We start from the raw sequence: 72,089 nt of genomic DNA on the forward strand, positions 1-72,089 counted from the left end.
TGTATTTGTATGTTTGACCTAAGTTGTTGGCATATAGAAACCCGCAATTGTAAAGTCAAACAAATGAATAAAAGCGAGATGAAAACAGCCTATATTAGCAGAGTATCACATGAGCTGACTGACCGTAAAGATGATAGAAACAGCATGCAAAGTTGATAAAAGCGTTCAAAACGTTGGCGGAGTTGCATGTATATATAACCTAAGTCATTGGAATGCCAACCCCGCAGTTAAATTTTGAAAACATTAAGTATATGTCTAGAAAATTCCCGATATGTAAGCAGATTATCGCAACTGCGAACCGAAAATCGAAGACAAAGTGCTTACAAAGTTATGAAAAGCGATTGCAAAGTTTGTAGAATCGTTTGGCAATGTTACAAATGATATTATATTGACGGGTTCCATAGTGAAAAGTTCGAAAATGTAAATACATATTTCGCACATTGCCGTTAAAGTAGCGTACTATCACTCGGAGCATGTAGAGGTCATAGGTCAATTCAAGAAGTTACTTGTACAAAAGCTATCAAGTTTAAAACAGTTACAAAAATGAAATAGTCGCTAAATCGAGTATTTTTCAAATTACGTAAGCAGTAGTGTGGGTAGGTGAAGAGACAAAGTTTAAAGTTAAGCTCAATCGGGCATGGTTAGTTCTTGCATGGGTGACTGCCTGAGAAAACCAGCTGAGGTTTTTTTGGTTTCATCACACACATATCAAAGATATGAGACAACGTTCGTGCATCTTATTTTTCTCTGTGATGTTAATCATTTTTAGTAGAAAGACATGGAAAGTTAGGCTTGTTTTCAAATTCATGAACATTTTTCAATTTCCTTATTATTTTCGGAGAACAAGTTGGTGACGCTGTCGGCACATAGTGGAGTTTGACCAGTTAACTTACCGTGAAAAGTCGTACAAAGTGAACGCAAAGTTGTGCAAAGTGATTACAAAGTTTGTAGATGTATTTGTATGTTTGACCTAAGTTGTTGGCATATAGAAACCCGCAATTGTAAAGTCAAACAAATGAATAAAAGCGAGATGAAAACAGCCTATATTAGCAGAGTATCACATGAGCTGACTGACCGTAAAGATGATAGAAACAGCATGCAAAGTTGATAAAAGCGTTCAAAACGTTGGCGGAGTTGCATGTATATATAACCTAAGTCATTGGAATGCCAACCCCGCAGTTAAATTTTGAAAACATTAAGTATATGTCTAGAAAATTCCCGATATGTAAGCAGATTATCGCAACTGCGAACCGAAAATCGAAGACAAAGTGCTTACAAAGTTATGAAAAGCGATTGCAAAGTTTGTAGAATCGTTTGGCAATGTTACAAATGATATTATATTGACGGGTTCCATAGTGAAAAGTTCGAAAATGTAAATACATATTTCGCACATTGCCGTTAAAGTAGCGTACTATCACTCGGAGCATGTAGAGGTCATAGGTCAATTCAAGAAGTTACTTGTACAAAAGCTATCAAGTTTAAAACAGTTACAAAAATGAAATAGTCGCTAAATCGAGTATTTTTCAAATTACGTAAGCAGTAGTGTGGGTAGGTGAAGAGACAAAGTTTAAAGTTAAGCTCAATCGGGCATGGTTAGTTCTTGCATGGGTGACTGCCTGAGAAAACCAGCTGAGGTTTTTTTGGTTTCATCACACACATATCAAAGATATGAGACAACGTTCGTGCATCTTATTTTTCTCTGTGATGTTAATCATTTTTAGTAGAAAGACATGGAAAGTTAGGCTTGTTTTCAAATTCATGAACATTTTTCAATTTCCTTATTATTTTCGGAGAACAAGTTGGTGACGCTGTCGGCACATAGTGGAGTTTGACCAGTTAACTTACCGTGAAAAGTCGTACAAAGTGAACGCAAAGTTGTGCAAAGTGATTACAAAGTTTGTAGATGTATTTGTATGTTTGACCTAAGTTGTTGGCATATAGAAACCCGCAATTGTAAAGTCAAACAAATGAATAAAAGCGAGATGAAAACAGCCTATATTAGCAGAGTATCACATGAGCTGACTGACCGTAAAGATGATAGAAACAGCATGCAAAGTTGATAAAAGCGTTCAAAACGTTGGCGGAGTTGCATGTATATATAACCTAAGTCATTGGAATGCCAACCCCGCAGTTAAATTTCGAAAACATTAAGTATATGTCTAGAAAATTCCCGATATGTAAGCAGATTATCGCAACTGCGAACCGAAAATCGAAGACAAAATGCTTACAAAGTTATGAAAAGCGATTGCAAAGTTTGTAGAATCGTTTGGCAATGTTACAAATGATATTATATTGACGGGTTCCATAGTGAAAAGTTCGAAAATGTAAATACATATTTCGCACATTGCCGTTAAAGTAGCGTATTATCACTCGGAGCATGTAGAGGTCATAGGTCGATTCAAGAAGTTACTTGTACAAAAGCTATCAAGTTTAAAACAGTTACAAGAATGAAATAGTCGCTAAATTGAGTATTTTTCAAATTACGTAAGCAGTAGTGTGGGTAGGTGAAGAGACAAAGTTTAAAGTTAAGCTCAATCGGGCATGGTTAGTTCTTGCATGGGTGACTGCCTGAGAAAACCAGCTGGGGATTTTTTTTGGTTTCATCACATACATATCAAAGATATGAGACAACGTTCGTGCATCTTTTTTTTCACTGTGATGTTAATCATTTTTAGTAGAAAGACATGGAAAGTTAGGCTTGTTTTCAAATTCATGAACATTTTTCAATTTCCTTATTATTTTCGGAGAACAAGTTGGTGACGCTGTCGGCACATAGTGGAGTTTGACCAGTTAACTTACCGTGAAAAGTCGTACAAAGTGAACGCAAAGTTGTGCAAAGTGATTACAAAGTTTGTAGATGTATTTGTATGTTTGACCTAAGTTGTTGGCATATAGAAACCCGCAATTGTAAAGTCAAACAAATGAATAAAAGCGAGATGAAAACAGCCTATATTAGCAGAGTATCACATGAGCTGACTGACCGTAAAGATGATAGAAACAGCATGCAAAGTTGATAAAAGCGTCCAAAACGTTGGCGGAGTTGCATGTATATATAACCTAAGTCATTGGAATGCCAACCCCGCAGTTAAATTTCGAAAACATTAAGTATATGTCTAGAAAATTCCCGATATGTAAGCAGATTATCGCAACTGCGAACCGAAAATCGAAGACAAAATGCTTACAAAGTTATGAAAAGCGATTGCAAAGTTTGTAGAATCGTTTGGCAATGTTACAAATGATATTATATTGACGGGTTCCATAGTGAAAAGTTCGAAAATGTAAATACATATTTCGCACATTGCCGTTAAAGTAGCGTACTATCACTCGGAGCATGTAGAGGTCATAGGTCAATTCAAGAAGTTACTTGTACAAAAGCTATCAAGTTTAAAACAGTTACAAAAATGAAATAGTCGCTAAATCGAGTATTTTTTAAATTACGTAAGCAGTAGTGTGGGTAGGTGAAGAGACAAAGTTTAAAGTTAAGCTCAATCGGGCATGGTTAGTTCTTGCATGGGTGACTGCCTGAGAAAACCAGCTGAGGTTTTTTTGGTTTCATCACACACATATCAAAGATATGAGACAACGTTCGTGCATCTTTTTTTTCTCTGTGATGTTAATCATTTTTAGTAGAAAGACATGGAAAGTTAGGCTTGTTTTCAAATTCATGAACATTTTTCAATTTCCTTATTATTTTCGGAGAACAAGTTGGTGACGCTGTCGGCACATAGTGGAGTTTGACCAGTTAACTTACCGTGAAAAGTCGTACAAAGTGAACGCAAAGTTGTGCAAAGTGATTACAAAGTTTGTAGATGTATTTGTATGTTTGACCTAAGTTGTTGGCATATAGAAACCCGCAATTGTAAAGTCAAACAAATGAATAAAAGCGAGATGAAAACAGCTTATATTAGCAGAGTATCACATGAGCTGACTGACCGTAAAGATGATAGAAACAGCATGCAAAGTTGATAAAAGCGTTCAAAACGTTGGCGGAGTTGCATGTATATATAACCTAAGTCATTGGAATGCCAACCCCGCAGTTAAATTTCGAAAACATTAAGTATATGTCTAGAAAATTCCCGATATGTAAGCAGATTATCGCAACTGCGAACCGAAAATCGAAGACAAAATGCTTACAAAGTTATGAAAAGCGATTGCAAAGTTTGTAGAATCGTTTGGCAATGTTACAAATGATATTATATTGACGGGTTCCATAGTGAAAAGTTCGAAAATGTAAATACATATTTCGCACATTGCCGTTAAAGTAGCGTACTATCACTCGGAGCATGTAGAGGTCATAGGTCAATTCAAGAAGTTACTTGTACAAAAGCTATCAAGTTTAAAACAGTTACAAAAATGAAATAGTCGCTAAATCGAGTATTTTCCAAATTACGTAAGCAGTAGTGTGGGTAGGTGAAGAGACAAAGTTTAAAGTTAAGCTCAATCGGGCATGGTTAGTTCTTGCATGGGTGACTGCCTGAGAAAACCAGCTGAGGTTTTTTTGGTTTCATCACACACATATCAAAGATATGAGACAACGTTCGTGCATCTTTTTTTTCTCTGTGATGTTAATCATTTTTAGTAGAAAGACATGGAAAGTTAGGCTTGTTTTCAAATTCATGAACATTTTTCAATTTCCTTATTATTTTCGGAGAACAAGTTGGTGACGCTGTCGGCACATAGTGGAGTTTGACCAGTTAACTTACCGTGAAAAGTCGTACAAAGTGAACGCAAAGTTGTGCAAAGTGATTACAAAGTTTGTAGATGTATTTGTATGTTTGACCTAAGTTGTTGGCATATAGAAACCCGCAATTGTAAAGTCAAACAAATGAATAAAAGCGAGATGAAAACAGCTTATATTAGCAGAGTATCACATGAGCTGACTGACCGTAAAGATGATAGAAACAGCATGCAAAGTTGATAAAAGCGTTCAAAACGTTGGCGGAGTTGCATGTATATATAACCTAAGTCATTGGAATGCCAACCCCGCAGTTAAATTTCGAAAACATTAAGTATATGTCTAGAAAATTCCCGATATGTAAGCAGATTATCGCAACTGCGAACCGAAAATCGAAGACAAAATGCTTACAAAGTTATGAAAAGCGATTGCAAAGTTTGTAGAATCGTTTGGCAATGTTACAAATGATATTATATTGACGGGTTCCATAGTGAAAAGTTCGAAAATGTAAATACATATTTCGCACATTGCCGTTAAAGTAGCGTACTATCACTCGGAGCATGTAGAGGTCATAGGTCAATTCAAGAAGTTACTTGTACAAAAGCTATCAAGTTTAAAACAGTTACAAAAATGAAATAGTCGCTAAATCGAGTATTTTCCAAATTACGTAAGCAGTAGTGTGGGTAGGTGAAGAGACAAAGTTTAAAGTTAAGCTCAATCGGGCATGGTTAGTTCTTGCATGGGTGACTGCCTGAGAAAACCAGCTGAGGTTTTTTTGGTTTCATCACACACATATCAAAGATATGAGACAACGTTCGTGCATCTTTTTTTTCTCTGTGATGTTAATCATTTTTAGTAGAAAGACATGGAAAGTTAGGCTTGTTTTCAAATTCATGAACATTTTTCAATTTCCTTATTATTTTCGGAGAACAAGTTGGTGACGCTGTCGGCACATAGTGGAGTTTGACCAGTTAACTTACCGTGAAAAGTCGTACAAAGTGAACGCAAAGTTGTGCAAAGTGATTACAAAGTTTGTAGATGTATTTGTATGTTTGACCTAAGTTGTTGGCATATAGAAACCCGCAATTGTAAAGTCAAACAAATGAATAAAAGCGAGATGAAAACAGCCTATATTAGCAGTGTATCACATGAGCTGACTGACCGTAAAGATGATAGAAACAGCATGCAAAGTTGATAAAAGCGTTCAAAACGTTGGCGGAGTTGCATGTATATATAACCTAAGTCATTGGAATGCCAACCCCGCAGTTAAATTTCGAAAACATTAAGTATATGTCTAGAAAATTCCCGATATGTAAGCAGATTATCGCAACTGCGAACCGAAAATCGAAGACAAAATGCTTACAAAGTTATGAAAAGCGATTGCAAAGTTTGTAGAATCGTTTGGCAATGTTACAAATGATATTATATTGACGGGTTCCATAGTGAAAAGTTCGAAAATGTAAATACATATTTCGCACATTGCCGTTAAAGTAGCGTACTATCACTCGGAGCATGTAGAGGTCATAGGTCAATTCAAGAAGTTACTTGTACAAAAGCTATCAAGTTTAAAACAGTTACAAAAATGAAATAGTCGCTAAATCGAGTATTTTCCAAATTACGTAAGCAGTAGTGTGGGTAGGTGAAGAGACAAAGTTTAAAGTTAAGCTCAATCGGGCATGGTTAGTTCTTGCATGGGTGACTGCCTGAGAAAACCAGCTGAGGTTTTTTTGGTTTCATCACACACATATCAAAGATATGAGACAACGTTCGTGCATCTTTTTTTTCTCTGTGATGTTAATCATTTTTAGTAGAAAGACATGGAAAGTTAGGCTTGTTTTCAAATTCATGAACATTTTTCAATTTCCTTATTATTTTCGGAGAACAAGTTGGTGACGCTGTCGGCACATAGTGGAGTTTGACCAGTTAACTTACCGTGAAAAGTCGTACAAAGTGAACGCAAAGTTGTGCAAAGTGATTACAAAGTTTGTAGATGTATTTGTATGTTTGACCTAAGTTGTTGGCATATAGAAACCCGCAATTGTAAAGTCAAACAAATGAATAAAAGCGAGATGAAAACAGCCTATATTAGCAGAGTATCACATGAGCTGACTGACCGTAAAGATGATAGAAACAGCATGCAAAGTTGATAAAAGCGTTCAAAACGTTGGCGGAGTTGCATGTATATATAACCTAAGTCATTGGAATGCCAACCCCGCAGTTAAATTTTGAAAACATTAAGTATATGTCTAGAAAATTCCCGATATGTAAGCAGATTATCGCAACTGCGAACCGAAAATCGAAGACAAAGTGCTTACAAAGTTATGAAAAGCGATTGCAAAGTTTGTAGAATCGTTTGGCAATGTTACAAATAATATTATATTGACGGGTTCCATAGTGAAAAGTTCGAAAATGTAAATACATATTTCGCACATTGCCGTTAAAGTAGCGTACTATCACTCGGAGCATGTAGAGGTCATAGGTCAATTCAATAAGTTACTTGTACAAAAGCTATCAAGTTTAAAACAGTTACAAAAATGAAATAGTCGCTAAATCGAGTATTTTTCAAATTACGTAAGCAGTAGTGTGGGTAGGTGAAGAGACAAAGTTTAAAGTTAAGCTCAATCGGGCATGGTTAGTTCTTGCATGGGTGACTGCCTGAGAAAACCAGCTGAGGTTTTTTTGGTTTCATCACACACATATCAAAGATATGAGACAACGTTCGTGCATCTTTTTTTTCTCTGTGATGTTAATCATTTTTAGTAGAAAGACATGGAAAGTTAGGCTTGTTTTCAAATTCATGAACATTTTTCAATTTCCTTATTATTTTCGGAGAACAAGTTGGTGACGCTGTCGGCACATAGTGGAGTTTGACCAGTTAACTTACCGTGAAAAGTCGTACAAAGTGAACGCAAAGTTGTGCAAAGTGATTACAAAGTTTGTAGATGTATTTGTATGTTTGACCTAAGTTGTTGGCATATAGAAACCCGCAATTGTAAAGTCAAACAAATGAATAAAAGCGAGATGAAAACAGCCTATATTAGCAGAGTATCACATGAGCTGACTGACCGTAAAGATGATAGAAACAGCATGCAAAGTTGATAAAAGCGTTCAAAACGTTGGCGGAGTTGCATGTATATATAACCTAAGTCATTGGAATGCCAACCCCGCAGTTAAATTTCGAAAACATTAAGTATATGTCTAGAAAATTCCCGATATGTAAGCAGATTATCGCAACTGCGAACCGAAAATCGAAGACAAAATGCTTACAAAGTTATGAAAAGCGATTGCAAAGTTTGTAGAATCGTTTGGCAATGTTACAAATGATATTATATTGACGGGTTCCATAGTGAAAAGTTCGAAAATGTAAATACATATTTCGCACATTGCCGTTAAAGTAGCGTATTATCACTCGGAGCATGTAGAGGTCATAGGTCGATTCAAGAAGTTACTTGTACAAAAGCTATCAAGTTTAAAACAGTTACAAGAATGAAATAGTCGCTAAATCGAGTATTTTTCAAATTACGTAAGCAGTAGTGTGGGTAGGTGAAGAGACAAAGTTTAAAGTTAAGCTCAATCGGGCATGGTTAGTTCTTGCATGGGTGACTGCCTGAGAAAACCAGCTGGGGATTTTTTTTGGTTTCATCACATACATATCAAAGATATGAGACAACGTTCGTGCATCTTTTTTTTCACTGTGATGTTAATCATTTTTAGTAGAAAGACATGGAAAGTTAGGCTTGTTTTCAAATTCATGAACATTTTTCAATTTCCTTATTATTTTCGGAGAACAAGTTGGTGACGCTGTCGGCACATAGTGGAGTTTGACCAGTTAACTTACCGTGAAAAGTCGTACAAAGTGAACGCAAAGTTGTGCAAAGTGATTACAAAGTTTGTAGATGTATTTGTATGTTTGACCTAAGTTGTTGGCATATAGAAACCCGCAATTGTAAAGTCAAACAAATGAATAAAAGCGAGATGAAAACAGCCTATATTAGCAGAGTATCACATGAGCTGACTGACCGTAAAGATGATAGAAACAGCATGCAAAGTTGATAAAAGCGTTCAAAACGTTGGCGGAGTTGCATGTATATATAACCTAAGTCATTGGAATGCCAACCCCGCAGTTAAATTTCGAAAACATTAAGTATATGTCTAGAAAATTCCCGATATGTAAGCAGATTATCGCAACTGCGAACCGAAAATCGAAGACAAAATGCTTACAAAGTTATGAAAAGCGATTGCAAAGTTTGTAGAATCGTTTGGCAATGTTACAAATGATATTATATTGACGGGTTCCATAGTGAAAAGTTCGAAAATGTAAATACATATTTCGCACATTGCCGTTAAAGTAGCGTATTATCACTCGGAGCATGTAGAGGTCATAGGTCGATTCAAGAAGTTACTTGTACAAAAGCTATCAAGTTTAAAACAGTTACAAGAATGAAATAGTCGCTAAATCGAGTATTTTTCAAATTACGTAAGCAGTAGTGTGGGTAGGTGAAGAGACAAAGTTTAAAGTTAAGCTCAATCGGGCATGGTTAGTTCTTGCATGGGTGACTGCCTGAGAAAACCAGCTGGGGATTTTTTTTGGTTTCATCACATACATATCAAAGATATGAGACAACGTTCGTGCATCTTTTTTTTCACTGTGATGTTAATCATTTTTAGTAGAAAGACATGGAAAGTTAGGCTTGTTTTCAAATTCATGAACATTTTTCAATTTCCTTATTATTTTCGGAGAACAAGTTGGTGACGCTGTCGGCACATAGTGGAGTTTGACCAGTTAACTTACCGTGAAAAGTCGTACAAAGTGAACGCAAAGTTGTGCAAAGTGATTACAAAGTTTGTAGATGTATTTGTATGTTTGACCTAAGTTGTTGGCATATAGAAACCCGCAATTGTAAAGTCAAACAAATGAATAAAAGCGAGATGAAAACAGCCTATATTAGCAGAGTATCACATGAGCTGACTGACCGTAAAGATGATAGAAACAGCATGCAAAGTTGATAAAAGCGTTCAAAACGTTGGCGGAGTTGCATGTATATATAACCTAAGTCATTGGAATGCCAACCCCGCAGTTAAATTTCGAAAACATTAAGTATATGTCTAGAAAATTCCCGATATGTAAGCAGATTATCGCAACTGCGAACCGAAAATCGAAGACAAAATGCTTACAAAGTTATGAAAAGCGATTGCAAAGTTTGTAGAATCGTTTGGCAATGTTACAAATGATATTATATTGACGGGTTCCATAGTGAAAAGTTCGAAAATGTAAATACATATTTCGCACATTGCCGTTAAAGTAGCGTACTATCACTCGGAGCATGTAGAGGTCATAGGTCAATTCAAGAAGTTACTTGTACAAAAGCTATCAAGTTTAAAACAGTTACAAAAATGAAATAGTCGCTAAATCGAGTATTTTTTAAATTACGTAAGCAGTAGTGTGGGTAGGTGAAGAGACAAAGTTTAAAGTTAAGCTCAATCGGGCATGGTTAGTTCTTGCATGGGTGACTGCCTGAGAAAACCAGCTGAGGTTTTTTTGGTTTCATCACACACATATCAAAGATATGAGACAACGTTCGTGCATCTTTTTTTTCTCTGTGATGTTAATCATTTTTAGTAGAAAGACATGGAAAGTTAGGCTTGTTTTCAAATTCATGAACATTTTTCAATTTCCTTATTATTTTCGGAGAACAAGTTGGTGACGCTGTCGGCACATAGTGGAGTTTGACCAGTTAACTTACCGTGAAAAGTCGTACAAAGTGAACGCAAAGTTGTGCAAAGTGATTACAAAGTTTGTAGATGTATTTGTATGTTTGACCTAAGTTGTTGGCATATAGAAACCCGCAATTGTAAAGTCAAACAAATGAATAAAAGCGAGATGAAAACAGCTTATATTAGCAGAGTATCACATGAGCTGACTGACCGTAAAGATGATAGAAACAGCATGCAAAGTTGATAAAAGCGTTCAAAACGTTGGCGGAGTTGCATGTATATATAACCTAAGTCATTGGAATGCCAACCCCGCAGTTAAATTTCGAAAACATTAAGTATATGTCTAGAAAATTCCCGATATGTAAGCAGATTATCGCAACTGCGAACCGAAAATCGAAGACAAAATGCTTACAAAGTTATGAAAAGCGATTGCAAAGTTTGTAGAATCGTTTGGCAATGTTACAAATGATATTATATTGACGGGTTCCATAGTGAAAAGTTCGAAAATGTAAATACATATTTCGCACATTGCCGTTAAAGTAGCGTACTATCACTCGGAGCATGTAGAGGTCATAGGTCAATTCAAGAAGTTACTTGTACAAAAGCTATCAAGTTTAAAACAGTTACAAAAATGAAATAGTCGCTAAATCGAGTATTTTTTAAATTACGTAAGCAGTAGTGTGGGTAGGTGAAGAGACAAAGTTTAAAGTTAAGCTCAATCGGGCATGGTTAGTTCTTGCATGGGTGACTGCCTGAGAAAACCAGCTGAGGTTTTTTTGGTTTCATCACACACATATCAAAGATATGAGACAACGTTCGTGCATCTTTTTTTTCTCTGTGATGTTAATCATTTTTAGTAGAAAGACATGGAAAGTTAGGCTTGTTTTCAAATTCATGAACATTTTTCAATTTCCTTATTATTTTCGGAGAACAAGTTGGTGACGCTGTCGGCACATAGTGGAGTTTGACCAGTTAACTTACCGTGAAAAGTCGTACAAAGTGAACGCAAAGTTGTGCAAAGTGATTACAAAGTTTGTAGATGTATTTGTATGTTTGACCTAAGTTGTTGGCATATAGAAACCCGCAATTGTAAAGTCAAACAAATGAATAAAAGCGAGATGAAAACAGCTTATATTAGCAGAGTATCACATGAGCTGACTGACCGTAAAGATGATAGAAACAGCATGCAAAGTTGATAAAAGCGTTCAAAACGTTGGCGGAGTTGCATGTATATATAACCTAAGTCATTGGAATGCCAACCCCGCAGTTAAATTTCGAAAACATTAAGTATATGTCTAGAAAATTCCCGATATGTAAGCAGATTATCGCAACTGCGAACCGAAAATCGAAGACAAAATGCTTACAAAGTTATGAAAAGCGATTGCAAAGTTTGTAGAATCGTTTGGCAATGTTACAAATGATATTATATTGACGGGTTCCATAGTGAAAAGTTCGAAAATGTAAATACATATTTCGCACATTGCCGTTAAAGTAGCGTACTATCACTCGGAGCATGTAGAGGTCATAGGTCAATTCAAGAAGTTACTTGTACAAAAGCTATCAAGTTTAAAACAGTTACAAAAATGAAATAGTCGCTAAATCGAGTATTTTTCAAATTACGTAAGCAGTAGTGTGGGTAGGTGAAGAGACAAAGTTTAAAGTTAAGCTCAATCGGGCATGGTTAGTTCTTGCATGGGTGACTGCCTGAGAAAACCAGTTGAGGTTTTTTTGGTTTCATCACACACATATCAAAGATATGAGACAACGTTCGTGCATCTTTTTTTTCTCTGTGATGTTAATCATTTTTAGTAGAAAGACATGGAAAGTTAGGCTTGTTTTCAAATTCATGAACATTTTTCAATTTCCTTATTATTTTCGGAGAACAAGTTGGTGACGCTGTCGGCACATAGTAGAGTTTGACCAGTTAACTTACCGTGAAAAGTCGTACAAAGTGAACGCAAAGTTGTGCAAAGTGATTACAAAGTTTGTAGATGTATTTGTATGTTTGACCTAAGTTGTTGGCATATAGAAACCCGCAATTGTAAAGTCAAACAAATGAATAAAAGCGAGATGAAAACAGCTTATATTAGCAGAGTATCACATGAGCTGACTGACCGTAAAGATGATAGAAACAGCATGCAAAGTTGATAAAAGCGTTCAAAACGTTGGCGGAGTTGCATGTATATATAACCTAAGTCATTGGAATGCCAACCCCGCAGTTAAATTTCGAAAACATTAAGTATATGTCTAGAAAATTCCCGATATGTAAGCAGATTATCGCAACTGCGAACCGAAAATCGAAGACAAAATGCTTACAAAGTTATGAAAAGCGATTGCAAAGTTTGTAGAATCGTTTGGCAATGTTACAAATGATATTATATTGACGGGTTCCATAGTGAAAAGTTCGAAAATGTAAATACATATTTCGCACATTGCCGTTAAAGTAGCGTACTATCACTCGGAGCATGTAGAGGTCATAGGTCAATTCAAGAAGTTACTTGTACAAAAGCTATCAAGTTTAAAACAGTTACAAAAATGAAATAGTCGCTAAATCGAGTATTTTCCAAATTACGTAAGCAGTAGTGTGGGTAGGTGAAGAGACAAAGTTTAAAGTTAAGCTCAATCGGGCATGGTTAGTTCTTGCATGGGTGACTGCCTGAGAAAACCAGCTGAGGTTTTTTTGGTTTCATCACACACATATCAAAGATATGAGACAACGTTCGTGCATCTTTTTTTTCTCTGTGATGTTAATCATTTTTAGTAGAAAGACATGGAAAGTTAGGCTTGTTTTCAAATTCATGAACATTTTTCAATTTCCTTATTATTTTCGGAGAACAAGTTGGTGACGCTGTCGGCACATAGTGGAGTTTGACCAGTTAACTTACCGTGAAAAGTCGTACAAAGTGAACGCAAAGTTGTGCAAAGTGATTACAAAGTTTGTAGATGTATTTGTATGTTTGACCTAAGTTGTTGGCATATAGAAACCCGCAATTGTAAAGTCAAACAAATGAATAAAAGCGAGATGAAAACAGCTTATATTAGCAGAGTATCACATGAGCTGACTGACCGTAAAGATGATAGAAACAGCATGCAAAGTTGATAAAAGCGTTCAAAACGTTGGCGGAGTTGCATGTATATATAACCTAAGTCATTGGAATGCCAACCCCGCAGTTAAATTTCGAAAACATTAAGTATATGTCTAGAAAATTCCCGATATGTAAGCAGATTATCGCAACTGCGAACCGAAAATCGAAGACAAAATGCTTACAAAGTTATGAAAAGCGATTGCAAAGTTTGTAGAATCGTTTGGCAATGTTACAAATGATATTATATTGACGGGTTCCATAGTGAAAAGTTCGAAAATGTAAATACATATTTCGCACATTGCCGTTAAAGTAGCGTACTATCACTCGGAGCATGTAGAGGTCATAGGTCAATTCAAGAAGTTACTTGTACAAAAGCTATCAAGTTTAAAACAGTTACAAAAATGAAATAGTCGCTAAATCGAGTATTTTTCAAATTACGTAAGCAGTAGTGTGGGTAGGTGAAGAGACAAAGTTTAAAGTTAAGCTCAATCGGGCATGGTTAGTTCTTGCATGGGTGACTGCCTGAGAAAACCAGCTGAGGTTTTTTTGGTTTCATCACACACATATCAAAGATATGAGACAACGTTCGTGCATCTTTTTTTTCTCTGTGATGTTAATCATTTTTAGTAGAAAGACATGGAAAGTTAGGCTTGTTTTCAAATTCATGAACATTTTTCAATTTCCTTATTATTTTCGGAGAACAAGTTGGTGACGCTGTCGGCACATAGTAGAGTTTGACCAGTTAACTTACCGTGAAAAGTCGTACAAAGTGAACGCAAAGTTGTGCAAAGTGATTACAAAGTTTGTAGATGTATTTGTATGTTTGACCTAAGTTGTTGGCATATAGAAACCCGCAATTGTAAAGTCAAACAAATGAATAAAAGCGAGATGAAAACAGCTTATATTAGCAGAGTATCACATGAGCTGACTGACCGTAAAGATGATAGAAACAGCATGCAAAGTTGATAAAAGCGTTCAAAACGTTGGCGGAGTTGCATGTATATATAACCTAAGTCATTGGAATGCCAACCCCGCAGTTAAATTTCGAAAACATTAAGTATATGTCTAGAAAATTCCCGATATGTAAGCAGATTATCGCAACTGCGAACCGAAAATCGAAGACAAAATGCTTACAAAGTTATGAAAAGCGATTGCAAAGTTTGTAGAATCGTTTGGCAATGTTACATATGATATTATATTGACGGGTTCCATAGTGAAAAGTTCGAAAATGTAAATACATATTTCGCACATTGCCGTTAAAGTAGCGTACTATCACTCGGAGCATGTAGAGGTCATAGGTCAATTCAAGAAGTTACTTGTACAAAAGCTATCAAGTTTAAAACAGTTTCAAAAATGAAATAGTCGCTAATTCGAGTATACTTCAAATTACGTAAGCAGTAGTGTGGGTAGGTGAAGAGACAAAGTTTAAAGTTAAGCTCAATCGGGCATGGTTAGTTCTTGCATGGGTGACTGCCTGAGAAAACCAGCTGAGGTTTTTTTGGTTTCATCACACACATATCAAAGATATGAGACAACGTTCGTGCATCTTTTTTTCTCTGTGATGTGAATCATTTTTAGTAGAAAGACATGGAATGTTAGGCTTGTTTTCAAATTCATGAATATTTTTCAATTTCCTTATTATTTTCGGAGAACAAGTTGGTGACGCTGTCGGCACATAGTGCAGTTTGACCAGTTAACTTACCGTGAAAAGTCGTACAAAGTGAACGCAAAGTTGTGCAAAGTGATTACAAAGTTTGTAGATGTATTTGTATGTTTGACCTAAGTTGTTGGCATATAGAAACCCGCAATTGTAAAGTCAAACAAATGAATAAAAGCGAGATGAAAACAGCCTATATTAGCAGAGTATCACATGAGCTGACTGACCGTAAAGATGATAGAAACAGCATGCAAAGTTGATAAAAGCGTTCAAAACGTTGGCGGAGTTGCATGTATATATAACCTAAGTCATTGGAATGCCAACCCCGCAGTTAAATTTCGAAAACATTAAGTATATGTCAAGAAAATTCCCGATATGTAAGCAGATTATCGCAACTGCGAACCGAAAATCGAAGACAAAATGCTTACAAAGTTATGAAAAGCGATTGCAAAGTTTGTAGAATCGTTTGGCAATGTTACAAATGATATTATATTGACGGGTTCCATAGTGAAAAGTTCGAAAATGTAAATACATATTTCGCACATTGCCATTAAAGTAGCGTACTATCACTCGGAGCATGTAGAGGTCATAGGTCAATTCAAGAAGTTACTTGTACAAAAGCTATCAAGTTTAAAACAGTTACAAAAATGAAATAGTCGCTAAATCGAGTATTTTTCAAATTACGTAAGCAGTAGTGTGGGTAGGTGAAGAGACAAAGTTTAAAGTTAAGCTCAATCGGGCATGGTTAGTTCTTGCATGGGTGACTGCCTGAGAAAACCAGCTGAGGTTTTTTTTGGTTTCATCACACACATATCAAAGATATGAGACAACGTTCGTGCATCTTTTTTTTCTCTGTGATGTTAATCATTTTTAGTAGAAAGACATGGAAAGTTAGGCTTGTTTTCAAATTCATGAACATTTTTCAATTTCCTTATTATTTTCGGAGAACAAGTTGGTGACGCTGTCGGCACATAGTGGAGTTTGACCAGTTAACTTACCGTGAAAAGTCGTACAAAGTGAACGCAAAGTTGTGCAAAGTGATTACAAAGTTTGTAGATGTATTTGTATGTTTGACCTAAGTTGTTGGCATATAGAAACCCGCAATTGTAAAGTCAAACAAATGAATAAAAGCGAGATAAAAACAGCTTATATTAGCAGAGTATCACAAGAGCTGACTGACCGTAAAGATGATAGAAACAGCATGCAAAGTTGATAAAAGCGTTCAAAACGTTGGCGGAGTTGCATGTATATATAACCTAAGTCATTGGAATGCCAACCCCGCAGTTAAATTTCGAAAACATTAAGTATATGTCTAGAAAATTCCCGATATGTAAGCAGATTATCGCAACTGCGAACCGAAAATCGAAGACAAAATGCTTACAAAGTTATGAAAAGCGATTGCAAAGTTTGTAGAATCGTTTGGCAATGTTACAAATGATATTATATTGACGGGTTCCATAGTGAAAAGTTCGAAAATGTAAATACATATTTCGCACATTGCCGTTAAAGTAGCGTACTATCACTCGGAGCATGTAGAGGTCATAGGTCAATTCAAGAAGTTACTTGTACAAAAGCTATCAAGTTTAAAACAGTTACAAAAATGAAATAGTCGCTAAATCGAGTATTTTTCAAATTACGTAAGCAGTAGTGTGGGTAGGTGAAGAGACAAAGTTTAAAGTTAAGCTCAATCGGGCATGGTTAGTTCTTGCATGGGTGACTGCCTGAGAAAACCAGCTGAGGTTTTTTTGGTTTCATCACACACATATCAAAGATATGAGACAACGTTCGTGCATCTTTTTTTTCTCTGTGATGTTACTCATTTTTAGTAGAAAGACATGGAAAGTTAGGCTTGTTTTCAAATTCATGAACATTTTTCAATTTCCTTATTATTTTCGGAGAACAAGTTGGTGACGCTGTCGGCACATAGTGGAGTTTGACCAGTTAACTTACCGTGAAAAGTCGTACAAAGTGAACGCAAAGTTGTGCAAAGTGATTACAAAGTTTGTAGATGTATTTGTATGTTTGACCTAAGTTGTTGGCATATAGAAACCCGCAATTGTAAAGTCAAACAAATGAATAAAAGCGAGATGAAAACAGCTTATATTAGCAGAGTATCACATGAGCTGACTGACCGTAAAGATGATAGAAACAGCATGCAAAGTTGATAAAAGCGTTCAAAACGTTGGCGGAGTTGCATGTATATATAACCTAAGTCATTGGAATGCCAACCCCGCAGTTAAATTTCGAAAACATTAAGTATATGTCTAGAAAATTCCCGATATGTAAGCAGATTATCGCAACTGCGAACCGAAAATCGAAGACAAAATGCTTACAAAGTTATGAAAAGCGATTGCAAAGTTTGTAGAATCGTTTGGCAATGTTACATATGATATTATATTGACGGGTTCCATAGTGAAAAGTTCGAAAATGTAAATACATATTTCGCACATTGCCGTTAAAGTAGCGTACTATCACTCGGAGCATGTAGAGGTCATAGGTCAATTCAAGAAGTTACTTGTACAAAAGCTATCAAGTTTAAAACAGTTTCAAAAATTAAATAGTCGCTAATTCGAGTATACTTCAAATTACGTAAGCAGTAGTGTGGGTAGGTGAAGAGACAAAGTTTAAAGTTAAGCTCAATCGGGCATGGTTAGTTCTTGCATGGGTGACTGCCTGAGAAAACCAGCTGAGGTTTTTTTGGTTTCATCACACACATATCAAAGATATGAGACAACGTTCGTGCATCTTTTTTTCTCTGTGATGTGAATCATTTTTAGTAGAAAGACATGGAATGTTAGGCTTGTTTTCAAATTCATGAATATTTTTCAATTTCCTTATTATTTTCGGAGAACAAGTTGGTGACGCTGTCGGTACATAGTGCAGTTTGACCAGTTAACTTACCGTGAAAAGTCGTACAAAGTGAACGCAAAGTTGTGCAAAGTGATTACAAAGTTTGTAGATGTATTTGTATGTTTGACCTAAGTTGTTGGCATATAGAAACCCGCAATTGTAAAGTCAAACAAATGAATAAAAGCGAGATGAAAACAGCTTATATTAGCAGAGTATCACATGAGCTGACTGACCGTAAAGATGATAGAAACAGCATGCAAAGTTGATAAAAGCGTTCAAAACGTTGGCGGAGTTGCATGTATATATAACCTAAGTCATTGGAATGCCAACCCCGCAGTTAAATTTCGAAAACATTAAGTATATGTCTAGAAAATTCCCGATATGTAAGCAGATTATCGCAACTGCGAACCGAAAATCGAAGACAAAATGCTTACAAAGTTATGAAAAGCGATTGCAAAGTTTGTAGAATCGTTTGGCAATGTTACAAATGATATTATATTGACGGGTTCCATAGTGAAAAGTTCGAAAATGTAAATACATATTTCGCACATTGCCGTTAAAGTAGCGTACTATCACTCGGAGCATGTAGAGGTCATAGGTCAATTCAAGAAGTTACTTGTACAAAAGCTATCAAGTTTAAAACAGTTACAAAAATGAAATAGTCGCTAAATCGAGTATTTTTCAAATTACGTAAGCAGTAGTGTGGGTAGGTGAAGAGACAAAGTTTAAAGTTAAGCTCAATCGGGCATGGTTAGTTCTTGCATGGGTGACTGCCTGAGAAAACCAGCTGAGGTTTTTTTGGTTTCATCACACACATATCAAAGATATGAGACAACGTTCGTGCATCTTTTTTTTCTCTGTGATGTTACTCATTTTTAGTAGAAAGACATGGAAAGTTAGGCTTGTTTTCAAATTCATGAACATTTTTCAATTTCCTTATTATTTTCGGAGAACAAGTTGGTGACGCTGTCGGCACATAGTGGAGTTTGACCAGTTAACTTACCGTGAAAAGTCGTACAAAGTGAACGCAAAGTTGTGCAAAGTGATTACAAAGTTTGTAGATGTATTTGTATGTTTGACCTAAGTTGTTGGCATATAGAAACCCGCAATTGTAAAGTCAAACAAATGAATAAAAGCGAGATGAAAACAGCTTATATTAGCAGAGTATCACATGAGCTGACTGACCGTAAAGATGATAGAAACAGCATGCAAAGTTGATAAAAGCGTTCAAAACGTTGGCGGAGTTGCATGTATATATAACCTAAGTCATTGGAATGCCAACCCCGCAGTTAAATTTCGAAAACATTAAGTATATGTCTAGAAAATTCCCGATATGTAAGCAGATTATCGCAACTGCGAACCGAAAATCGAAGACAAAATGCTTACAAAGTTATGAAAAGCGATTGCAAAGTTTGTAGAATCGTTTGGCAATGTTACATATGATATTATATTGACGGGTTCCATAGTGAAAAGTTCGAAAATGTAAATACATATTTCGCACATTGCCGTTAAAGTAGCGTACTATCACTCGGAGCATGTAGAGGTCATAGGTCAATTCAAGAAGTTACTTGTACAAAAGCTATCAAGTTTAAAACAGTTTCAAAAATGAAATAGTCGCTAATTCGAGTATACTTCAAATTACGTAAGCAGTAGTGTGGGTAGGTGAAGAGACAAAGTTTAAAGTTAAGCTCAATCGGGCATGGTTAGTTCTTGCATGGGTGACTGCCTGAGAAAACCAGCTGAGGTTTTTTTGGTTTCATCACACACATATCAAAGATATGAGACAACGTTCGTGCATCTTTTTTTCTCTGTGATGTGAATCATTTTTAGTAGAAAGACATGGAATGTTAGGCTTGTTTTCAAATTCATGAATATTTTTCAATTTCCTTATTATTTTCGGAGAACAAGTTGGTGACGCTGTCGGTACATAGTGCAGTTTGACCAGTTAACTTACCGTGAAAAGTCGTACAAAGTGAACGCAAAGTTGTGCAAAGTGATTACAAAGTTTGTAGATGTATTTGTATGTTTGACCTAAGTTGTTGGCATATAGAAACCCGCAATTGTAAAGTCAAACAAATGAATAAAAGCGAGATGAAAACAGCTTATATTAGCAGAGTATCACATGAGCTGACTGACCGTAAAGATGATAGAAACAGCATGCAAAGTTGATAAAAGCGTTCAAAACGTTGGCGGAGTTGCATGTATATATAACCTAAGTCATTGGAATGCCAACCCCGCAGTTAAATTTCGAAAACATTAAGTATATGTCTAGAAAATTCCCGATATGTAAGCAGATTATCGCAACTGCGAACCGAAAATCGAAGACGAAATGCTTACAAAGTTATGAAAAGCGATTGCAAAGTTTGTAGAATCGTTTGGCAATGTTACAAATGATATTATATTGACGGGTTCCATAGTGAAAAGTTCGAAAATGTAAATACATATTTCGCACATTGCCGTTAAAGTAGCGTACTATCACTCGGAGCATGTAGAGGTCATAGGTCAATTCAAGAAGTTACTTGTACAAAAGCTATCAAGTTTAAAACAGTTACAAAAATGAAATAGTCGCTAAATCGAGTATTTTTCAAATTACGTATGCAGTAGTGTGGGTAGGTGAAGAGACAAAGTTTAAAGTTAAGCTCAATCGGGCATGGTTAGTTCTTGCATGGGTGACTGCCTGAGAAAACCAGCTGAGGTTTTTTTGGTTTCATCACACACATATCAAAGATATGAGACAACGTTCGTGCATCTTTTTTTTCTCTGTGATGTTACTCATTTTTAGTAGAAAGACATGGAAAGTTAGGCTTGTTTTCAAATTCATGAACATTTTTCAATTTCCTTATTATTTTCGGAGAACAAGTTGGTGACGCTGTCGGCACATAGTGGAGTTTGACCAGTTAACTTACCGTGAAAAGTCGTACAAAGTGAACGCAAAGTTGTGCAAAGTGATTACAAAGTTTGTAGATGTATTTGTATGTTTGACCTAAGTTGTTGGCATATAGAAACCCGCAATTGTAAAGTCAAACAAATGAATAAAAGCGAGATGAAAACAGCTTATATTAGCAGAGTATCACATGAGCTGACTGACCGTAAAGATGATAGAAACAGCATGCAAAGTTGATAAAAGCGTTCAAAACGTTGGCGGAGTTGCATGTATATATAACCTAAGTCATTGGAATGCCAACCCCGCAGTTAAATTTCGAATACATTAAGTATATGTCTAGAAAATTCCCGATATGTAAGCAGATTATCGCAACTGCGAACCGAAAATCGAAGACAAAATGCTTACAAAGTTATGAAAAGCAATTGCAAAGTTTGTAGAATCGTTTGGCAATGTTACATATGATATTATATTGACGGGTTCCATAGTGAAAAGTTCGAAAATGTAAATACATATTTCGCACATTGCCGTTAAAGTAGCGTACTATCACTCGGAGCATGTAGAAGTCATAGGTCAATTCAAGAAGTTACTTGTACAAAAGCTATCAAGTTTAAAACAGTTTCAAAAATGAAATAGTCGCTAATTCGAGTATACTTCAAATTACGTAAGCAGTAGTGTGGGTAGGTGAAGAGACAAAGTTTAAAGTTAAGCTCAATCGGGCATGGTTAGTTCTTGCATGGGTGACTGCCTGAGAAAACCAGCTGAGGTTTTTTTGGTTTCATCACACACATATCAAAGATATGAGACAACGTTCGTGCATCTTTTTTTCTCTGTGATGTGAATCATTTTTAGTAGAAAGACATGGAATGTTAGGCTTGTTTTCAAATTCATGAATATTTTTCAATTTCCTTATTATTTTCGGAGAACAAGTTGGTGACGCTGTCGGCACATAGTGGAGTTTGACCAGTTAACTTACCGTGAAAATTCGTACAAAGTGAACGCAAAGTTGTGCAAAGTGATTACAAAGTTTGTAGATGTATTTGTATGTTTGACCTAAGTTGTTGGCATATAGAAACCCGCAATTGTAAAGTCAAACAAATGAATAAAAGCGAGATGAAAACAGCTTATATTAGCAGAGTATCACATGAGCTGACTGACCGTAAAGATGATAGAAACAGCATGCAAAGTTGATAAAAGCGTTCAAAACGTTGGCGGAGTTGCATGTATATATAACCTAAGTCATTGGAATGCCAACCCCGCAGTTAAATTTCGAAAACATTAAGTATATGTCTAGAAAATTCCCGATATGTAAGCAGATTATCGCAACTGCGAACCGAAAATCGAAGACAAAATGCTTACAAAGTTATGAAAAGCGATTGCAAAGTTTGTAGAATCGTTTGGCAATGTTACATATGATATTATATTGACGGGTTCCATAGTGAAAAGTTCGAAAATGTAAATACATATTTCGCACATTGCCGTTAAAGTAGCGTACTATCACTCGGAGCATGTAGAGGTCATAGGTCAATTCAAGAAGTTACTTGTACAAAAGCTATCAAGTTTAAAACAGTTTCAAAAATGAAATAGTCGCTAATTCGAGTATACTTCAAATTACGTAAGCAGTAGTGTGGGTAGGTGAAGAGACAAAGTTTAAAGTTAAGCTCAATCGGGCATGGTTAGTTCTTGCATGGGTGACTGCCTGAGAAAACCAGCTGAGGTTTTTTTGGTTTCATCACACACATATCAAAGATATGAGACAACGTTCGTGCATCTTTTTTTCTCTGTGATGTGAATCATTTTTAGTAGAAAGACATGGAATGTTAGGCTTGTTTTCAAATTCATGAATATTTTTCAATTTCCTTATTATTTTCGGAGAACAAGTTGGTGACGCTGTCGGCACATAGTGCAGTTTGACCAGTTAACTTACCGTGAAAAGTCGTACAAAGTGAACGCAAAGTTGTGCAAAGTGATTACAAAGTTTGTAGATGTATTTGTATGTTTGACCTAAGTTGTTGGCATATAGAAACCCGCAATTGTAAAGTCAAACAAATGAATAAAAGCGAGATGAAAACAGCCTATATTAGCAGAGTATCACATGAGCTGACTGACCGTAAAGATGATAGAAACAGCATGCAAAGTTGATAAAAGCGTTCAAAACGTTGGCGGAGTTGCATGTATATATAACCTAAGTCATTGGAATGCCAACCACGCAGTTAAATTTCGAAAACATTAAGTATATGTCAAGAAAATTCCCGATATGTAAGCAGATTATCGCAACTGCGAACCGAAAATCGAAGACAAAATGCTTACAAAGTTATGAAAAGCGATTGCAAAGTTTGTAGAATCGTTTGGCAATGTTACAAATGATATTATATTGACGGGTTCCATAGTGAAAAGTTCGAAAATGTAAATACATATTTCGCACATTGCCGTTAAAGTAGCGTACTATCACTCGGAGCATGTAGAGGTCATAGGTCAATTCAAGAAGTTACTTGTACAAAAGCTATCAAGTTTAAAACAGTTTCAAAAATGAAATAGTCGCTAATTCGAGTATACTTCAAATTACGTAAGCAGTAGTGTGGGTAGGTGAAGAGACAAAGTTTAAAGTTAAGCTCAATCGGGCATGGTTAGTTCTTGCATGGGTGACTGCCTGAGAAAACCAGCTGAGGTTTTTTTGGTTTCATCACACACATATCAAAGATATGAGACAACGTTCGTGCATCTTTTTTTCTCTGTGATGTGAATCATTTTTAGTAGAAAGACATGGAATGTTAGGCTTGTTTTCAAATTCATGAATATTTTTCAATTTCCTTATTATTTTCGGAGAACAAGTTGGTGACGCTGTCGGCACATAGTGCAGTTTGACCAGTTAACTTACCGTGAAAAGTCGTACAAAGTGAACGCAAAGTTGTGCAAAGTGATTACAAAGTTTGTAGATGTATTTGTATGTTTGACCTAAGTTGTTGGCATATAGAAACCCGCAATTGTAAAGTCAAACAAATGAATAAAAGCGAGATGAAAACAGCCTATATTAGCAGAGTATCACATGAGCTGACTGACCGTAAAGATGATAGAAACAGCATGCAAAGTTGATAAAAGCGTTCAAAACGTTGGCGGAGTTGCATGTATATATAACCTAAGTCATTGGAATGCCAACCCCGCAGTTAAATTTCGAAAACATTAAGTATATGTCAAGAAAATTCCCGATATGTAAGCAGATTATCGCAACTGCGAACCGAAAATCGAAGACAAAATGCTTACAAAGTTATGAAAAGCGATTGCAAAGTTTGTAGAATCGTTTGGCAATGTTACAAATGATATTATATTGACGGGTTCCATAGTGAAAAGTTCGAAAATGTAAATACATATTTCGCACATTGCCATTAAAGTAGCGTACTATCACTCGGAGCATGTAGAGGTCATAGGTCAATTCAAGAAGTTACTTGTACAAAAGCTATCAAGTTTAAAACAGTTACAAAAATGAAATAGTCGCTAAATCGAGTATTTTTCAAATTACGTAAGTAGTAGTGTGGGTAGGTGAAGAGACAAAGTTTAAAGTTAAGCTCAATCGGGCATGGTTAGTTCTTGCATGGGTGACTGCCTGAGAAAACCAGCTGAGGTTTTTTTTGGTTTCATCACACACATATCAAAGATATGAGACAACGTTCGTGCATCTTTTTTTTCTCTGTGATGTTAATCATTTTTAGTAGAAAGACATGGAAAGTTAGGCTTGTTTTCAAATTCATGAACATTTTTCAATTTCCTTATTATTTTCGGAGAACAAGTTGGTGACGCTGTCGGCACATAGTGGAGTTTGACCAGTTAACTTACCGTGAAAAGTCGTACAAAGTGAACGCAAAGTTGTGCAAAGTGATTACAAAGTTTGTAGATGTATTTGTATGTTTGACCTAAGTTGTTGGCATATAGAAACCCGCAATTGTAAAGTCAAACAAATGAATAAAAGCGAGATAAAAACAGCTTATATTAGCAGAGTATCACAAGAGCTGACTGACCGTAAAGATGATAGAAACAGCATGCAAAGTTGATAAAAGCGTTCAAAACGTTGGCGGAGTTGCATGTATATATAACCTAAGTCATTGGAATGCCAACCCCGCAGTTAAATTTCGAAAACATTAAGTATATGTCTAGAAAATTCCCGATATGTAAGCAGATTATCGCAACTGCGAACCGAAAATCGAAGACAAAATGCTTACAAAGTTATGAAAAGCGATTGCAAAGTTTGTAGAATCGTTTGGCAATGTTACAAATGATATTATATTGACGGGTTCCATAGTGAAAAGTTCGAAAATGTAAATACATATTTCGCACATTGCCGTTAAAGTAGCGTACTATCACTCGGAGCATGTAGAGGTCATAGGTCAATTCAAGAAGTTACTTGTACAAAAGCTATCAAGTTTAAAACAGTTACAAAAATGAAATAGTCGCTAATTCGAGTATACTTCAAATTACGTAAGCAGTAGTGTGGGTAGGTGAAGAGACAAAGTTTAAAGTTAAGCTCAATCGGGCATGGTTAGTTCTTGCATGGGTGACTGCCTGAGAAAACCAGCTGAGGTTTTTTTGGTTTCATCACACACATATCAAAGATATGAGACAACGTTCGTGCATCTTTTTTTCTCTGTGATGTGAATCATTTTTAGTAGAAAGACATGGAATGTTAGGCTTGTTTTCAAATTCATGAATATTTTTCAATTTCCTTATTATTTTCGGAGAACAAGTTGGTGACGCTGTCGGTACATAGTGCAGTTTGACCAGTTAACTTACCGTGAAAAGTCGTACAAAGTGAACGCAAAGTTGTGCAAAGTGATTACAAAGTTTGTAGATGTATTTGTATGTTTGACCTAAGTTGTTGGCATATAGAAACCCGCAATTGTAAAGTCAAACAAATGAATAAAAGCGAGATGAAAACAGCTTATATTAGCAGAGTATCACATGAGCTGACTGACCGTAAAGATGATAGAAACAGCATGCAAAGTTGATAAAAGCGTTCAAAACGTTGGCGGAGTTGCATGTATATATAACCTAAGTCATTGGAATGCCAACCCCGCAGTTAAATTTCGAAAACATTAAGTATATGTCTAGAAAATTCCCGATATGTAAGCAGATTATCGCAACTGCGAACCGAAAATCGAAGACAAAATGCTTACAAAGTTATGAAAAGCGATTGCAAAGTTTGTAGAATCGTTTGGCAATGTTACAAATGATATTATATTGACGGGTTCCATAGTGAAAAGTTCGAAAATGTAAATACATATTTCGCACATTGCCGTTAAAGTAGCGTACTATCACTCGGAGCATGTAGAGGTCATAGGTCAATTCAAGAAGTTACTTGTACAAAAGCTATCAAGTTTAAAACAGTTACAAAAATGAAATAGTCGCTAAATCGAGTATTTTTCAAATTACGTAAGCAGTAGTGTGGGTAGGTGAAGAGACAAAGTTTAAAGTTAAGCTCAATCGGGCATGGTTAGTTCTTGCATGGGTGACTGCCTGAGAAAACCAGCTGAGGTTTTTTTGGTTTCATCACACACATATCAAAGATATGAGACAACGTTCGTGCATCTTTTTTTTCTCTGTGATGTTACTCATTTTTAGTAGAAAGACATGGAAAGTTAGGCTTGTTTTCAAATTCATGAACATTTTTCAATTTCCTTATTATTTTCGGAGAACAAGTTGGTGACGCTGTCGGCACATAGTGGAGTTTGACCAGTTAACTTACCGTGAAAAGTCGTACAAAGTGAACGCAAAGTTGTGCAAAGTGATTACAAAGTTTGTAGATGTATTTGTATGTTTGACCTAAGTTGTTGGCATATAGAAACCCGCAATTGTAAAGTCAAACAAATGAATAAAAGCGAGATGAAAACAGCTTATATTAGCAGAGTATCACATGAGCTGACTGACCGTAAAGATGATAGAAACAGCATGCAAAGTTGATAAAAGCGTTCAAAACGTTGGCGGAGTTGCATGTATATATAACCTAAGTCATTGGAATGCCAACCCCGCAGTTAAATTTCGAAAACATTAAGTATATGTCAAGAAAATTCCCGATATGTAAGCAGATTATCGCAACTGCGAACCGAAAATCGAAGACAAAATGCTTACAAAGTTATGAAAAGCGATTGCAAAGTTTGTAGAATCGTTTGGCAATGTTACAAATGATATTATATTGACGGGTTCCATAGTGAAAAGTTCGAAAATGTAAATACATATTTCGCACATTGCCATTAAAGTAGCGTACTATCACTCGGAGCATGTAGAGGTCATAGGTCAATTCAAGAAGTTACTTGTACAAAAGCTATCAAGTTTAAAACAGTTACAAAAATGAAATAGTCGCTAAATCGAGTATTTTTCAAATTACGTAAGTAGTAGTGTGGGTAGGTGAAGAGACAAAGTTTAAAGTTAAGCTCAATCGGGCATGGTTAGTTCTTGCATGGGTGACTGCCTGAGAAAACCAGCTGAGGTTTTTTTTGGTTTCATCACACACATATCAAAGATATGAGACAACGTTCGTGCATCTTTTTTTTCTCTGTGATGTTAATCATTTTTAGTAGAAAGACATGGAAAGTTAGGCTTGTTTTCAAATTCATGAACATTTTTCAATTTCCTTATTATTTTCGGAGAACAAGTTGGTGACGCTGTCGGCACATAGTGGAGTTTGACCAGTTAACTTACCGTGAAAAGTCGTACAAAGTGAACGCAAAGTTGTGCAAAGTGATTACAAAGTTTGTAGATGTATTTGTATGTTTGACCTAAGTTGTTGGCATATAGAAACCCGCAATTGTAAAGTCAAACAAATGAATAAAAGCGAGATAAAAACAGCTTATATTAGCAGAGTATCACAAGAGCTGACTGACCGTAAAGATGATAGAAACAGCATGCAAAGTTGATAAAAGCGTTCAAAACGTTGGCGGAGTTGCATGTATATATAACCTAAGTCATTGGAATGCCAACCCCGCAGTTAAATTTCGAAAACATTAAGTATATGTCTAGAAAATTCCCGATATGTAAGCAGATTATCGCAACTGCGAACCGAAAATCGAAGACAAAATGCTTACAAAGTTATGAAAAGCGATTGCAAAGTTTGTAGAATCGTTTGGCAATGTTACAAATGATATTATATTGACGGGTTCCATAGTGAAAAGTTCGAAAATGTAAATACATATTTCGCACATTGCCGTTAAAGTAGCGTACTATCACTCGGAGCATGTAGAGGTCATAGGTCAATTCAAGAAGTTACTTGTACAAAAGCTATCAAGTTTAAAACAGTTACAAAAATGAAATAGTCGCTAAATCGAGTATTTTTCAAATTACGTAAGCAGTAGTGTGGGTAGGTGAAGAGACAAAGTTTAAAGTTAAGCTCAATCGGGCATGGTTAGTTCTTGCATGGGTGACTGCCTGAGAAAACCAGCTGAGGTTTTTTTGGTTTCATCACACACATATCAAAGATATGAGACAACGTTCGTGCATCTTTTTTTTCTCTGTGATGTTACTCATTTTTAGTAGAAAGACATGGAAAGTTAGGCTTGTTTTCAAATTCATGAACATTTTTCAATTTCCTTATTATTTTCGGAGAACAAGTTGGTGACGCTGTCGGCACATAGTGGAGTTTGACCAGTTAACTTACCGTGAAAAGTCGTACAAAGTGAACGCAAAGTTGTGCAAAGTGATTACAAAGTTTGTAGATGTATTTGTATGTTTGACCTAAGTTGTTGGCATATAGAAACCCGCAATTGTAAAGTCAAACAAATGAATAAAAGCGAGATGAAAACAGCTTATATTAGCAGAGTATCACATGAGCTGACTGACCGTAAAGATGATAGAAACAGCATGCAAAGTTGATAAAAGCGTTCAAAACGTTGGCGGAGTTGCATGTATATATAACCTAAGTCATTGGAATGCCAACCCCGCAGTTAAATTTCGAAAACATTAAGTATATGTCTAGAAAATTCCCGATATGTAAGCAGATTATCGCAACTGCGAACCGAAAATCGAAGACAAAATGCTTACAAAGTTATGAAAAGCGATTGCAAAGTTTGTAGAATCGTTTGGCAATGTTACATATGATATTATATTGACGGGTTCCATAGTGAAAAGTTCGAAAATGTAAATACATATTTCGCACATTGCCGTTAAAGTAGCGTACTATCACTCGGAGCATGTAGAGGTCATAGGTCAATTCAAGAAGTTACTTGTACAAAAGCTATCAAGTTTAAAACAGTTTCAAAAATGAAATAGTCGCTAATTCGAGTATACTTCAAATTACGTAAGCAGTAGTGTGGGTAGGTGAAGAGACAAAGTTTAAAGTTAAGCTCAATCGGGCATGGTTAGTTCTTGCATGGGTGACTGCCTGAGAAAACCAGCTGAGGTTTTTTTGGTTTCATCACACACATATCAAAGATATGAGACAACGTTCGTGCATCTTTTTTTCTCTGTGATGTGAATCATTTTTAGTAGAAAGACATGGAATGTTAGGCTTGTTTTCAAATTCATGAATATTTTTCAATTTCCTTATTATTTTCGGAGAACAAGTTGGTGACGCTGTCGGTACATAGTGCAGTTTGACCAGTTAACTTACCGTGAAAAGTCGTACAAAGTGAACGCAAAGTTGTGCAAAGTGATTACAAAGTTTGTAGATGTATTTGTATGTTTGACCTAAGTTGTTGGCATATAGAAACCCGCAATTGTAAAGTCAAACAAATGAATAAAAGCGAGATGAAAACAGCTTATATTAGCAGAGTATCACAAGAGCTGACTGACCGTAAAGATGATAGAAACAGCATGCAAAGTTGATAAAAGCGTTCAAAACGTTGGCGGAGTTGCATGTATATATAACCTAAGTCATTGGAATGCCAACCCCGCAGTTAAATTTCGAAAACATTAAGTATATGTCTAGAAAATTCCCGATATGTAAGCAGATTATCGCAACTGCGAACCGAAAATCGAAGACAAAATGCTTACAAAGTTATGAAAAGCGATTGCAAAGTTTGTAGAATCGTTTGGCAATGTTACAAATGATATTATATTGACGGGTTCCATAGTGAAAAGTTCGAAAATGTAAATACATATTTCGCACATTGCCGTTAAAGTAGCGTACTATCACTCGGAGCATGTAGAGGTCATAGGTCAATTCAAGAAGTTACTTGTACAAAAGCTATCAAGTTTAAAACAGTTACAAAAATGAAATAGTCGCTAAATCGAGTATTTTTCAAATTACGTAAGCAGTAGTGTGGGTAGGTGAAGAGACAAAGTTTAAAGTTAAGCTCAATCGGGCATGGTTAGTTCTTGCATGGGTGACTGCCTGAGAAAACCAGCTGAGGTTTTTTTGGTTTCATCACACACATATCAAAGATATGAGACAACGTTCGTGCATCTTTTTTTTCTCTGTGATGTTACTCATTTTTAGTAGAAAGACATGGAAAGTTAGGCTTGTTTTCAAATTCATGAACATTTTTCAATTTCCTTATTATTTTCGGAGAACAAGTTGGTGACGCTGTCGGCACATAGTGGAGTTTGACCAGTTAACTTACCGTGAAAAGTCGTACAAAGTGAACGCAAAGTTGTGCAAAGTGATTACAAAGTTTGTAGATGTATTTGTATGTTTGACCTAAGTTGTTGGCATATAGAAACCCGCAATTGTAAAGTCAAACAAATGAATAAAAGCGAGATGAAAACAGCTTATATTAGCAGAGTATCACATGAGCTGACTGACCGTAAAGATGATAGAAACAGCATGCAAAGTTGATAAAAGCGTTCAAAACGTTGGCGGAGTTGCATGTATATATAACCTAAGTCATTGGAATGCCAACCCCGCAGTTAAATTTCGAAAACATTAAGTATATGTCTAGAAAATTCCCGATATGTAAGCAGATTATCGCAACTGCGAACCGAAAATCGAAGACAAAATGCTTACAAAGTTATGAAAAGCGATTGCAAAGTTTGTAGAATCGTTTGGCAATGTTACATATGATATTATATTGACGGGTTCCATAGTGAAAAGTTCGAAAATGTAAATACATATTTCGCACATTGCCGTTAAAGTAGCGTACTATCACTCGGAGCATGTAGAGGTCATAGGTCAATTCAAGAAGTTACTTGTACAAAAGCTATCAAGTTTAAAACAGTTTCAAAAATGAAATAGTCGCTAATTCGAGTATACTTCAAATTACGTAAGCAGTAGTGTGGGTAGGTGAAGAGACAAAGTTTAAAGTTAAGCTCAATCGGGCATGGTTAGTTCTTGCATGGGTGACTGCCTGAGAAAACCAGCTGAGGTTTTTTTGGTTTCATCACACACATATCAAAGATATGAGACAACGTTCGTGCATCTTTTTTTTCTCTGTGATGTTACTCATTTTTAGTAGAAAGACATGGAAAGTTAGGCTTGTTTTCAAATTCATGAACATTTTTCAATTTCCTTATTATTTTCGGAGAACAAGTTGGTGACGCTGTCGGCACATAGTGGAGTTTGACCAGTTAACTTACCGTGAAAAGTCGTACAAAGTGAACGCAAAGTTGTGCAAAGTGATTACAAAGTTTGTAGATGTATTTGTATGTTTGACCTAAGTTGTTGGCATATAGAAACCCGCAATTGTAAAGTCAAACAAATGAATAAAAGCGAGATGAAAACAGCTTATATTAGCAGAGTATCACATGAGCTGACTGACCGTAAAGATGATAGAAACAGCATGCAAAGTTGATAAAAGCGTTCAAAACGTTGGCGGAGTTGCATGTATATATAACCTAAGTCATTGGAATGCCAACCCCGCAGTTAAATTTCGAAAACATTAAGTATATGTCTAGAAAATTCCCGATATGTAAGCAGATTATCGCAACTGCGAACCGAAAATCGAAGACAAAATGCTTACAAAGTTATGAAAAGCGATTGCAAAGTTTGTAGAATCGTTTGGCAATGTTACATATGATATTATATTGACGGGTTCCATAGTGAAAAGTTCGAAAATGTAAATACATATTTCGCACATTGCCGTTAAAGTAGCGTACTATCACTCGGAGCATGTAGAGGTCATAGGTCAATTCAAGAAGTTACTTGTACAAAAGCTATCAAGTTTAAAACAGTTTCAAAAATGAAATAGTCGCTAATTCGAGTATACTTCAAATTACGTAAGCAGTAGTGTGGGTAGGTGAAGAGACAAAGTTTAAAGTTAAGCTCAATCGGGCATGGTTAGTTCTTGCATGGGTGACTGCCTGAGAAAACCAGCTGAGGTTTTTTTGGTTTCATCACACACATATCAAAGATATGAGACAACGTTCGTGCATCTTTTTTTCTCTGTGATGTGAATCATTTTTAGTAGAAAGACATGGAATGTTAGGCTTGTTTTCAAATTCATGAATATTTTTCAATTTCCTTATTATTTTCGGAGAACAAGTTGGTGACGCTGTCGGTACATAGTGCAGTTTGACCAGTTAACTTACCGTGAAAAGTCGTACAAAGTGAACGCAAAGTTGTGCAAAGTGATTACAAAGTTTGTAGATGTATTTGTATGTTTGACCTAAGTTGTTGGCATATAGAAACCCGCAATTGTAAAGTCAAACAAATGAATAAAAGCGAGATGAAAACAGCTTATATTAGCAGAGTATCACAAGAGCTGACTGACCGTAAAGATGATAGAAACAGCATGCAAAGTTGATAAAAGCGTTCAAAACGTTGGCGGAGTTGCATGTATATATAACCTAAGTCATTGGAATGCCAACCCCGCAGTTAAATTTCGAAAACATTAAGTATATGTCTAGAAAATTCCCGATATGTAAGCAGATTATCGCAACTGCGAACCGAAAATCGAAGACAAAATGCTTACAAAGTTATGAAAAGCGATTGCAAAGTTTGTAGAATCGTTTGGCAATGTTACAAATGATATTATATTGACGGGTTCCATAGTGAAAAGTTCGAAAATGTAAATACATATTTCGCACATTGCCGTTAAAGTAGCGTACTATCACTCGGAGCATGTAGAGGTCATAGGTCAATTCAAGAAGTTACTTGTACAAAAGCTATCAAGTTTAAAACAGTTACAAAAATGAAATAGTCGCTAAATCGAGTATTTTTCAAATTACGTAAGCAGTAGTGTGGGTAGGTGAAGAGACAAAGTTTAAAGTTAAGCTCAATCGGGCATGGTTAGTTCTTGCATGGGTGACTGCCTGAGAAAACCAGCTGAGGTTTTTTTGGTTTCATCACACACATATCAAAGATATGAGACAACGTTCGTGCATCTTTTTTTTCTCTGTGATGTTACTCATTTTTAGTAGAAAGACATGGAAAGTTAGGCTTGTTTTCAAATTCATGAACATTTTTCAATTTCCTTATTATTTTCGGAGAACAAGTTGGTGACGCTGTCGGCACATAGTGGAGTTTGACCAGTTAACTTACCGTGAAAAGTCGTACAAAGTGAACGCAAAGTTGTGCAAAGTGATTACAAAGTTTGTAGATGTATTTGTATGTTTGACCTAAGTTGTTGGCATATAGAAACCCGCAATTGTAAAGTCAAACAAATGAATAAAAGCGAGATGAAAACAGCTTATATTAGCAGAGTATCACATGAGCTGACTGACCGTAAAGATGATAGAAACAGCATGCAAAGTTGATAAAAGCGTTCAAAACGTTGGCGGAGTTGCATGTATATATAACCTAAGTCATTGGAATGCCAACCCCGCAGTTAAATTTCGAAAACATTAAGTATATGTCTAGAAAATTCCCGATATGTAAGCAGATTATCGCAACTGCGAACCGAAAATCGAAGACAAAATGCTTACAAAGTTATGAAAAGCGATTGCAAAGTTTGTAGAATCGTTTGGCAATGTTACATATGATATTATATTGACGGGTTCCATAGTGAAAAGTTCGAAAATGTAAATACATATTTCGCACATTGCCGTTAAAGTAGCGTACTATCACTCGGAGCATGTAGAGGTCATAGGTCAATTCAAGAAGTTACTTGTACAAAAGCTATCAAGTTTAAAACAGTTTCAAAAATGAAATAGTCGCTAATTCGAGTATACTTCAAATTACGTAAGCAGTAGTGTGGGTAGGTGAAGAGACAAAGTTTAAAGTTAAGCTCAATCGGGCATGGTTAGTTCTTGCATGGGTGACTGCCTGAGAAAACCAGCTGAGGTTTTTTTGGTTTCATCACACACATATCAAAGATATGAGACAACGTTCGTGCATCTTTTTTTCTCTGTGATGTGAATCATTTTTAGTAGAAAGACATGGAATGTTAGGCTTGTTTTCAAATTCATGAATATTTTTCAATTTCCTTATTATTTTCGGAGAACAAGTTGGTGACGCTGTCGGTACATAGTGCAGTTTGACCAGTTAACTTACCGTGAAAAGTCGTACAAAGTGAACGCAAAGTTGTGCAAAGTGATTACAAAGTTTGTAGATGTATTTGTATGTTTGACCTAAGTTGTTGGCATATAGAAACCCGCAATTGTAAAGTCAAACAAATGAATAAAAGCGAGATGAAAACAGCTTATATTAGCAGAGTATCACATGAGCTGACTGACCGTAAAGATGATAGAAACAGCATGCAAAGTTGATAAAAGCGTTCAAAACGTTGGCGGAGTTGCATGTATATATAACCTAAGTCATTGGAATGCCAACCCCGCAGTTAAATTTCGAAAACATTAAGTATATGTCTAGAAAATTCCCGATATGTAAGCAGATTATCGCAACTGCGAACCGAAAATCGAAGACAAAATGCTTACAAAGTTATGAAAAGCGATTGCAAAGTTTGTAGAATCGTTTGGCAATGTTACAAATGATATTATATTGACGGGTTCCATAGTGAAAAGTTCGAAAATGTAAATACATATTTCGCACATTGCCGTTAAAGTAGCGTACTATCACTCGGAGCATGTAGAGGTCATAGGTCAATTCAAGAAGTTACTTGTACAAAAGCTATCAAGTTTAAAACAGTTACAAAAATGAAATAGTCGCTAAATCGAGTATTTTTCAAATTACGTAAGCAGTAGTGTGGGTAGGTGAAGAGACAAAGTTTAAAGTTAAGCTCAATCGGGCATGGTTAGTTCTTGCATGGGTGACTGCCTGAGAAAACCAGCTGAGGTTTTTTTGGTTTCATCACACACATATCAAAGATATGAGATAACGTTCGTGCATCTTTTTTTTCTCTGTGATGTTACTCATTTTTAGTATAAAGACATGGAAAGTTAGGCTTGTTTTCAAATTCATGAACATTTTTCAATTTCCTTATTATTTTCGGAGAACAAGTTGGTGACGCTGTCGGCACATAGTGGAGTTTGACCAGTTAACTTACCGTGAAAAGTCGTACAAAGTGAACGCAAAGTTGTGCAAAGTGATTACAAAGTTTGTAGATGTATTTGTATGTTTGACCTAAGTTGTTGGCATATAGAAACCCGCAATTGTAAAGTCAAACAAATGAATAAAAGCGAGATGAAAACAGCTTATATTAGCAGAGTATCACATGAGCTGACTGACCGTAAAGATGATAGAAACAGCATGCAAAGTTGATAAAAGCGTTCAAAACGTTGGCGGAGTTGCATGTATATATAACCTAAGTCATTGGAATGCCAACCCCGCAGTTAAATTTCGAATACATTAAGTATATGTCTAGAAAATTCCCGATATGTAAGCAGATTATCGCAACTGCGAACCGAAAATCGAAGACAAAATGCTTACAAAGTTATGAAAAGCAATTGCAAAGTTTGTAGAATCGTTTGGCAATGTTACATATGATATTATATTGACGGGTTCCATAGTGAAAAGTTCGAAAATGTAAATACATATTTCGCACATTGCCGTTAAAGTAGCGTACTATCACTCGGAGCATGTAGAGGTCATAGGTCAATTCAAGAAGTTACTTGTACAAAAGCTATCAAGTTTAAAACAGTTTCAAAAATGAAATAGTCGCTAATTCGAGTATACTTCAAATTACGTAAGCAGTAGTGTGGGTAGGTGAAGAGACAAAGTTTAAAGTTAAGCTCAATCGGGCATGGTTAGTTCTTGCATGGGTGACTGCCTGAGAAAACCAGCTGAGGTTTTTTTGGTTTCATCACACACATATCAAAGATATGAGACAACGTTCGTGCATCTTTTTTTCTCTGTGATGTGAATCATTTTTAGTAGAAAGACATGGAATGTTAGGCTTGTTTTCAAATTCATGAATATTTTTCAATTTCCTTATTATTTTCGGAGAACAAGTTGGTGACGCTGTCGGCACATAGTGGAGTTTGACCAGTTAACTTACCGTGAAAATTCGTACAAAGTGAACGCAAAGTTGTGCAAAGTGATTACAAAGTTTGTAGATGTATTTGTATGTTTGACCTAAGTTGTTGGCATATAGAAACCCGCAATTGTAAAGTCAAACAAATGATAAATAAAAGCGAGATGAAAACAGCCTATATTAGCAGAGTATCACATGAGCTGACTGACCATAAAGATGATAGAAACAGCATGCAAAGTTGATAAAAGCGTTCAAAACGTTGGCGGAGTTGCATGTATATATAACCTAAGTCATTGGAATGCCAACCCCGCAGTTAAATTTCGAAAACATTAAGTATATGTCTAGAAAATTCCCGATATGTAAGCAGATTATCGCAACTGCGAACCGAAAATCGAAGACAAAATGCTTACAAAGTTATGAAAAGCGATTGCAAAGTTTGTAGAATCGTTTGGCAATGTTACATATGATATTATATTGACGGGTTCCATAGTGAAAAGTTCGAAAATGTAAATACATATTTCGCACATTGCCGTTAAAGTAGCGTACTATCACTCGGAGCATGTAGAGGTCATAGGTCAATTCAAGAAGTTACTTGTACAAAAGCTATCAAGTTTAAAACAGTTTCAAAAATGAAATAGTCGCTAATTCGAGTATACTTCAAATTACGTAAGCAGTAGTGTGGGTACGTGAAGAGACAAAGTTTAAAGTTAAGCTCAATCGGGCATGGTTAGTTCTTGCATGGGTGACTGCCTGAGAAAACCAGCTGAGGTTTTTTTGGTTTCATCACACACATATCAAAGATATGAGACAACGTTCGTGCATCTTTTTTTCTCTGTGATGTGAATCATTTTTAGTAGAAAGACATGGAATGTTAGGCTTGTTTTCAAATTCATGAATATTTTTCAATTTCCTTATTATTTTCGGAGAACAAGTTGGTGACGCTGTCGGTACATAGTGCAGTTTGACCAGTTAACTTACCGTGAAAAGTCGTACAAAGTGAACGCTAAGTTGTGCAAAGTGATTACAAAGTTTGTAGATGTATTTGTATGTTTGACCTAAGTTGTTGGCATATAGAAACCCGCAATTGTAAAGTCAAACAAATGAATAAAAGCGAGATGAAAACAGCTTATATTAGCAGAGTATCACATGAGCTGACTGACCGTAAAGATGATAGAAACAGCATGCAAAGTTGATAAAAGCGTTCAAAACGTTGGCGGAGTTGCATGTATATATAACCTAAGTCATTGGAATGCCAACCCCGCAGTTAAATTTCGAAAACATTAAGTATATGTCTAGAAAATTCCCGATATGTAAGCAGATTATCGCAACTGCGAACCGAAAATCGAAGACAAAATGCTTACAAAGTTATGAAAAGCGATTGCAAAGTTTGTAGAATCGTTTGGCAATGTTACAAATGATATTATATTGACGGGTTCCATAGTGAAAAGTTCGAAAATGTAAATACATATTTCGCACATTGCCGTTAAAGTAGCGTACTATCACTCGGAGCATGTAGAGGTCATAGGTCAATTCAAGAAGTTACTTGTACAAAAGCTATCAAGTTTAAAACAGTTACAAAAATGAAATAGTCGCTAAATCGAGTATTTTTCAAATTACGTAAGCAGTAGTGTGGGTAGGTGAAGAGACAAAGTTTAAAGTTAAGCTCAATCGGGCATGGTTAGTTCTTGCATGGGTGACTGCCTGAGAAAACCAGCTGAGGTTTTTTTGGTTTCATCACACACATATCAAAGATATGAGACAACGTTCGTGCATCTTTTTTTTCTCTGTGATGTTACTCATTTTTAGTAGAAAGACATGGAAAGTTAGGCTTGTTTTCAAATTCATGAACATTTTTCAATTTCCTTATTATTTTCGGAGAACAAGTTGGTGACGCTGTCGGCACATAGTGGAGTTTGACCAGTTAACTTACCGTGAAAAGTCGTACAAAGTGAACGCAAAGTTGTGCAAAGTGATTACAAAGTTTGTAGATGTATTTGTATGTTTGACCTAAGTTGTTGGCATATAGAAACCCGCAATTGTAAAGTCAAACAAATGAATAAAAGCGAGATGAAAACAGCTTATATTAGCAGAGTATCACATGAGCTGACTGACCGTAAAGATGATAGAAACAGCATGCAAAGTTGATAAAAGCGTTCAAAACGTTGGCGGAGTTGCATGTATATATAACCTAAGTCATTGGAATGCCAACCCCGCAGTTAAATTTCGAAAACATTAAGTATATGTCTAGAAAATTCCCGATATGTAAGCAGATTATCGCAACTGCGAACCGAAAATCGAAGACAAAATGCTTACAAAGTTATGAAAAGCGATTGCAAAGTTTGTAGAATCGTTTGGCAATGTTACAAATGATATTATATTGACGGGTTCCATAGTGAAAAGTTCGAAAATGTAAATACATATTTCGCACATTGCCGTTAAAGTAGCGTACTATCACTCGGAGCATGTAGAGGTCATAGGTCAATTCAAGAAGTTACTTGTACAAAAGCTATCAAGTTTAAAACAGTTACAAAAATGAAATAGTCGCTAAATCGAGTATTTTTCAAATTACGTAAGCAGTAGTGTGGGTAGGTGAAGAGACAAAGTTTAAAGTTAAGCTCAATCGGGCATGGTTAGTTCTTGCATGGGTGACTGCCTGAGAAAACCAGCTGAGGTTTTTTTGGTTTCATCACACACATATCAAAGATATGAGATAACGTTCGTGCATCTTTTTTTTCTCTGTGATGTTACTCATTTTTAGTATAAAGACATGGAAAGTTAGGCTTGTTTTCAAATTCATGAACATTTTTCAATTTCCTTATTATTTTCGGAGAACAAGTTGGTGACGCTGTCGGCACATAGTGGAGTTTGACCAGTTAACTTACCGTGAAAAGTCGTACAAAGTGAACGCAAAGTTGTGCAAAGTGATTACAAAGTTTGTAGATGTATTTGTATGTTTGACCTAAGTTGTTGGCATATAGAAACCCGCAATTGTAAAGTCAAACAAATGAATAAAAGCGAGATGAAAACAGCTTATATTAGCAGAGTATCACATGAGCTGACTGACCGTAAAGATGATAGAAACAGCATGCAAAGTTGATAAAAGCGTTCAAAACGTTGGCGGAGTTGCATGTATATATAACCTAAGTCATTGGAATGCCAACCCCGCAGTTAAATTTCGAATACATTAAGTATATGTCTAGAAAATTCCCGATATGTAAGCAGATTATCGCAACTGCGAACCGAAAATCGAAGACAAAATGCTTACAAAGTTATGAAAAGCAATTGCAAAGTTTGTAGAATCGTTTGGCAATGTTACATATGATATTATATTGACGGGTTCCATAGTGAAAAGTTCGAAAATGTAAATACATATTTCGCACATTGCCGTTAAAGTAGCGTACTATCACTCGGAGCATGTAGAGGTCATAGGTCAATTCAAGAAGTTACTTGTACAAAAGCTATCAAGTTTAAAACAGTTTCAAAAATGAAATAGTCGCTAATTCGAGTATACTTCAAATTACGTAAGCAGTAGTGTGGGTAGGTGAAGAGACAAAGTTTAAAGTTAAGCTCAATCGGGCATGGTTAGTTCTTGCATGGGTGACTGCCTGAGAAAACCAGCTGAGGTTTTTTTGGTTTCATCACACACATATCAAAGATATGAGACAACGTTCGTGCATCTTTTTTTCTCTGTGATGTGAATCATTTTTAGTAGAAAGACATGGAATGTTAGGCTTGTTTTCAAATTCATGAATATTTTTCAATTTCCTTATTATTTTCGGAGAACAAGTTGGTGACGCTGTCGGCACATAGTGGAGTTTGACCAGTTAACTTACCGTGAAAATTCGTACAAAGTGAACGCAAAGTTGTGCAAAGTGATTACAAAGTTTGTAGATGTATTTGTATGTTTGACCTAAGTTGTTGGCATATAGAAACCCGCAATTGTAAAGTCAAACAAATGATAAATAAAAGCGAGATGAAAACAGCCTATATTAGCAGAGTATCACATGAGCTGACTGACCATAAAGATGATAGAAACAGCATGCAAAGTTGATAAAAGCGTTCAAAACGTTGGCGGAGTTGCATGTATATATAACCTAAGTCATTGGAATGCCAACCCCGCAGTTAAATTTCGAAAACATTAAGTATATGTCTAGAAAATTCCCGATATGTAAGCAGATTATCGCAACTGCGAACCGAAAATCGAAGACAAAATGCTTACAAAGTTATGAAAAGCGATTGCAAAGTTTGTAGAATCGTTTGGCAATGTTACATATGATATTATATTGACGGGTTCCATAGTGAAAAGTTCGAAAATGTAAATACATATTTCGCACATTGCCGTTAAAGTAGCGTACTATCACTCGGAGCATGTAGAGGTCATAGGTCAATTCAAGAAGTTACTTGTACAAAAGCTATCAAGTTTAAAACAGTTTCAAAAATGAAATAGTCGCTAATTCGAGTATACTTCAAATTACGTAAGCAGTAGTGTGGGTACGTGAAGAGACAAAGTTTAAAGTTAAGCTCAATCGGGCATGGTTAGTTCTTGCATGGGTGACTGCCTGAGAAAACCAGCTGAGGTTTTTTTGGTTTCATCACACACATATCAAAGATATGAGACAACGTTCGTGCATCTTTTTTTCTCTGTGATGTGAATCATTTTTAGTAGAAAGACATGGAATGTTAGGCTTGTTTTCAAATTCATGAATATTTTTCAATTTCCTTATTATTTTCGGAGAACAAGTTGGTGACGCTGTCGGTACATAGTGCAGTTTGACCAGTTAACTTACCGTGAAAAGTCGTACAAAGTGAACGCTAAGTTGTGCAAAGTGATTACAAAGTTTGTAGATGTATTTGTATGTTTGACCTAAGTTGTTGGCATATAGAAACCCGCAATTGTAAAGTCAAACAAATGAATAAAAGCGAGATGAAAACAGCTTATATTAGCAGAGTATCACATGAGCTGACTGACCGTAAAGATGATAGAAACAGCATGCAAAGTTGATAAAAGCGTTCAAAACGTTGGCGGAGTTGCATGTATATATAACCTAAGTCATTGGAATGCCAACCCCGCAGTTAAATTTCGAAAACATTAAGTATATGTCTAGAAAATTCCCGATATGTAAGCAGATTATCGCAACTGCGAACCGAAAATCGAAGACAAAATGCTTACAAAGTTATGAAAAGCGATTGCAAAGTTTGTAGAATCGTTTGGCAATGTTACAAATGATATTATATTGACGGGTTCCATAGTGAAAAGTTCGAAAATGTAAATACATATTTCGCACATTGCCGTTAAAGTAGCGTACTATCACTCGGAGCATGTAGAGGTCATAGGTCAATTCAAGAAGTTACTTGTACAAAAGCTATCAAGTTTAAAACAGTTACAAAAATGAAATAGTCGCTAAATCGAGTATTTTTCAAATTACGTAAGCAGTAGTGTGGGTAGGTGAAGAGACAAAGTTTAAAGTTAAGCTCAATCGGGCATGGTTAGTTCTTGCATGGGTGACTGCCTGAGAAAACCAGCTGAGGTTTTTTTGGTTTCATCACACACATATCAAAGATATGAGACAACGTTCGTGCATCTTTTTTTTCTCTGTGATGTTACTCATTTTTAGTAGAAAGACATGGAAAGTTAGGCTTGTTTTCAAATTCATGAACATTTTTCAATTTCCTTATTATTTTCGGAGAACAAGTTGGTGACGCTGTCGGCACATAGTGGAGTTTGACCAGTTAACTTACCGTGAAAAGTCGTACAAAGTGAACGCAAAGTTGTGCAAAGTGATTACAAAGTTTGTAGATGTATTTGTATGTTTGACCTAAGTTGTTGGCATATAGAAACCCGCAATTGTAAAGTCAAACAAATGAATAAAAGCGAGATGAAAACAGCTTATATTAGCAGAGTATCACATGAGCTGACTGACCGTAAAGATGATAGAAACAGCATGCAAAGTTGATAAAAGCGTTCAAAACGTTGGCGGAGTTGCATGTATATATAACCTAAGTCATTGGAATGCCAACCCCGCAGTTAAATTTCGAAAACATTAAGTATATGTCTAGAAAATTCCCGATATGTAAGCAGATTATCGCAACTGCGAACCGAAAATCGAAGACAAAATGCTTACAAAGTTATGAAAAGCGATTGCAAAGTTTGTAGAATCGTTTGGCAATGTTACAAATGATATTATATTGACGGGTTCCATAGTGAAAAGTTCGAAAATGTAAATACATATTTCGCACATTGCCGTTAAAGTAGCGTACTATCACTCGGAGCATGTAGAGGTCATAGGTCAATTCAAGAAGTTACTTGTACAAAAGCTATCAAGTTTAAAACAGTTACAAAAATGAAATAGTCGCTAAATCGAGTATTTTTCAAATTACGTAAGCAGTAGTGTGGGTAGGTGAAGAGACAAAGTTTAAAGTTAAGCTCAATCGGGCATGGTTAGTTCTTGCATGGGTGACTGCCTGAGAAAACCAGCTGAGGTTTTTTTGGTTTCATCACACACATATCAAAGATATGAGACAACGTTCGTGCATCTTTTTTTTCTCTGTGATGTTACTCATTTTTAGTAGAAAGACATGGAAAGTTAGGCTTGTTTTCAAATTCATGAACATTTTTCAATTTCCTTATTATTTTCGGAGAACAAGTTGGTGACGCTGTCGGCACATAGTGGAGTTTGACCAGTTAACTTACCGTGAAAAGTCGTACAAAGTGAACGCAAAGTTGTGCAAAGTGATTACAAAGTTTGTAGATGTATTTGTATGTTTGACCTAAGTTGTTGGCATATAGAAACCCGCAATTGTAAAGTCAAACAAATGAATAAAAGCGAGATGAAAACAGCTTATATTAGCAGAGTATCACATGAGCTGACTGACCGTAAAGATGATAGAAACAGCATGCAAAGTTGATAAAAGCGTTCAAAACGTTGGCGGAGTTGCATGTATATATAACCTAAGTCATTGGAATGCCAACCCCGCAGTTAAATTTCGAAAACATTAAGTATATGTCTAGAAAATTCCCGATATGTAAGCAGATTATCGCAACTGCGAACCGAAAATCGAAGACAAAATGCTTACAAAGTTATGAAAAGCGATTGCAAAGTTTGTAGAATCGTTTGGCAATGTTACAAATGATATTATATTGACGGGTTCCATAGTGAAAAGTTCGAAAATGTAAATACATATTTCGCACATTGCCGTTAAAGTAGCGTACTATCACTCGGAGCATGTAGAGGTCATAGGTCAATTCAAGAAGTTACTTGTACAAAAGCTATCAAGTTTAAAACAGTTACAAAAATGAAATAGTCGCTAAATCGAGTATTTTTCAAATTACGTAAGCAGTAGTGTGGGTAGGTGAAGAGACAAAGTTTAAAGTTAAGCTCAATCGGGCATGGTTAGTTCTTGCATGGGTGACTGCCTGAGAAAACCAGCTGAGGTTTTTTTGGTTTCATCACACACATATCAAAGATATGAGACAACGTTCGTGCATCTTTTTTTTCTCTGTGATGTTAATCATTTTTAGTAGAAAGACATGGAAAGTTAGGCTTGTTTTCAAATTCATGAACATTTTTCAATTTCCTTATTATTTTCGGAGAACAAGTTGGTGACGCTGTCGGCACATAGTGGAGTTTGACCAGTTAACTTACCGTGAAAAGTCGTACAAAGTGAACGCAAAGTTGTGCAAAGTGATTACAAAGTTTGTAGATGTATTTGTATGTTTGACCTAAGTTGTTGGCATATAGAAACCCGCAATTGTAAAGTCAAACAAATGAATAAAAGCGAGATGAAAACAGCTTATATTAGCAGAGTATCACATGAGCTGACTGACCGTAAAGATGATAGAAACAGCATGCAAAGTTGATAAAAGCGTTCAAAACGTTGGCGGAGTTGCATGTATATATAACCTAAGTCATTGGAATGCCAACCCCGCAGTTAAATTTCGAAAACATTAAGTATATGTCTAGAAAATTCCCGATATGTAAGCAGATTATCGCAACTGCGAACCGAAAATCGAAGACAAAATGCTTACAAAGTTATGAAAAGCGATTGCAAAGTTTGTAGAATCGTTTGGCAATGTTACAAATGATATTATATTGACGGGTTCCATAGTGAAAAGTTCGAAAATGTAAATACATATTTCGCACATTGCCGTTAAAGTAGCGTACTATCACTCGGAGCATGTAGAGGTCATAGGTCAATTCAAGAAGTTACTTGTACAAAAGCTATCAAGTTTAAAACAGTTTCAAAAATGAAATAGTCGCTAATTCGAGTATACTTCAAATTACGTAAGCAGTAGTGTGGGTACGTGAAGAGACAAAGTTTAAAGTTAAGCTCAATCGGGCATGGTTAGTTCTTGCATGGGTGACTGCCTGAGAAAACCAGCTGAGGTTTTTTTGGTTTCATCACACACATATCAAAGATATGAGACAACGTTCGTGCATCTTTTTTTCTCTGTGATGTGAATCATTTTTAGTAGAAAGACATGGAATGTTAGGCTTGTTTTCAAATTCATGAATATTTTTCAATTTCCTTATTATTTTCGGAGAACAAGTTGGTGACGCTGTCGGTACATAGTGCAGTTTGACCAGTTAACTTACCGTGAAAAGTCGTACAAAGTGAACGCTAAGTTGTGCAAAGTGATTACAAAGTTTGTAGATGTATTTGTATGTTTGACCTAAGTTGTTGGCATATAGAAACCCGCAATTGTAAAGTCAAACAAATGAATAAAAGCGAGATGAAAACAGCTTATATTAGCAGAGTATCACATGAGCTGACTGACCGTAAAGATGATAGAAACAGCATGCAAAGTTGATAAAAGCGTTCAAAACGTTGGCGGAGTTGCATGTATATATAACCTAAGTCATTGGAATGCCAACCCCGCAGTTAAATTTCGAAAACATTAAGTATATGTCTAGAAAATTCCCGATATGTAAGCAGATTATCGCAACTGCGAACCGAAAATCGAAGACAAAATGCTTACAAAGTTATGAAAAGCGATTGCAAAGTTTGTAGAATCGTTTGGCAATGTTACAAATGATATTATATTGACGGGTTCCATAGTGAAAAGTTCGAAAATGTAAATACATATTTCGCACATTGCCGTTAAAGTAGCGTACTATCACTCGGAGCATGTAGAGGTCATAGGTCAATTCAAGAAGTTACTTGTACAAAAGCTATCAAGTTTAAAACAGTTACAAAAATGAAATAGTCGCTAAATCGAGTATTTTTCAAATTACGTAAGCAGTAGTGTGGGTAGGTGAAGAGACAAAGTTTAAAGTTAAGCTCAATCGGGCATGGTTAGTTCTTGCATGGGTGACTGCCTGAGAAAACCAGCTGAGGTTTTTTTGGTTTCATCACACACATATCAAAGATATGAGACAACGTTCGTGCATCTTTTTTTTCTCTGTGATGTTACTCATTTTTAGTAGAAAGACATGGAAAGTTAGGCTTGTTTTCAAATTCATGAACATTTTTCAATTTCCTTATTATTTTCGGAGAACAAGTTGGTGACGCTGTCGGCACATAGTGGAGTTTGACCAGTTAACTTACCGTGAAAAGTCGTACAAAGTGAACGCAAAGTTGTGCAAAGTGATTACAAAGTTTGTAGATGTATTTGTATGTTTGACCTAAGTTGTTGGCATATAGAAACCCGCAATTGTAAAGTCAAACAAATGAATAAAAGCGAGATGAAAACAGCTTATATTAGCAGAGTATCACATGAGCTGACTGACCGTAAAGATGATAGAAACAGCATGCAAAGTTGATAAAAGCGTTCAAAACGTTGGCGGAGTTGCATGTATATATAACCTAAGTCATTGGAATGCCAACCCCGCAGTTAAATTTCGAAAACATTAAGTATATGTCTAGAAAATTCCCGATATGTAAGCAGATTATCGCAACTGCGAACCGAAAATCGAAGACAAAATGCTTACAAAGTTATGAAAAGCGATTGCAAAGTTTGTAGAATCGTTTGGCAATGTTACAAATGATATTATATTGACGGGTTCCATAGTGAAAAGTTCGAAAATGTAAATACATATTTCGCACATTGCCGTTAAAGTAGCGTACTATCACTCGGAGCATGTAGAGGTCATAGGTCAATTCAAGAAGTTACTTGTACAAAAGCTATCAAGTTTAAAACAGTTACAAAAATGAAATAGTCGCTAAATCGAGTATTTTTCAAATTACGTAAGCAGTAGTGTGGGTAGGTGAAGAGACAAAGTTTAAAGTTAAGCTCAATCGGGCATGGTTAGTTCTTGCATGGGTGACTGCCTGAGAAAACCAGCTGAGGTTTTTTTGGTTTCATCACACACATATCAAAGATATGAGACAACGTTCGTGCATCTTTTTTTTCTCTGTGATGTTACTCATTTTTAGTAGAAAGACATGGAAAGTTAGGCTTGTTTTCAAATTCATGAACATTTTTCAATTTCCTTATTATTTTCGGAGAACAAGTTGGTGACGCTGTCGGCACATAGTGGAGTTTGACCAGTTAACTTACCGTGAAAAGTCGTACAAAGTGAACGCAAAGTTGTGCAAAGTGATTACAAAGTTTGTAGATGTATTTGTATGTTTGACCTAAGTTGTTGGCATATAGAAACCCGCAATTGTAAAGTCAAACAAATGAATAAAAGCGAGATGAAAACAGCTTATATTAGCAGAGTATCACATGAGCTGACTGACCGTAAAGATGATAGAAACAGCATGCAAAGTTGATAAAAGCGTTCAAAACGTTGGCGGAGTTGCATGTATATATAACCTAAGTCATTGGAATGCCAACCCCGCAGTTAAATTTCGAAAACATTAAGTATATGTCTAGAAAATTCCCGATATGTAAGCAGATTATCGCAACTGCGAACCGAAAATCGAAGACAAAATGCTTACAAAGTTATGAAAAGCGATTGCAAAGTTTGTAGAATCGTTTGGCAATGTTACAAATGATATTATATTGACGGGTTCCATAGTGAAAAGTTCGAAAATGTAAATACATATTTCGCACATTGCCGTTAAAGTAGCGTACTATCACTCGGAGCATGTAGAGGTCATAGGTCAATTCAAGAAGTTACTTGTACAAAAGCTATCAAGTTTAAAACAGTTACAAAAATGAAATAGTCGCTAAATCGAGTATTTTTCAAATTACGTAAGCAGTAGTGTGGGTAGGTGAAGAGACAAAGTTTAAAGTTAAGCTCAATCGGGCATGGTTAGTTCTTGCATGGGTGACTGCCTGAGAAAACCAGCTGAGGTTTTTTTGGTTTCATCACACACATATCAAAGATATGAGACAACGTTCGTGCATCTTTTTTTTCTCTGTGATGTTAATCATTTTTAGTAGAAAGACATGGAAAGTTAGGCTTGTTTTCAAATTCATGAACATTTTTCAATTTCCTTATTATTTTCGGAGAACAAGTTGGTGACGCTGTCGGCACATAGTGGAGTTTGACCAGTTAACTTACCGTGAAAAGTCGTACAAAGTGAACGCAAAGTTGTGCAAAGTGATTACAAAGTTTGTAGATGTATTTGTATGTTTGACCTAAGTTGTTGGCATATAGAAACCCGCAATTGTAAAGTCAAACAAATGAATAAAAGCGAGATGAAAACAGCTTATATTAGCAGAGTATCACATGAGCTGACTGACCGTAAAGATGATAGAAACAGCATGCAAAGTTGATAAAAGCGTTCAAAACGTTGGCGGAGTTGCATGTATATATAACCTAAGTCATTGGAATGCCAACCCCGCAGTTAAATTTCGAAAACATTAAGTATATGTCTAGAAAATTCCCGATATGTAAGCAGATTATCGCAACTGCGAACCGAAAATCGAAGACAAAATGCTTACAAAGTTATGAAAAGCGATTGCAAAGTTTGTAGAATCGTTTGGCAATGTTACAAATGATATTATATTGACGGGTTCCATAGTGAAAAGTTCGAAAATGTAAATACATATTTCGCACATTGCCGTTAAAGTAGCGTACTATCACTCGGAGCATGTAGAGGTCATAGGTCAATTCAAGAAGTTACTTGTACAAAAGCTATCAAGTTTAAAACAGTTACAAAAATGAAATAGTCGCTAAATCGAGTATTTTTCAAATTACGTAAGCAGTAGTGTGGGTAGGTGAAGAGACAAAGTTTAAAGTTAAGCTCAATCGGGCATGGTTAGTTCTTGCATGGGTGACTGCCTGAGAAAACCAGCTGAGGTTTTTTTGGTTTCATCACACACATATCAAAGATATGAGACAACGTTCGTGCATCTTTTTTTTCTCTGTGATGTTACTCATTTTTAGTAGAAAGACATGGAAAGTTAGGCTTGTTTTCAAATTCATGAACATTTTTCAATTTCCTTATTATTTTCGGAGAACAAGTTGGTGACGCTGTCGGCACATAGTGGAGTTTGACCAGTTAACTTACCGTGAAAAGTCGTACAAAGTGAACGCAAAGTTGTGCAAAGTGATTACAAAGTTTGTAGATGTATTTGTATGTTTGACCTAAGTTGTTGGCATATAGAAACCCGCAATTGTAAAGTCAAACAAATGAATAAAAGCGAGATGAAAACAGCTTATATTAGCAGAGTATCACATGAGCTGACTGACCGTAAAGATGATAGAAACAGCATGCAAAGTTGATAAAAGCGTTCAAAACGTTGGCGGAGTTGCATGTATATATAACCTAAGTCATTGGAATGCCAACCCCGCAGTTAAATTTCGAAAACATTAAGTATATGTCTAGAAAATTCCCGATATGTAAGCAGATTATCGCAACTGCGAACCGAAAATCGAAGACAAAATGCTTACAAAGTTATGAAAAGCGATTGCAAAGTTTGTAGAATCGTTTGGCAATGTTACAAATGATATTATATTGACGGGTTCCATAGTGAAAAGTTCGAAAATGTAAATACATATTTCGCACATTGCCGTTAAAGTAGCGTACTATCACTCGGAGCATGTAGAGGTCATAGGTCAATTCAAGAAGTTACTTGTACAAAAGCTATCAAGTTTAAAACAGTTACAAAAATGAAATAGTCGCTAAATCGAGTATTTTTCAAATTACGTAAGCAGTAGTGTGGGTAGGTGAAGAGACAAAGTTTAAAGTTAAGCTCAATCGGGCATGGTTAGTTCTTGCATGGGTGACTGCCTGAGAAAACCAGCTGAGGTTTTTTTGGTTTCATCACACACATATCAAAGATATGAGACAACGTTCGTGCATCTTTTTTTTCTCTGTGATGTTACTCATTTTTAGTAGAAAGACATGGAAAGTTAGGCTTGTTTTCAAATTCATGAACATTTTTCAATTTCCTTATTATTTTCGGAGAACAAGTTGGTGACGCTGTCGGCACATAGTGGAGTTTGACCAGTTAACTTACCGTGAAAAGTCGTACAAAGTGAACGCAAAGTTGTGCAAAGTGATTACAAAGTTTGTAGATGTATTTTTATGTTTGACCTAAGTTGTTGGCATATAGAAACCCGCAATTGTAAAGTCAAACAAATGAATAAAAGCGAGATGAAAACAGCTTATATTAGCAGAGTATCACATGAGCTGACTGACCGTAAAGATGATAGAAACAGCATGCAAAGTTGATAAAAGCGTTCAAAACGTTGGCGGAGTTGCATGTATATATAACCTAAGTCATTGGAATGCCAACCCCGCAGTTAAATTTCGAAAACATTAAGTATATGTCTAGAAAATTCCCGATATGTAAGCAGATTATCGCAACTGCGAACCGAAAATCGAAGACAAAATGCTTACAAAGTTATGAAAAGCAATTGCAAAGTTTGTAGAATCGTTTGGCAATGTTACATATGATATTATATTGACGGGTTCCATAGTGAAAAGTTCGAAAATGTAAATACATATTTCGCACATTGCCGTTAAAGTAGCGTACTATCACTCGGAGCATGTAGAGGTCATAGGTCAATTCAAGAAGTTACTTGTACAAAAGCTATCAAGTTTAAAACAGTTTCAAAAATGAAATAGTCGCTAATTCGAGTATACTTCAAATTACGTAAGCAGTAGTGTGGGTAGGTGAAGAGACAAAGTTTAAAGTTAAGCTCAATCGGGCATGGTTAGTTCTTGCATGGGTGACTGCCTGAGAAAACCAGCTGAGGTTTTTTTGGTTTCATCACACACATATCAAAGATATGAGACAACGTTCGTGCATCTTTTTTTTCTCTGTGATGTTACTCATTTTTAGTAGAAAGACATGGAAAGTTAGGCTTGTTTTCAAATTCATGAACATTTTTCAATTTCCTTATTATTTTCGGAGAACAAGTTGGTGACGCTGTCGGCACATAGTGGAGTTTGACCAGTTAACTTACCGTGAAAAGTCGTACAAAGTGAACGCAAAGTTGTGCAAAGTGATTACAAAGTTTGTAGATGTATTTTTATGTTTGACCTAAGTTGTTGGCATATAGAAACCCGCAATTGTAAAGTCAAACAAATGAATAAAAGCGAGATGAAAACAGCTTATATTAGCAGAGTATCACATGAGCTGACTGACCGTAAAGATGATAGAAACAGCATGCAAAGTTGATAAAAGCGTTCAAAACGTTGGCGGAGTTGCATGTATATATAACCTAAGTCATTGGAATGCCAACCCCGCAGTTAAATTTCGAAAACATTAAGTATATGTCTAGAAAATTCCCGATATGTAAGCAGATTATCGCAACTGCGAACCGAAAATCGAAGACAAAATGCTTACAAAGTTATGAAAAGCAATTGCAAAGTTTGTAGAATCGTTTGGCAATGTTACATATGATATTATATTGACGGGTTCCATAGTGAAAAGTTCGAAAATGTAAATACATATTTCGCACATTGCCGTTAAAGTAGCGTACTATCACTCGGAGCATGTAGAGGTCATAGGTCAATTCAAGAAGTTACTTGTACAAAAGCTATCAAGTTTAAAACAGTTTCAAAAATGAAATAGTCGCTAATTCGAGTATACTTCAAATTACGTAAGCAGTAGTGTGGGTAGGTGAAGAGACAAAGTTTAAAGTTAAGCTCAATCGGGCATGGTTAGTTCTTGCATGGGTGACTGCCTGAGAAAACCAGCTGAGGTTTTTTTGGTTTCATCACACACATATCAAAGATATGAGACAACGTTCGTGCATCTTTTTTTTCTCTGTGATGTTACTCATTTTTAGTAGAAAGACATGGAAAGTTAGGCTTGTTTTCAAATTCATGAACATTTTTCAATTTCCTTATTATTTTCGGAGAACAAGTTGGTGACGCTGTCGGCACATAGTGGAGTTTGACCAGTTAACTTACCGTGAAAAGTCGTACAAAGTGAACGCAAAGTTGTGCAAAGTGATTACAAAGTTTGTAGATGTATTTTTATGTTTGACCTAAGTTGTTGGCATATAGAAACCCGCAATTGTAAAGTCAAACAAATGAATAAAAGCGAGATGAAAACAGCTTATATTAGCAGAGTATCACATGAGCTGACTGACCGTAAAGATGATAGAAACAGCATGCAAAGTTGATAAAAGCGTTCAAAACGTTGGCGGAGTTGCATGTATATATAACCTAAGTCATTGGAATGCCAACCCCGCAGTTAAATTTCGAAAACATTAAGTATATGTCTAGAAAATTCCCGATATGTAAGCAGATTATCGCAACTGCGAACCGAAAATCGAAGACAAAATGCTTACAAAGTTATGAAAAGCAATTGCAAAGTTTGTAGAATCGTTTGGCAATGTTACATATGATATTATATTGACGGGTTCCATAGTGAAAAGTTCGAAAATGTAAATACATATTTCGCACATTGCCGTTAAAGTAGCGTACTATCACTCGGAGCATGTAGAGGTCATAGGTCAATTCAAGAAGTTACTTGTACAAAAGCTATCAAGTTTAAAACAGTTTCAAAAATGAAATAGTCGCTAATTCGAGTATACTTCAAATTACGTAAGCAGTAGTGTGGGTAGGTGAAGAGACAAAGTTTAAAGTTAAGCTCAATCGGGCATGGTTAGTTCTTGCATGGGTGACTGCCTGAGAAAACCAGCTGAGATTTTTTTGGTTTCATCACACACATATCAAAGATATGAGACAACGTTCGTGCATCTTTTTTTCTCTGTGATGTGAATCATTTTTAGTAGAAAGACATGGAATGTTAGGCTTGTTTTCAAATTCATGAATATTTTTTAATTTCCTTATTATTTTCGGAGAACAAGTTGGTGACGCTGTCGGCACATAGTGGAGTTTGACCAGTTAACTTACCGTGAAAAGTCGTACAAAGTGAACGCAAAGTTGTGCAAAGTGATTACAAAGTTTGTAGATGTATTTGTATGTTTGACCTAAGTTGTTGGCATATAGAAACCCGCAATTGTAAAGTCAAACAAATGAATAAAAGCGAGATGAAAACAGCTTATATTAGCAGAGTATCACATGAGCTGACTGACCGTAAAGATGATAGAAACAGCATGCAAAGTTGATAAAAGCGTTCAAAACGTTGGCGGAGTTGCATGTATATATAACCTAAGTCATTGGAATGCCAACCCCGCAGTTAAATTTCGAAAACATTAAGTATATGTCTAGAAAATTCCCGATATGTAAGCAGATTATCGCAACTGCGAACCGAAAATCGAAGACAAAATGCTTACAAAGTTATGAAAAGCAATTGCAAAGTTTGTAGAATCGTTTGGCAATGTTACATATGATATTATATTGACGGGTTCCATAGTGAAAAGTTCGAAAATGTAAATACAAATTTCGCACATTGCCGTTAAAGTAGCGTACTATCACTCGGAGCATGTAGAGGTCATAGGTCAATTCAAGAAGTTACTTGTACAAAAGCTATCAAGTTTAAAACAGTTTCAAAAATGAAATAGTCGCTAATTCGAGTATACTTCAAATTACGTAAGCAGTAGTGTGGGTAGGTGAAGAGACAAAGTTTAAAGTTAAGCTCAATCGGGCATGGTTAGTTCTTGCATGGGTGACTGCCTGAGAAAACCAGCTGAGGTTTTTTTGGTTTCATCACACACATATCAAAGATATGAGACAACGTTCGTGCATCTTTTTTTCTCTGTGATGTGAATCATTTTTAGTAGAAAGACATGGAATGTTAGGCTTGTTTTCAAATTCATGAATATTTTTCAATTACCTTATTATTTTCGGAGAACAAGTTGGTGACGCTGTCGGCACATAGTGCAGTTTGACCAGTTAATTTACCGTGAAAAGTCGTACAAAGTGAACGCAAAGTTGTGCAAAGTGATTACAAAGTTTGTAGATGAATTTGTATGTTTGACCTAAGTTGTTGGCATATAGAAACCCGCAATTGTAAAGTCAAACAAATGAATAAAAGCGAGATGAAAACAGCCTATATTAGCAGAGTATCACATGAGCTGACTGACCGTAAAGATGATAGAAACAGCATGCAAAGTTGATAAAAGCGTTCAAAACGTTGGCGGAGTTGCATGTATATATAACCTAAGTCATTGGAATGCCAACCCCGCAGTTAAATTTCGAAAACATTAAGTATATGTCTAGAAAATTCCCGATATGTAAGCAGATTATCGCAACTGCGAACCGAAAATCGAAGACAAAATGCTTACAAAGTTATGAAAAGCGATTGCAAAGTTTGTAGAATCGTTTGGCAATGTTACAAATGATATTATATTGACGGGTTCCATAGTGAAAAGTTCGAAAATGTAAATACATATTTCGCACATTGCCGTTAAAGTAGCGTACTATCACTCGGAGCATGTAGAGGTCGTAGGTCAATTCAAGAAGTTACTTGTACAAAAGCTATCAAGTTTAAAACAGTTACAAAAATGAAATAGTCGCTAAATCGAGTATTTTTTAAATTACGTAAGCAGTAGTGTGGGTAGGTGAAGAGACAAAGTTTAAAGTTAAGCTCAATCGGGCATGGTTAGTTCTTGCATGGGTGACTGCCTGAGAAAACCAGCTGAGGTTTTTTTGGTTTCATCACACACATATCAAAGATATGAGACAACGTTCGTGCATCTTTTTTTTCTCTGTGATGTTAATCATTTTTAGTAGAAAGACATGGAAAGTTAGGCTTGTTTTCAAATTCATGAACATTTTTCAATTTCCTTATTATTTTCGGAGAACAAGTTGGTGACGCTGTCGGCACATAGTGGAGTTTGACCAGTTAACTTACCGTGAAAAGTCGTACAAAGTGAACGCAAAGTTGTGCAAAGTGATTACAAAGTTTGTAGATGTATTTGTATGTTTGACCTAAGTTGTTGGTATATAGAAACCCGCAATTGTAAAGTCAAACAAATGAATAAAAGCGAGATGAAAACAGCTTATATTAGCAGAGTATCACATGAGCTGACTGACCGTAAAGATGATAGAAACAGCATGCAAAGTTGATAAAAGCGTTCAAAACGTTGGCGGAGTTGCATGTATATATAACCTAAGTCATTGGAATGCCAACCCCGCAGTTAAATTTCGAAAACATTAAGTATATGTCTAGAAAATTCCCGATATGTAAGCAGATTATCGCAACTGCGAACCGAAAATCGAAGACAAAATGCTTACAAAGTTATGAAAAGCAATTGCAAAGTTTGTAGAATCGTTTGGCAATGTTACATATGATATTATATTGACGGGTTCCATAGTGAAAAGTTCGAAAATGTAAATACAAATTTCGCACATTGCCGTTAAAGTAGCGTACTATCACTCGGAGCATGTAGAGGTCATAGGTCAATTCAAGAAGTTACTTGTACAAAAGCTATCAAGTTTAAAACAGTTTCAAAAATGAAATAGTCGCTAATTCGAGTATACTTCAAATTACGTAAGCAGTAGTGTGGGTAGGTGAAGAGACAAAGTTTAAAGTTAAGCTCAATCGGGCATGGTTAGTTCTTGCATGGGTGACTGCCTGAGAAAACCAGCTGAGGTTTTTTTGGTTTCATCACACACATATCAAAGATATGAGACAACGTTCGTGCATCTTTTTTTCTCTGTGATGTGAATCATTTTTAGTAGAAAGACATGGAATGTTAGGCTTGTTTTCAAATTCATGAATATTTTTCAATTTCCTTATTATTTTCGGAGAACAAGTTGGTGACGCTGTCGGCACATAGTGCAGTTTGACCAGTTAATTTACCGTGAAAAGTCGTACAAAGTGAACGCAAAGTTGTGCAAAGTGATTACAAAGTTTGTAGATGAATTTGTATGTTTGACCTAAGTTGTTGGCATATAGAAACCCGCAATTGTAAAGTCAAACAAATGAATAAAAGCGAGATGAAAACAGCCTATATTAGCAGAGTATCACATGAGCTGACTGACCGTAAAGATGATAGAAACAGCATGCAAAGTTGATAAAAGCGTTCAAAACGTTGGCGGAGTTGCATGTATATATAACCTAAGTCATTGGAATGCCAACCCCGCAGTTAAATTTCGAAAACATTAAGTATATGTCTAGAAAATTCCCGATATGTAAGCAGATTATCGCAACTGCGAACCGAAAATCGAAGACAAAATGCTTACAAAGTTATGAAAAGCGATTGCAAAGTTTGTAGAATCGTTTGGCAATGTTACAAATGATATTATATTGACGGGTTCCATAGTGAAAAGTTCGAAAATGTAAATACATATTTCGCACATTGCCGTTAAAGTAGCGTACTATCACTCGGAGCATGTAGAGGTCGTAGGTCAATTCAAGAAGTTACTTGTACAAAAGCTATCAAGTTTAAAACAGTTACAAAAATGAAATAGTCGCTAAATCGAGTATTTTTCAAATTACGTAAGCAGTAGTGTGGGTAGGTGAAGAGACAAAGTTTAAAGTTAAGCTCAATCGGGCATGGTTAGTTCTTGCATGGGTGACTGCCTGAGAAAACCAGCTGAGGTTTTTTTGGTTTCATCACACACATATCAAAGATATGAGACAACGTTCGTGCATCTTTTTTTTCTCTGTGATGTTAATCATTTTTAGTAGAAAGACATGGAAAGTTAGGCTTGTTTTCAAATTCATGAACATTTTTCAATTTCCTTATTATTTTCGGAGAACAAGTTGGTGACGCTGTCGGCACATAGTGGAGTTTGACCAGTTAACTTACCGTGAAAAGTCGTACAAAGTGAACGCAAAGTTGTGCAAAGTGATTACAAAGTTTGTAGATGTATTTGTATGTTTGACCTAAGTTGTTGGTATATAGAAACCCGCAATTGTAAAGTCAAACAAATGAATAAAAGCGAGATGAAAACAGCTTATATTAGCAGAGTATCACATGAGCTGACTGACCGTAAAGATGATAGAAACAGCATGCAAAGTTGATAAAAGCGTTCAAAACGTTGGCGGAGTTGCATGTATATATAACCTAAGTCATTGGAATGCCAACCCCGCAGTTAAATTTCGAAAACATTAAGTATATGTCTAGAAAATTCCCGATATGTAAGCAGATTATCGCAACTGCGAACCGAAAATCGAAGACAAAATGCTTACAAAGTTATGAAAAGCAATTGCAAAGTTTGTAGAATCGTTTGGCAATGTTACATATGATATTATATTGACGGGTTCCATAGTGAAAAGTTCGAAAATGTAAATACATATTTCGCACATTGCCGTTAAAGTAGCGTACTATCACTCGGAGCATGTAGAGGTCATAGGTCAATTCAAGAAGTTACTTGTACAAAAGCTATCAAGTTTAAAACAGTTACAAAAATGAAATAGTCGCTAAATCGAGTATTTTTCAAATTACGTAAGCAGTAGTGTGGGTAGGTGAAGAGACAAAGTTTAAAGTTAAGCTCAATCGGGCATGGTTAGTTCTTGCATGGGTGACTGCCTGAGAAAACCAGCTGAGGTTTTTTTGGTTTCATCACACACATATCAAAGATATGAGACAACGTTCGTGCATCTTTTTTTTCTCTGTGATGTTAATCATTTTTAGTAGAAAGACATGGAAAGTTAGGCTTGTTTTCAAATTCATGAACATTTTTCAATTTCCTTATTATTTTCGGAGAACAAGTTGGTGACGCTGTCGGCACATAGTGGAGTTTGACCAGTTAACTTACCGTGAAAAGTCGTACAAAGTGAACGCAAAGTTGTGCAAAGTGATTACAAAGTTTGTAGATGTATTTGTATGTTTGACCTAAGTTGTTGGCATATAGAAACCCGCAATTGTAAAGTCAAACAAATGAATAAAAGCGAGATAAAAACAGCTTATATTAGCAGAGTATCACAAGAGCTGACTGACCGTAAAGATGATAGAAACAGCATGCAAAGTTGATAAAAGCGTTCAAAACGTTGGCGGAGTTGCATGTATATATAACCTAAGTCATTGGAATGCCAACCCCGCAGTTAAATTTCGAAAACATTAAGTATATGTCTAGAAAATTCCCGATATGTAAGCAGATTATCGCAACTGCGAACCGAAAATCGAAGACAAAATGCTTACAAAGTTATGAAAAGCGATTGCAAAGTTTATAGAATCGTTTGGCAATGTTACAAATGATATTATATTGACGGGTTCCATAGTGAAAAGTTCGAAAATGTAAATACATATTTCGCACATTGCCGTTAAAGTAGCGTACTATCACTCGGAGCATGTAGAGGTCATAGGTCAATTCAAGAAGTTACTTGTACAAAAGCTATCAAGTTTAAAACAATTACAAAAATGAAATAGTCGCTAAATCGAGTATTTTTCAAATTACGTAAGCAGTAGTGTGGGTAGGTGAAGAGACAAAGTTTAAAGTTAAGCTCAATCGGGCATGGTTAGTTCTTGCATGGGTGACTGCCTGAGAAAACCAGCTGAGGTTTTTTTGGTTTCATCACACACATATCAAAGATATGAGACAACGTTCGTGCATCTTTTTTTTCTCTGTGATGTTAATCATTTTTAGTAGAAAGACATGGAAAGTTAGGCTTGTTTTCAAATTCATGAACATTTTTCAATTTCCTTATTATTTTCGGAGAACAAGTTGGTGACGCTGTCGGCACATAGTGGAGTTTGACCAGTTAACTTACCGTGAAAAGTCGTACAAAGTGAACGCAAAGTTGTGCAAAGTGATTACAAAGTTTGTAGATGTATTTGTATGTTTGACCTAAGTTGTTGGCATATAGAAACCCGCAATTGTAAAGTCAAACAAATGAATAAAAGCGAGATGAAAACAGCCTATATTAGCAGAGTATCACATGAGCTTACTGACCATAAAGATGATAGAAACAGCATGCAAAGTTGATAAAAGCGTTCAAAACGTTGGCGGAGTTGCATGTATATATAACCTAAGTCATTGGAATGCCAACCCCGCAGTTAAATTTCGAAAACATTAAGTATATGTCTAGAAAATTCCCAATATGTAAGCAGATTATCGCAACTGCGAACCGAAAATCGAAGACAAAATGCTTACAAAGTTATGAAAAGCGATTGCAAAGTTTGTAGAATCGTTTGGCAATGTTACAAATGATATTATATTGACGGGTTCCATAGTGAAAAGTTCGAAAATGTAAATACATATTTCGCACATTGCCGTTAAAGTAGCGTACTATCACTTGGAGCATGTAGAGGTCATAGGTCAATTCAAGAAGTTACTTGTACAAAAGCTATCAAGTTTAAAACAGTTACAAAAATGAAATAGTCGCTAAATCGAGTATTTTTCAAATTACGTAAGCAGTAGTGTGGGTAGGTGAAGAGACAAATTTTAAAGTTAAGCTCAATCGGGCATGGTTAGTTCTTGCATGGGTGACTGCCTGAGAAAACCAGCTGAGGTTTTTTTGGTTTCATCACACACATATCAAAGATATGAGACAACGTTCGTGCATCTTTTTTTTCTCTGTGATGTTAATCATTTTTAGTAGAAAGACATGGAATGTTAGGCTTGTTTTCAAATTCATGAACATTTTTCAATTTCCTTATTATTTTCGGAGAACAAGTTGGTGACGCTGTCGGCACATAGTGCAGTTTGACCAGTTAACTAACCGTGAAAAGTCGTACAAAGTGAACGCAAAGTTGTGCAAAGTGATTACAAAGTTTGTAGATGTATTTGTATGTTTGACCTAAGTTGTTGGCATATAGAAACCCGCAATTGTAAAGTCAAACAATTGAATAAAAGCGAGATGAAAACAGCCTATATTAGCAGAGTATTACATGAGCTGACTGACCGTAAAGATAATAGAAACATCATGGAAAGTTGATAAAAGCGTTCAAAACGTTGGCGGAGTTGCATGTATATATAACCTAAGTCATTGGAATGCCAACCCCGCAGTTAAATTTCGAAAACATTAAGTATATGTCTAGAAAATTCCCGATATGTAAGCAGATTATCGCAACTGCGAACCGAAAATCGAAGACAAAATGCTTACAAAGTTATGAAAAGCGATTGCAAAGTTTATAGAATCGTTTGGCAATGTTACAAATGATATTATATTGACGGGTTCCATAGTGAAAAGTTCGAAAATGTAAATACATATTTCGCACATTGCCGTTAAAGTAGCGTACTATCACTCGGAGCATGTAGAGGTCATAGGTCAATTCAAGAAGTTACTTGTACAAAAGCTATCAAGTTTAAAACAGTTACAAAAATGAAATAGTCGCTAAATCGAGTATTTTTCAAATTACGTAAGCAGTAGTGTGGGTAGGTGAAGAGACAAAGTTTAAAGTTAAGCTCAATCGGGCATGGTTAGTTCTTGCATGGGTGACTGCCTGAGAAAACCAGCTGAGGTTTTTTTGGTTTCATCACACACATATCAAAGATATGAGACAACGTTCGTGCATCTTTTTTTTCTCTGTGATGTTAATCATTTTTAGTAGAAAGACATGGAAAGTTAGGCTTGTTTTCAAATTCATGAACATTTTTCAATTTCCTTATTATTTTCGGAGAACAAGTTGGTGACGCTGTCGGCACATAGTGGAGTTTGACCAGTTAACTTACCGTGAAAAGTCGTACAAAGTGAACGCAAAGTTGTGCAAAGTGATTACAAAGTTTGTAGATGTATTTGTATGTTTGACCTAAGTTGTTGGCATATAGAAACCCGCAATTGTAAAGTCAAACAAATGAATAAAAGCGAGATGAAAACAGCCTATATTAGCAGAGTATCACATGAGCTTACTGACCATAAAGATGATAGAAACAGCATGCAAAGTTGATAAAAGCGTTCAAAACGTTGGCGGAGTTGCATGTATATATAACCTAAGTCATTGGAATGCCAACCCCGCAGTTAAATTTCGAAAACATTAAGTATATGTCTAGAAAATTCCCAATATGTAAGCAGATTATCGCAACTGCGAACCGAAAATCGAAGACAAAATGCTTACAAAGTTATGAAAAGCGATTGCAAAGTTTGTAGAATCGTTTGGCAATGTTACAAATGATATTATATTGACGGGTTCCATAGTGAAAAGTTCGAAAATGTAAATACATATTTCGCACATTGCCGTTAAAGTAGCGTACTATCACTTGGAGCATGTAGAGGTCATAGGTCAATTCAAGAAGTTACTTGTACAAAAGCTATCAAGTTTAAAACAGTTACAAAAATGAAATAGTCGCTAAATCGAGTATTTTTCAAATTACGTAAGCAGTAGTGTGGGTAGGTGAAGAGACAAATTTTAAAGTTAAGCTCAATCGGGCATGGTTAGTTCTTGCATGGGTGACTGCCTGAGAAAACCAGCTGAGGTTTTTTTGGTTTCATCACACACATATCAAAGATATGAGACAACGTTCGTGCATCTTTTTTTTCTCTGTGATGTTAATCATTTTTAGTAGAAAGACATGGAATGTTAGGCTTGTTTTCAAATTCATGAACATTTTTCAATTTCCTTATTATTTTCGGAGAACAAGTTGGTGACGCTGTCGGCACATAGTGCAGTTTGACCAGTTAACTTACCGTGAAAAGTCGTACAAAGTGAACGCAAAGTTGTGCAAAGTGATTACAAAGTTTGTAGATGTATTTGTATGTTTGACCTAAGTTGTTGGCATATAGAAACCCGCAATTGTAAAGTCAAACAATTGAATAAAAGCGAGATGAAAACAGCCTATATTAGCAGAGTATTACATGAGCTGACTGACCGTAAAGATAATAGAAACATCATGGAAAGTTGATAAAAGCGTTCAAAACGTTGGCGGAGTTGCATGTATATATAACCTAAGTCATTGGAATGCCAACCCCGCAGTTAAATTTCGAAAACATTAAGTATATGTCTAGAAAATTCCCGATATGTAAGCAGATTATCGCAACTGCGAACCGAAAATCGAAGACAAACTGCTTACAAAGTTATGAAAAGCGATTGCAAAGTTTGTAGAATCGTTTGGCAATGTTACATATGATATTATATTGACGGGTTCCATAGTGAAAAGTTCGAAAATGTAAATACATATTTCGCACATTGCCGTTAAAGTAGCGTACAATCACTGGGAGCATGTAGAGGTCATAGGTCAATTCAAGAAGTTACTTGTACAAAAGCTATCAAGTTTAAAACAGTTTCAAAAATGAAATAGTCGCTAATTCGAGTATACTTCAAATTACGTAAGCAGTAGTGTGGGTAGGTGAATAGACAAAGTTTAAAGTTAAGCTCAATCGGGCATGGTTAGTTCTTGCATGGGAGACTGCCTGAAAAAACAGCTGGGGATTTTTTTTTGGTTTCATGACATACATATCAAAGATATGAGACAACGTCCGTGCATCTTTTTTTTCACTGTGATGTTAATCATTTTTAGTAGAAAGACATGGAAATCTAGGCTTGTTTTCAAATTCATGAACATTTTTCAATTTCCCTATTATTTTCGGAGAACAAGTTGGTGACGCTGTCGGCACATAGTGCAGTTTGACCAGTTAACTTACCGTGAAAAGTCGTACAAAGTGAACGCAAAGTTGTGCAAAGTGATTACAAAGTTTGTAGATGTATTTGTATGTTTGACCTAAGTTGTTGGCATATAGAAACCCGCAATTGTAAAGTCAAACAATTGAATAAAAGCGAGATGAAAACAGCCTATATTAGCAGAGTATTACATGAGCTGACTGACCGTAAAGATAATAGAAACATCATGGAAAGTTGATAAAAGCGTTCAAAACGTTGGCGGAGTTGCATGTATATATAACCTAAGTCATTGGAATGCCAACCCCGCAGTTAAATTTCGAAAACATTAAGTATATGTCTAGAAAATTCCCGATATGTAAGCAGATTATCGCAACTGCGAACCGAAAATCGAAGACAAACTGCTTACAAAGTTATGAAAAGCGATTGCAAAGTTTGTAGAATCGTTTGGCAATGTTACATATGATATTATATTGACGGGTTCCATAGTGAAAAGTTCGAAAATGTAAATACATATTTCGCACATTGCCGTTAAAGTAGCGTACTATCACTGGGAGCATGTAGAGGTCATAGGTCAATTCAAGAAGTTACTTGTACAAAAGCTATCAAGTTTAAAACAGTTTCAAAAATGAAATAGTCGCTAATTCGAGTATACTTCAAATTACGTAAGCAGTAGTGTGGGTAGGTGAATAGACAAAGTTTAAAGTTAAGCTCAATCGGGCATGGTTAGTTCTTGCATGGGAGACTGCCTGAAAAAACAGCTGGGGATTTTTTTTTGGTTTCATGACATACATATCAAAGATATGAGACAACGTCCGTGCATCTTTTTTTTCACTGTGATGTTAATCATTTTTAGTAGAAAGACATGGAAATCTAGGCTTGTTTTCAAATTCATGAACATTTTTCAATTTCCCTATTATTTTCGGAGAACAAGTTGGTGACGCTGTCGGCACATAGTGGAGTTTGACCAGTTAACTTACCGTGCAAAGTCGTACAAAGTGAACGCAAAGTTGTGCAAAGTGATTACAAAGTTTGTAGATGTATTTGTATGTTTGACCTAAGTTGTTGGCATATAGAAACCCGCAATTGTAAAGTCAAACAAATGAATAAAAGCGAGATGAAAACAGCCTATATTAGCAGAGTATCACATGAGCTTACTGACCATAAAGATGATAGAAACAGCATGCAAAGTTGATAAAAGCGTTCAAAACGTTGGCGGAGTTGCATGTATATATAACCTAAGTCATTGGAATGCCAACCCCGCAGTTAAATTTCGAAAACATTAAGTATATGTCTAGAAAATTCCCGATATGTAAGCAGATTATCGCAACTGCGAACCGAAAATCGAAGACAAAATGCTTACAAAGTTATGAAAAGCGATTGCAAAGTTTGTAGAATCGTTTGGCAATGTTACAAATGATATTATATTGACGGGTTCCATAGTGAAAAGTTCGAAAATGTAAATACATATTTCGCACATTGCCGTTAAAGTAGCGTACTATCACTCGGAGCATGTAGAGGTCATAGGTCAATTCAAGAAGTTACTTGTACAAAAGCTATCAAGTTTAAAACAGTTTCAAAAATGAAATAGTCGCTAATTCGAGTATATTTCAATTTACGTAAGCAGTAGTGTGGGTAGGTGAAGAGACAAAGTTTAAAGTTAAGCTCAATCGGGCATGGTTAGTTCTTGAATGGTAGACTGCCTGAAAAAACCAGCTTGGGATTTTTTTTTGGTTTCATCACATACATATCAAAGATATGAGACAACGTTCGTGCATCTTTTTTTTCACTGTGATGTTAATCATTTTTAGTAGAAAGACATGGAAATCTAGGCTTGTTTTCAAATTCATGAACATTTTTCAATTTCCCTATTATTTTCGGAGAAGAAGTTGGTGACGCTGTCGGCACATAGTGGAGTTTGACCAGTTAACTTACCGTGAAAAGTCGTACAAAGTGAACGCAAAGTTGTGCAAAGTGATTACAAAGTTTGTAGATGTATTTGTATGTTTGACCTAAGTTGTTGGCATATAGAAACCCGCAATTGTAAAGTCAAACAAATGAATAAAAGCGAGATGAAAACAGCCTATATTAGCAGAGTATCACATGAGCTTACTGACCATAAAGATGATAGAAACAGCATGCAAAGTTGATAAAAGCGTTCAAAACGTTGGCGGAGTTGCATGTATATATAACCTAAGTCATTGGAATGCCAACCCCGCAGTTAAATTTCGAAAACATTAAGTATATGTCTAGAAAATTCCCGATATGTAAGCAGATTATCGCAACTGCGAACCGAAAATCGAAGACAAAATGCTTACAAAGTTATGAAAAGCGATTGCAAAGTTTGTAGAATCGTTTGGCAATGTTACAAATGATATTATATTGACGGGTTCCATAGTGAAAAGTTCGAAAATGTAAATACATATTTCGCACATTGCCGTTAAAGTAGCGTACTATCACTCGGAGCATGTAGAGGTCATAGGTCAATTCAAGAAGTTACTTGTACAAAAGCTATCAAGTATAAAACAGTTACAAAAATGAAATAGTCGCTAAATCGAGTATTTTTCAAATTACGTAAGCAGTAGAGTGGGTAGGTGAAGAGACAAAGTTTAAAGTTAAGCTCAATCGGGCATGGTTAGTTCTTGCATGGGAGACTGCCTGAGAAAACCAGCTGGGGTTTTTTTGGTTTCATCACACACATATCAAAGATATGAGACAACGTTCGTGCATCTCTTTTTTCTCTGTGATGTTAATCATTTTTAGTAGAAAGACATGGAAAGTTAGGCTTGTTTTCAAATTCATGAACATTTTTCAATTTCCTTATTATTTTCGGAGAACAAGTTGGTGACGCTGTCGGCACATAGTGGAGTTTGACCAGTTAACTTACCGTGAAAAGTCGTACAAAGTGAACGCAAATATGTGCAAAGTGATTACAAAGTTTGTAGATGTATTTGTATGTTTGACCTAAGTTGTTGGCATATAGAAACCCGCAATTGTAAAGTCAAACAAATGAATAAAAGCGAGATGAAAACAGCCTATATTAGCAGAGTATTACATGAGCTGACTGACCGTAAAGATAATAGAAACATCATGGAAAGTTGATAAAAGCGTTCAAAACGTTGGCGGAGTTGCATGTATATATAACATAAGTCATTGGAATGCCAACCCCGCAGTTAAATTTCAAAAACATTAAGTATATGTCTAGAAAATTCCCGATATGTAAGCAGATTATCGCAACTGCGAACCGAAAATCGAAGACAAACTGCTTACAAAGTTATGAAAAGCGATTGCAAAGTTTGTAGATTCGTTTGGCAATGTTACATATGATATTATATTGACGGGTTCCATAGTCAAAAGTTCGAAAACGTAAATACATATTTCGCACATTGCCGTTAAAGTAGCGTACTATCACTCGGAGCATGTAGAGGTCATATGTCAATTCAAGAAGTTACTTGTACAAAAGCTATCAAGTTTAAAACAGTTTCAAAAATGAAATAGTCGCTAATTCGAGTATATTTCAATTTACGTAAGCAGTAGTGTGGGTAGGTGAAGAGACAAAGTTTAAAGTTAAGCTCAATCGGGCATGGTTAGTTCTTGAATGGTAGACTGCCTGAAAAAACCAGCTTGGGATTTTTTTTTGGTTTCATCACATACATATCAAAGATATGAGACAACGTTCGTGCATCTTTTTTTTCACTGTGATGTTAATCATTTTTAGTAGAAAGACATGGAAATCTAGGCTTGTTTTCAAATTCATGAACATTTTTCAATTTCCCTATTATTTTCGGAGAAGAAGTTGGTGACGCTGTCGGCACATAGTGGAGTTTGACCAGTTAACTTACCGTGAAAAGTCGTACAAAGTGAACGCAAAGTTGTGCAAAGTGATTACAAAGTTTGTAGATGTATTTGTATGTTTGACCTAAGTTGTTGGCATATAGAAACCCGCAATTGTAAAGTCAAACAAATGAATAAAAGCGAGATGAAAACAGCCTATATTAGCAGAGTATCACATGAGCTTACTGACCATAAAGATGATAGAAACAGCATGCAAAGTTGATAAAAGCGTTCAAAACGTTGGCGGAGTTGCATGTATATATAACCTAAGTCATTGGAATGCCAACCCCGCAGTTAAATTTCGAAAACATTAAGTATATGTCTAGAAAATTCCCGATATGTAAGCAGATTATCGCAACTGCGAACCGAAAATCGAAGACAAACTGCTTACAAAGTTATGAAAAGCGATTGCAAAGTTTGTAGAATCGTTTGGCAATGTTACATATGATATTATATTGACGGGTTCCATAGTGAAAAGTTCGAAAATGTAAATACATATTTCGCACATTGCCGTTAAAGTAGCGTACTATCACTGGGAGCATGTAGAGGTCATAGGTCAATTCAAGAAGTTACTTGTACAAAAGCTATCAAGTTTAAAACAGTTTCAAAAATGAAATAGTCGCTAATTCGAGTATACTTCAAATTACGTAAGCAGTAGTGTGGGTAGGTGAATAGACAAAGTTTAAAGTTAAGCTCAATCGGGCATGGTTAGTTCTTGCATGGGAGACTGCCTGAAAAAACAGCTGGGGATTTTTTTTTGGTTTCATGACATACATATCAAAGATATGAGACAACGTCCGTGCATCTTTTTTTTCACTGTGATGTTAATCATTTTTAGTAGAAAGACATGGAAATCTAGGCTTGTTTTCAAATTCATGAACATTTTTCAATTTCCCTATTATTTTCGGAGAACAAGTTGGTGACGCTGTCGGCACATAGTGGAGTTTGACCAGTTAACTTACCGTGCAAAGTCGTACAAAGTGAACGCAAAGTTGTGCAAAGTGATTACAAAGTTTGTAGATGTATTTGTATGTTTGACCTAAGTTGTTGGCATATAGAAACCCGCAATTGTAAAGTCAAACAAATGAATAAAAGCGAGATGAAAACAGCCTATATTAGCAGAGTATCACATGAGCTTACTGACCATAAAGATGATAGAAACAGCATGCAAAGTTGATAAAAGCGTTCAAAACGTTGGCGGAGTTGCATGTATATATAACCTAAGTCATTGGAATGCCAACCCCGCAGTTAAATTTCGAAAACATTAAGTATATGTCTAGAAAATTCCCGATATGTAAGCAGATTATCGCAACTGCGAACCGAAAATCGAAGACAAAATGCTTACAAAGTTATGAAAAGCGATTGCAAAGTTTGTAGAATCGTTTGGCAATGTTACAAATGATATTATATTGACGGGTTCCATAGTGAAAAGTTCGAAAATGTAAATACATATTTCGCACATTGCCGTTAAAGTAGCGTACTATCACTCGGAGCATGTAGAGGTCATAGGTCAATTCAAGAAGTTACTTGTACAAAAGCTATCAAGTATAAAACAGTTACAAAAATGAAATAGTCGCTAAATCGAGTATTTTTCAAATTACGTAAGCAGTAGAGTGGGTAGGTGAAGAGACAAAGTTTAAAGTTAAGCTCAATCGGGCATGGTTAGTTCTTGCATGGGAGACTGCCTGAGAAAACCAGCTGGGGTTTTTTTGGTTTCATCACACACATATCAAAGATATGAGACAACGTTCGTGCATCTCTTTTTTCTCTGTGATGTTAATCATTTTTAGTAGAAAGACATGGAAAGTTAGGCTTGTTTTCAAATTCATGAACATTTTTCAATTTCCTTATTATTTTCGGAGAACAAGTTGGTGACGCTGTCGGCACATAGTGGAGTTTGACCAGTTAACTTACCGTGAAAAGTCGTACAAAGTGAACGCAAATATGTGCAAAGTGATTACAAAGTTTGTAGATGTATTTGTATGTTTGACCTAAGTTGTTGGCATATAGAAACCCGCAATTGTAAAGTCAAACAAATGAATAAAAGCGAGATGAAAACAGCCTATATTAGCAGAGTATTACATGAGCTGACTGACCGTAAAGATAATAGAAACATCATGGAAAGTTGATAAAAGCGTTCAAAACGTTGGCGGAGTTGCATGTATATATAACATAAGTCATTGGAATGCCAACCCCGCAGTTAAATTTCAAAAACATTAAGTATATGTCTAGAAAATTCCCGATATGTAAGCAGATTATCGCAACTGCGAACCGAAAATCGAAGACAAACTGCTTACAAAGTTATGAAAAGCGATTGCAAAGTTTGTAGATTCGTTTGGCAATGTTACATATGATATTATATTGACGGGTTCCATAGTCAAAAGTTCGAAAACGTAAATACATATTTCGCACATTGCCGTTAAAGTAGCGTACTATCACTCGGAGCATGTAGAGGTCATATGTCAATTCAAGAAGTTACTTGTACAAAAGCTATCAAGTTTAAAACAGTTTCAAAAATGAAATAGTCGCTAATTCGAGTATATTTCAATTTACGTAAGCAGTAGTGTGGGTAGGTGAAGAGACAAAGTTTAAAGTTAAGCTCAATCGGGCATGGTTAGTTCTTGAATGGTAGACTGCCTGAAAAAACCAGCTTGGGATTTTTTTTTGGTTTCATCACATACATATCAAAGATATGAGACAACGTTCGTGCATCTTTTTTTTCACTGTGATGTTAATCATTTTTAGTAGAAAGACATGGAAATCTAGGCTTGTTTTCAAATTCATGAACATTTTTCAATTTCCCTATTATTTTCGGAGAAGAAGTTGGTGACGCTGTCGGCACATAGTGGAGTTTGACCAGTTAACTTACCGTGAAAAGTCGTACAAAGTGAACGCAAAGTTGTGCAAAGTGATTACAAAGTTTGTAGATGTATTTGTATGTTTGACCTAAGTTGTTGGCATATAGAAACCCGCAATTGTAAAGTCAAACAAATGAATAAAAGCGAGATGAAAACAGCCTATATTAGCAGAGTATCACATGAGCTTACTGACCATAAAGATGATAGAAACAGCATGCAAAGTTGATAAAAGCGTTCAAAACGTTGGCGGAGTTGCATGTATATATAACCTAAGTCATTGGAATGCCAACCCCGCAGTTAAATTTCGAAAACATTAAGTATATGTCTAGAAAATTCCCGATATGTAAGCAGATTATCGCAACTGCGAACCGAAAATCGAAGACAAAATGCTTACAAAGTTATGAAAAGCGATTGCAAAGTTTGTAGAATCGTTTGGCAATGTTACAAATGATATTATATTGACGGGTTCCATAGTGAAAAGTTCGAAAATGTAAATACATATTTCGCACATTGCCGTTAAAGTAGCGTACTATCACTCGGAGCATGTAGAGGTCATAGGTCAATTCAAGAAGTTACTTGTACAAAAGCTATCAAGTATAAAACAGTTACAAAAATGAAATAGTCGCTAAATCGAGTATTTTTCAAATTACGTAAGCAGTAGAGTGGGTAGGTGAAGAGACAAAGTTTAAAGTTAAGCTCAATCGGGCATGGTTAGTTCTTGCATGGGAGACTGCCTGAGAAAACCAGCTGGGGTTTTTTTGGTTTCATCACACTCATATCAAAGATATGAGACAACGTTCGTGCATCTTTTTTTTCTCTGTGATGTTAATCATTTTTAGTAGAAAGACATGGAAAGTTAGGCTTGTTTTCAAATTCATGAACATTTTTCAATTTCCTTATTATTTTCGGAGAACAAGTTGGTGACGCTGTCGGCACATAGTGGAGTTTGACCAGTTAACTTACCGTGAAAAGTCGTACAAAGTGAACGCAAATATGTGCAAAGTGATTACAAAGTTTGTAGATGTATTTGTATGTTTGACCTAAGTTGTTGGCATATAGAAACCCGCAATTGTAAAGTCAAACAAATGAATAAAAGCGAGATGAAAACAGCCTATATTAGCAGAGTATCACATGAGCTGACTGACCGTAAAGATGATAGAAACATCATGCAAAGTTGATAAAAGCGTTCAAAACGTTGGCGGAGTTGCATGTATATATAACATAAGTCATTGGAATGCCAACCCCGCAGTTAAATTTCGAAAACATTAAGTATATGTCTAAAAAATTCCCCATATGTAAGCAGATTATCGCAACTGCGAACCGAAAATCGAAGACAAAATGCTTACAAAGTTATGAAAAGCGATTGCAAAGTTTGTAGAATCGTTTGGCAATGTTACATATGATATTATATTGACGGGTTCCATAGTGAAAAGTTCGAAAATGTAAATACATATTTCGCACATTGCCGTTAAAGTAGCGTACTATCACTGGGAGCATGTAGAGGTCATAGGTCAATTCAAGAAGTTACTTGTACAAAAGCTATCAAGTTTAAAACAGTTTCAAAAATGAAATAGTCGCTAATTCGAGTATACTTCAAATTACGTAAGCAGTAGTGTGGGTAGGTGACGAGACAAAGTTTAAAGTTAAGCTCAATCGGGCATGGTTAGTTCTTGCATGGGAGACTGCCTGAAAAAACAGCTGGGGATTTTTTTTAGGTTTCATCACATACATATCAAAGATATGAGACAACGTTCGTGCATCTTTTTTTCACTGTGATGTTAATCATTTTTAGTAGAAAGACATGGAAATCTAGGCTTGTTTTCAAATTCATGAACATTTTTCAATTTCCCTATTATTTTCGGAGAACAAGTTGGTGACGCTGTCGGCACATAGTGGAGTTTGAGCAGTTAACTTACCGTGAAAAGTCGTACAAAGTGAACGCAAAGTTGTGCAAAGTGATTACAAAGTTTGTAGATGTATTTGTATGTTTGACCTAAGTTGTTGGCATATAGAAACCCGCAATTGTAAAGTCAAACAAATGAATAAAAGCGAGATGAAAACAGCCTATATTAGCAGAGTATCACATGAGCTTACTGACCATAAAGATGATAGAAACAGCATGCAAAGTTGATAAAAGCGTTCAAAACGTTGGCGGAGTTGCATGTATATATAACCTAAGTCATTGGAATGCCAACCCCGCAGTTAAATTTCGAAAACATTAAGTATATGTCTAGAAAATTCCCGATATGTAAGCAGATTATCGCAACTGCGAACCGAAAATCGAAGACAAAATGCTTACAAAGTTATGAAAAGCGATTGCAAAGTTTGTAGAATCGTTTGGCAATGTTACAAATGATATTATATTGACGGGTTCCATAGTGAAAAGTTCGAAAATGTAAATACATATTTCGCACATTGCCGTTAAAGTAGCGTACTATCACTCGGAGCATGTAGAGGTCATAGGTCAATTCAAGAAGTTACTTGTACAAAAGCTATCAAGTATAAAACAGTTACAAAATTGAAATAGTCGCTAAATCGAGTATTTTTCAAATTACGTAAGCAGTAGAGTGGGTAGGTGAAGAGACAAAGTTTAAAGTTAAGCTCAATCGGGCATGGTTAGTTCTTGCATGGGAGACTGCCTGAGAAAACCAGCTGAGGTTTTTTTGGTTTCATCACACACATATCAAAGATATGAGACAACGTTCGTGCATCTTTTTTTTCTCTGTGATGTTAATCATTTTTAGTAGAAAGACATGGAAAGTTAGGCTTGTTTTCAAATTCATGAACATTTTTCAATTTCCTTATTATTTTCGGAGAACAAGTTGGTGACGCTGTCGGCACATAGTGGAGTTTGACCAGTTAACTTACCGTGAAAAGTCGTACAAAGTGAACGCAAATATGTGCAAAGTGATTACAAAGTTTGTAGATGTATTTGTATGTTTGACCTAAGTTGTTGGCATATAGAAACCCGCAATTGTAAAGTCAAACAAATGAATAAAAGCGAGATGAAAACAGCCTATATTAGCAGAGTATCACATGAGCTGACTGACCGTAAAGATGATAGAAACATCATGCAAAGTTGATAAAAGCGTTCAAAACGTTGGCGGAGTTGCATGTATATATAACATAAGTCATTGGAATGCCAACCCCGCAGTTAAATTTCGAAAACATTAAGTATATGTCTAAAAAATTCCCCATATGTAAGCAGATTATCGCAACTGCGAACCGAAAATCGAAGACAAAATGCTTACAAAGTTATGAAAAGCGATTGCAAAGTTTGTAGAATCGTTTGGCAATGTTACATATGATATTATATTGACGGGTTCCATAGTGAAAAGTTCGAAAATGTAAATACATATTTCGCACATTGCCGTTAAAGTAGCGTACTATCACTGGGAGCATGTAGAGGTCATAGGTCAATTCAAGAAGTTACTTGTACAAAAGCTATCAAGTTTAAAACAGTTTCAAAAATGAAATAGTCGCTAATTCGAGTATACTTCAAATTACGTAAGCAGTAGTGTGGGTAGGTGACGAGACAAAGTTTAAAGTTAAGCTCAATCGGGCATGGTTAGTTCTTGCATGGGAGACTGCCTGAAAAAACAG

The sequence above is a fragment of the Saccoglossus kowalevskii genome, chromosome 17 (assembly GCF_978046115.1).
Source record: "Saccoglossus kowalevskii chromosome 17, keSacKowa6.1, whole genome shotgun sequence".
Lineage (NCBI taxonomy): Eukaryota > Metazoa > Hemichordata > Enteropneusta > Harrimaniidae > Saccoglossus > Saccoglossus kowalevskii.